Here is a 70,173-nt window from a genome sequence, read left to right on the forward strand (position 1 = left end):
GGTTTCGAATTTTGACACTTGAGCTTGATTGGAGCTGGAAATGCTAGTTCAAATTCGGCTCAACTCAAAAGCTCATATTCAAGCTATATATTTGAGCCAAACCTGCTTGAGCTTGAACCCATGACACACACACATGCACATCCTAATGAAATTTGATTAGGCTTGTGAAACTCATGAGCCGAGTTTCATTAGGTTTGAATTTGGCTTGAATCAAGCTTTTTCCGAGCAATATTGAATAACTTAAAAAATAGTTCGATTTGTATCCACCCCTTACTATGTGCATAAAAAGAAAAAAAAATTAAGATTAAGTATGTATCCAGCTAGTCTATCCCTCCCAACACCATCTTCTGAATCCACTCTCTTGTTCTCACTAAAAGCATGGTAAATATTGCTCAACCTGAAAAAAAAAATTAAATAAGATGGCTCCCTTTAATATCCTGTTGCCTAAAATGTATGAATAAAGGGCCAATATTTCCCATGTAAAAGATCAATTGTACCAAAGTGAGAGAACAGAGTATGGTTGTGGGGCATACATACTTGATGGCTGTCATGAAGCCTTATTATTCTTAAGATTTTTTATTGAATTCTAATACAAGAATGCAAATTTCTTGGTTATGGTGGAAATTTTCTTTTTCCACGATAAATCTGATAACTCGAGTAGAATGAGAAACTCTTCTTCCTTTTTTCTTATTGTTCTGCCTTTGCAATGAATGAATATATATATATATATATATACACATAACACACACCTCTCCTAGTTATATGTAAATTCTGGTTCTACCTCTCCTAGTTACATACAAACTTAGGATGAGATTTATCCCTGAATTCAAGGGATATCCCCTAGTTTTACAGCTCACGCCAATACTCCCCCTCACGTTGGTGCATACAGATCTTGGATGCCCAACTTGCCAAGTGAGCTGTAGAAGTTTTTACTGGATACAGCCTTTGTAAGTATATCTGCCAGTTGGTCTTCAGATTTGACAAAGGGAAATCGAATGGTTCTGTCTTCGATATTTTGTTTGATGAAATGCCGGTCCACCTCCACATGCTTTGTTCGATCATGTTGGACAGGATTCTAAGAGATGTCAATGGCAGCCTTGTTGTCGCAGAATAGGTCCATTGCAGAGGTTTGGAGAAACCAATTTCAGTCATCAGTCTTCTCAACCAGAGTAGCTCGCACAGCCCTTTAGCCATTCCTCGGAACTCAGCTTCAGCACTTGATAGGGCCACGACCTTCTATTTTTTACTCCTCCATGTGACCAGATTTCCACCGACGAATGTAAAGTACCCTGAGGTGGATTTTCTATCTGAGACATTTCCGGCCCAATCTGCATCTGTGTAGCCTTCTATCTTTAGATGATCATTTTTTGAGAACATGAGTCCTTTTCCAGGTGAGGACTTTAAGTATCGAAGAATCCGCATTACAACATTCATGTGATCTTCGCTTGGGCAGTGCATGAACTGACTTACTACGCTGACGGCATAGGCAATGTCTGGACGAGTATGGGAAAGGTAAATGAGTTTACCCACCAGCCTTTGGTATCTCTCCTTATTGGTAGGTACTTGGTCTAGGTATTCTCCAAGTCTATGATTCTGAACGATTGGTGTGTCTGCCGGTTTGCACTTCAACTGTCCCACTTCGAAGAGTAAGTCCAAGGTGTATTTCCGTTGGGACAGAAATATGCCTTCCTTTGATCTAGCAACTTCAATCCCTAGAAAGTACTTGAGCCCACCTAAGTTCTTCATCTCAAACTCGGTTGCCAATTTCTTCTGTAGTGTTGCTATTTCTCCTTAATCATTCCCTATGATAATCATATCATCCACGTATATTATTAGGGCTGTCACATTTCCTCGTTGGTGCTTAAAAAATAGTGTATGATCTGAATTGCTTTGCTGGAAGCCATATTTTTTCATCGCAAGACTGAACCTCCCAAACCATGCCCGTGGAGATTGTTTTAGTCCATATAGTGCTCGCTGTAGCTTACACACAACTTGGTTCTTGGAGTTTGCTGTATAACCAGGTGGGATGTCCATGTATACCTCCTCTTCAAGATCACCATGGAGGAATGCGTTCTTCACATTGAACTGGTGTAGTGGCCAATCAAGATTTGCTGCAAGAGATAATAAGACTCTGACCGTATTCAGCTTGGCTACTGGGGAGAAAGTCTCTTGATAATCTACACCCTGTGTCTAGGTATATCCTTTTGCGACCAACCTTACTTTGTATCTCTCGACTGTCCCGTCTGCCTTGTATTTGACGGAAAATACCCATTTACACCCTACCGGTCTTTTCCTTTCAGGCAAGGTGACTAGAGTCCATGTCTTGTTCTTCAGTAGTGCCTCCATCTCTTCTTGTATGGCCCGAGTCCATTTCGGGTTTGTCAAAGCTTCTTGGACACTGGTGAGAATATGATTAGAGGACAATTCTTGCACAAATTATTTTAGAGGTTTGGTGAGTCTCTTCGTTGATACATAGTTGGCAATTGGATACTTTGTCCTCCTATCCTCAACATCTAGAGAATATCTGTTTGGCGATTTGTCACGATTATGCCTGAAAGGTAAGGTGTAGCCAGTCGAAGTATCGTTAGAGCTTGAAGGTGTGGTAGGGGAGGTTACCTCGTGGATGCTCTCACGTGCTTCCGGGATATCCTCAGGAGGTGAGCTTTCCGGTACTGGCGAGGTTGGGGTCTCTACTTCTTCTGCTGGTAGGGACGGCGATGCCGACGTTGAGGTCTCTGTAGATATTTCTGGTGTAGTCTCTGCAGGTGTCTTACCGATTGCTTCATTGACCACCATTTCTGTTGAAGCACTCATATTCGGCCAGTCGGGTAAAAACCAGTTCTGTTCTTCACTCTGACTCTCCCCCTGAAGAGAAGAATTGGTTGTGGAAGGAGAGTAAAAGGTTTCAAATTCCATAAAGGTGACATCCATAGTAACATAGGTACGGTGGGTGACTGAGTCATAACATCGGTACCCTTTCTAGTGTAGCGCATACCCCAAGAATATGCATCGAGCTGCCCGTGGATCCAGTTTTGTACGTTGATTTGGGTGTAGATGCACGAACGCCACGCAGCCAAAAACTCGATGTGGAATCATCAAAACAGAGGGCAATGAGACATGAGATGAAAGAGCTTGTAATGGTGTTTTAAACTATAAGACCCGTGATGGCATTCGGTTAAGGAGATGCACAGCGGTAGCAACAGCATCAGCCCAATGTCGGTTAGGTACATGTGCTCCAAGTAACAGAGCGCGGGCAGTTTCGAGTATGTGCCGGTTCTTCCTTTCAGCAATGCCATTCTGCTGTGGAGTTTGGGGGCATGAAGTCTCATAAAGTAATCCATGGACCCGGAAATAATCTTGGAACCGTTGATTCATGTATTCCCCGCCATTATCAGACCGGAGTACTTGGATTTGTGATTTGAACTGAGTCTTCACCATTATATGGAAGGATTAAAAGACGGTCAACACTTCATCTTTATGTTTTAGCAGATATAACCATGTCATGCGAGTGCAATCATCAACAAAGATTACAAACCATCGGAATCCAGAAACTGTAGTCACTGGGGATGGCCCCCACACATCCAAGTGAATCAAAGCAAATGGAACTTGACTTTTATTCATACTTAAGGGATAGATGGTTCTATGACTCTTAGCAAGGATGCAAGTGTTACACTGAAAAACATGCAGTTGTATATCTGAAAATAACTCCGGAAATAAATGTCTCATATAATTGAATGATGGATGTCCTAACCGGCGATGCCAAATCCAAATCTGTTGTTCTTTGATGCTACCTTGATGATGTGTATGATGCACTTGACCCATGCTAAGATCATCCATGTAGTAGAGCCCCCTCGCCTAGTACCACGCCCAATTATCTCCTTGGTGAGAATATCCTGAAGAAGACAGAAAGTTGGATAAATGAGCACAACACAATTCAGATCAGAGGAGATTTGACTAACAGATAGTAATTTATGGGAGAGCGAGGGAACAAGCAAGGTGTTTTTCAAGGATATCGCAGGTGACAAGGTTACAGTGCCTACTCCTGTGACTTGAGAGATTGCCCCATTGGCATTAGCAATTGTAGTCCGTCTTGGTGGTGAAGTCTTTGAAAAATTAGTAGCATCATAAGTCATGTGGTCAGTAGCTCTTGAGTCAAGTATCCATGCCTTGTTATCAATGGTCTTGTTGGGAAGATTGTTACCTGAATCCGAGAGGTGAACTTCTCCTTGTGGTGTGAATGAGAATTGAGATTCTGTTGTAACTGTTGCAGCCTTACCACTAGTTTCAGCCTTGTCTTGGCGTTTCTGAGCTTGGAGTTCATGCCACCAGTCGGGATAGCCATGTAACTTGAAGCAATTCTCCCGGGTATGCTTTGAGTTGCCACAATGAGAACATTTAGTACCACCAGAAGATGCTCAAGATTTAGAGGACGTACCAGATTTTTCGCTGCTTGTAGGCAGAGAGCCCGTTGAAGAGGGCGTAGTTTGCCCAGTCTCAACACCTTTAGAGGCCAAAACTGCTCCTGGAGTTTCAATATGGTTGTCGGTTATCATGACCCTCTGTCGGATAGCTTCTCTCCGAACATGTGCGTAAGCCTGTTCAATAGTGGGAAACAGATGCATTTGGAGTACATCTGCCTGAATTTTGTCTAGTCTGTCATCAAGGCCATCCAGGAAGATATACACTCTCTCCTCTTGAAGGAGAGTATTGTATCGTTGAATATCCATCGCACACTCCATCGGATTCGGACGACGAAAATCAATTTCTCTCCACAATCCTTGGAGATCATTATAGTACTTTTCAAGAGACCCTCCAGACTGGCGCAAGCGGGTCACACGGCGCCGGAGATCGTATACTTGCGAGGTATCACTGCCATCAAAGTACGTAGTAGCCATAGAATCCTACACCATCTTTGCTGTAGGGAATCGAATAAAGTTACCAATCAAGGATACGTCCATGGAGTTAATTAACCAACCTTTGACAATAGCGTTGTCGGTGCGCCACCTTCGAAAGGTTGGATCAGTCTGTGGAGGCTGAGGAAGTTCGCCATTAATATATCCCAGTTTGTCTCTACCAGAGATATACATCTCAACAACTTGGGACCAAAGGGCATAGTTGGTGCCGTCCAACTTAATACCGATCTGAGCGGCGGAGGTTTCTGCAGTTGAGATCGGTCTGTGCAGGAGTTCAGTCATTCTTGTGGTCAATTCAATGAGAGTAGGATTAGGTCGTTGTTCTCCAAATGGATCTGAGGTTTCTGAATCAGACATGATTGTGCCTGCCGAAGGGTGTTCTTGCCGATGGCGTCGCAGTAGTAGAAGGAAGTCAGCAATCTCCCCCAACGTTGAGTGTCGGGGAACGGTGTTCGGTCGTTGCAGATCGCGAAGAGACAGGTGGATTGCAGCGGCAGTAATAGCGTCAACCACGATGAGGCGGTGAGATTGCAGCAGAGCACCTGTCGGTCTTGCAACGACAGTAATAGTAGCCAACCACTGGGGTCTGCGGTGGGGTTGATAGTTCTGGATAGATCCACTACCGAAGTTGCAGCGGTAATGGCAGTGGATAGAGCCACCGCCGGTCTTGCAACGGTAATAGCAGCGGTCACCTCCCGGCAACCAAGATTTCGCAGCGATCAGGACCTGTAGCGGAGATAGCAGCGGTCACCTCCCGATGACCAAGATTTCGCAGCGACCAGGATTTGCAGCGGTAATAGCAACGGTCACCTCCAGGCGACCAAGATTTCGTAGCGATTAGGACCTGCAGCGGAGATAACAGCGGTCACCTCCCGATGACCAAGATTTTGCAGCGACCAGGATTTGCAGCGGTAATAGCAACGGATAGAGCCACTGTCGGCGACCAAGATTTCGCAGTAATGAGGTCGTCGAGTTTATCACGGATCGGTATGCTCTGATACCATGATAACTCGAGTAGAATGAGAAACTCTTCTTCCTTTTTTCTTATTGTTCTGCCTTTGCAGGGAATGAAATATATATATACATAATACACACCTCTCCTAGTTATATGTAATTCTGGTTCTACCTCTCCTAGTTACATACAAACTTAGGATGAGATTTATCCCTGAATTCAAGGGATATCCCCTAGTTTTACAGCTCATGCCAATAAAATCCCCTTAACATATCAGTATTGTTTTTAAGTAAAGGGAAAATGAAAAGTTTTATTGAATTATCAAGAAAAGGCAAGAGGGGGGATGTGTAGCTTCACCTCAAAACTATACCAGGAGCAAAATCTTCATTTACTAGCTTAGAACGAGAAAGAAAGAATTTTAGGAAGAATACTAAGGATGAAAACCATTTGCACATCAAATTTCTTAAAGGTGTAAATTGGATCGGGCTAAGTCGTGCTTTCTACCTTTGAAGTTACCTCTGGGATATTTCAGGCCCGACACGGCCCATGGCATGAACCCAAGTGGGCCTGACCGTGCTATGAGCCTAGGCTAGGCCAAGCTAGGCTACTGGTCGAGTCATGGGCCTGGGCCAACCTGGGTTAGTCTTTTTCAAGGTTCAAAAAACCGACATGTATCGGCCTATATCGACCAATATGCCCCTACAAAATTGGGGTTTTGACCGGTTCAGGGGGTGGATGGACCTTAAACCGGCCCATCTAAACCGGTTTTGAAAAAAAAAACTAAAAAAACAATCAATACTGCTCGATATGCCTTGGTCTTTTTTTTTGTTTTTTTTTTGACATTTGTATTATTTTTCTTTTCTTTTTTTTTTGCTAAGTAAAGTGATACAAACTTCGGAAAAAATAAAAATTTAACAAAATACAAAAGAGACGACAAATTAAAAAAAGTAGAAATTTTGTTTCATTTGAATTTGAATAATACAATGGATGAATGGAATATTGGAAATGGAATAAAAATATAAAAACAATATAATAAAATTAAAAATTAAAAATTAAAAAATTACAATGGTATTATTGAAAAAATAACAAATAATTTAAATAAAATTAAAAATAATTTAAAAAATGCTATACAATTATTGAGTATACAAAAAAATATATATCGACTTCATTTTATTCAAGTTTCACCTCCATCTCCATCTCCTTGACCTCGATCTACATCATCTACATCTGGGGAAACATCAAGTGAAGTGTCATGCCCTCCTTTATCTTGCAATCTATCCACAGCATCCAGTCAATCTTTCAAACATATTCACATCTTAAAGCTTTCATCGTTCATGCAACTTCTCTTGTTATCTAACACCCTAGTACCTGTACTAAAACAAGACTTCAATGGAAATAGATAAAAATGCTATACAAGTCATTGGAGGGGTTAGTAGATCGTGTGCCATGACAGCAAGAGCTGGATATTTTTTTTCATGTTCACCCCACCAAACTAAAATATCAAAATTATTTATTTCCTTTGAATCGAAAGAATCATTTAAATTAGAATAGTTAGCTTATAAATAAAAATTAAGTTCATTAATTGAAATTGATGATGAAGTAGTAGTAGTTTTTTTCCTTTTATTTATTAAAGACCAAAATTTCTCTTCCACTATTAGAACTAGATTTTTTCAACAGCGGAAGTTTCACTTGTACAAATTTTCCCATGCCCTAATATTTGAAATTCATATAAACTTTACATTTCAAATAATAAATTATTAATTTCTTCTTTTTATTTTCAATTTCAATATTCATATTTTTACAATATGATTCAAGTAAAACATTTAAATCATCTTTCCTAGGATTAGGATCTAATATTGTAGTTAAGCAATAAATAGGAAAAAAAATTTCCAGTGTTTTTTAAATTTAAGTGCCATTACTTCAATAATATTTTTAAAGTTTGATTTATTTCTATATTTTGCAAAACATTCACTAATCTAAATAAATGGTTAAGTAAAATACAACTAGTTGAGAATAAACACCTGAAAAATCAGTAGTTGTATCATAAAAATTTTGTAAAAAAAATCTTTTAAACAAATTGTCATTTCCCAGTCGTCTTCAATTATAAAATCATGTGGCATTTTCTCATTATAAAAATTAGTAAGAATATCTTTGTATGGAATACAACTTTCTAATATAGAATAGGTAGAATTTCACCTATGGTGAACATCTAATACAAAATATTTATATTTTAAACCATATTTTTGACATAAATACTTAAATTATTGTTTTCTTGTTCCAAAACTTCTATTATATATAATATCATTTATAATTTTAGACATATGATGAAAAATAATATTTAAAGCATCTTGAACATATAATTTAAGATGTGACATGCACATCTAATATGAAATAATTTATCATTCGAACATGGTTTTAATTGAGATTTTAAAATGCTTATCACTGAATCATTATTACTAGCATTATCAAAACTAATAGAAAAAAAGTTTATTTTCAATTCAAGAATTATGTAAAGTATTTAAAATACTTGCGAAAATTGTTGGGCCAATATGTGGCCATTCAACTTTAGTACTTAAAATTCTTTTTTGTAAAAGCCAATTTTCATCAATAAAATGTGTTGTAACACAAATATAAGTTATATTATATTTAGAAGAGCAAATATCAAAAGTAATTGCAACTTTAAAATTAAGCATTGATAAAGTATTAATTTCCAAACCGGGCTAATCAACTTATTGCCCTTCTTTTTCTTTCCCCTGATAGTAGTACTAAGGGTGGGAACTCTGACAACATCAGTAGCATCTATATCGGTGCTGACACTATCGTACTATAATTGAACATCGTCAAAGTTGAACATGTTGGGAAATTGGTGTTGAAAGGAGCCAACCATTTTTAAAAATTATCATATTAAAACTCTAAAAAAATAAAAATTAGGTTAGTTACAACTTGAGATGCTTGAGCAAGCATTTTTCTTATTAAAACTTGAATAAAGTTGAGAATTAGAGAGTAGAAAGGATATGAGAGTGTGTATAAAAAAGTATGAGAGTATGAGAGAATATGAAAGAATATGAGAATTGGTATGATAAGAATGGTGAAAGATAAGGGTCTTTATAAGAGTTGGAATTAATTTAGTTACCCAAAATACCTTGAAAAACTAATCGTTTTTAATTGTTGGGAGGAGTGTTTTGTTAATTATAATTATCACTTTACCCAAATGCCCACCCAAAGTAGTTGTTATTTATTGTTGGGAGGCATTGTTGTCATTTTTCTCCCTCCAAAACTAAAATAGCTAGTTAGGAGGGTATTTATGTAAAAAAAAAGAAAAAAGAAAAAGAAAAAACCTAGCCATTAGAGACCCCCAATGGCTATATTCTACAGGTCGATTGCATCAACCCTCTACAAGCCTGTGGATCATGCTATGCTGTGCCACGAGCCCATGCCAGCACGACCCATATTGTTGTGTTGTGCCATGCCAGCTTGTGGGCCTGAAAACCCAAGCCCGACACAACCCATACCCTAGTGCCATGCTGTGCCATGTCGGGCCACGGGCAACACAGCCCACCCGATTTATCCACTGCAAATTGACTATAAATTAATTGACGCCTTAAATCTGTCATATGATCATGTCAATTTTATCCAATGCAATTTGAAGAGTATAAATAAGAATGGTTAATGTCTTAATCAATATCTTAATAAAAAGATCCGTAGGACTTCTTACATGTGCTTATTGTATTACTGAAAGAATATAATTAAAATTGGGAATTATTGTATTCAATCTTCAAGTGGAATTAGATCCAATTACGTTTTTTTTTTTCTTTTTTTTGCGTGTTTGTTTATGATCATGTGTATTAAAATGTTAAAGGCAGAGAATGAATAGGTTACATATGGAGCAAATTCATTGGATCCAACCTAATATCGTAAACCGAGGGTGACTCAGTTGGTACGGTAGCTGGTTCGTTCCAGCAGACACGAGGATTCGAATCCTACTACACCAACTTTGAGAAAGGATATGATGCGGTTGATACATATATACATTTTATAGTTGGATCCTAAAAGAAGTATATGTACTGCAATATCTAAACCCAGCTCAAGATTTGCAGATGGAACGGATTTCATTCAATTTCAAATTCAAACCTTGTTCATTTAAGCCAAATTTGGATAATCCATTTAGCCATACAGAAAAGAACCATGTTTTTAATATCAAAAGTTCTTTAAAATTAAGTGAAGTTTTGGATTTAGATAAACTTATTTTTATTTATAAAATATATTTTATTTTATACTTCATTTTATAAATTTATATTAATTTATACAAATTTACTAAAATTCTTCGGAAATCTATAATGCATTCTGTGTAAATTGCTGCAACATGATTCAAATATAAACAAGCTAGTGATAAAGTGATATGTCACAGTGACATTTTTAATGTTGCAAAGTACACTTCATATAATATACAATAAATATGAAAAATGCATCATATTTGGAATCTGTATACATCCATTAGATATTAAATTGAATTTAAATCTCAAATTATTGTCTGACAAGATTTAAATATACCCATATACAAATTCATACAGTCCATAGTTTTGCCGACATCTAGATGGCTAGATTCATATTTTAGTATTAATCCTTTTTTATGATCCAAAAGCTAAGAAATGGACTGTTTCATCAGTCCAACTTGCTCCAATACCTCCGATATCCAAGAACAACCATACTGCTATACATTATTCTTCCTTAGTTTCTATTTTTTTATATCATTTTTATCTTTGCCTTCAAAGTAAGAGGACTTAACACACTACTAATACAGTAACAGGCGTGTATAACACCTGTGTTCATTTTTTTGTCTGCACTGTATTAATTTCCACTATCAAGGGCCAACTGCCAGCCACTTTGTCACGCACTCATGCCTCCTAGAATCCCAGTTCTGGGAACTTCATACTTGCCTCAATATATATATTCACAAATGTGTCAAAGGCAAAGGCTTGGCAATTGATGGTTATAGACAAAATGCAATGGATATAAAGCATTGAACTTCTATAATTAGACATGAAATACTGTCAAAAGTCTCTCTTTCCTTCTTTCTTTCTTTATATATATTTATATATATAGCAATATTAATATTATTCTAGCTAGCAGAAAGACAAAAATCCAGTGGATAGCAGTTAGGAACTCATATTTTGGTGGACATGCAGCAAATATAGACCATTCTGTTCAGAATTATCAACTGGACAGTTTAATTTGGTTTTGCCATGTTTCATTCCTTTAGCATAGTTAGATTGTAGAATACCCTACACTATATTAGTAGAAGTAGGCTGTCAATCAAAAACTTGAATTCGGATGGGATCCAGTTAGCATTCACTTGGATTAAAAATATTAAACCAGAGTGAGTGAAAGTGACTTTGATAGTTTGATGTGCTCTAAACCTAAAATCTTGTAAACCATATGTAGCAAGATAACACTTAAACCAAAACCACCAACAAATATTGACTAGCTAGTTATTTAGCTTAATTATACTAGTATAAGGGGCACTTGCTATGCACATGGGCAACAAAAGATGAAAGGGAAAAATATAAGTTATTTTGATTTAATTTTCATGACCTGCACAGAAATCAAAGTAGTTAAGTATCTACTTTATATAGTACTAGTGTAAGAGTATAAGTGCATACAAGTATTAGCCGTATACGATAAAAACATAGGTACAAGAAAGGAAATTTGAGACAGATAAAATATGTGGTTTATTCAAAAAGCTATCCAAGATAATAACATAAAAGGAAAATAAATAAGAAAAAAGGAAAAAATAAAGAAATTTGCTTACATGCAACCACTGCATGAATCAAAGAGAAGACGAAGCAGGCTGCAACTTGCGGAAACTCTGTGGCCCTGCCTGAACGTCAAAAAAGTCCTGAAGAGCAATCATCTGGACAGTACTGTTCTTCATGCTCTTTATTGCTTCCACACTTGCGAAAGCTCCTGCAATTGTTGTTATGATGGGAACCTTGTAAGCAAGAGCCATCCTCCTCAATTGCCGACCATCAATCTGATCAAGTGCATCACCCGAACTTGTGATAACCATCAACTGGATATGTCCATTGGCAATCATATCACCAGCATGGGGGCGTCCCTCATGCATCTTAAGCACCCGCTCCACTGGGATGCCCTCTAGCTCAAGCACATGCGCTGTGCCAGATGTTGCAACAATCCTGAAACCAAGCCCCAAGAAAGTGTGGGCCATAGTGGAAAGATGTGGCTTTGTCAAGTCATTTAAGCTGAGGAACACAGTGCCTGAGGTTGGTAGCTTCTGCCCTGCAGCAATCTGAGCCTTGGCAAAAGCAACTGGGAAATTGAAATCAATACCCATCACCTCTCCAGTGCTACGCATCTCAGGACCAAGCAGCACATCACAGCCTTGAAACTTCTCAAATGGAAGCACAGCTTCCTTTACTGAGACATGGCTCGGAATCACCTCCTTTGTGAACCCAATATCATGGAGAGATTTCCCTGACATGACAAGAGATGCATACTTGGCTAGTGGGTGCCCAATTGCCTTGGAGATGAAAGGGACTGTGCGTGATGCACGGGGATTTGCCTCAAGCAAGAAAACCTCCCCAGATGCTGTGATTGCATACTGGCAGTTCATAAGTCCACACACATTTAACCTCTTAGCCAACTTTGTTGTCCATGACCTAATTGTTTCCAAGCATGAGGAGGGAACAGTTTTAGTGGGAAGAGAGCAGGCTGAATCTCCAGAATGGACCCCTGCTTGCTCAATGTGTTCCATGATCCCACCAATGACTACATTACCATGTGAGTCAGCAAGTGAATCAACATCAATCTCAATAGCATCTGAAAGATATTTGTCAATCAAGACAGGACGTTCTGGATCCACCTCAACAGCATTCTCAAGATAGGTTATGAGCTTGTCATCACTATACACAATCTCCATCGCTCTCCCACCTAATACATACGAAGGCCGGACAACGACTGGGTAGCCTATGTCCATGGCTATGGCCAGTGCATCAGCCTCACTTTTTGCAATTCCACCTTTAGGTTGTTCAATCTCGAGTTCTTTTAGGATTGTATTGAACCGTTCACGGTCCTCAGCAGCATCAATGGAATCAGGTGAAGTCCCCCATATCCTAACATGACCAGATCCACTGGAAGATAAGGGCTTGTGCACATCCAAGTAGTGTTGAATTGGGAGTGCCAGCTTGAGAGGTGTTTGCCCCCCAAACTGTACGATAATACCATCAGGTCTTTCCAAGTCTATGATGTTCAGAACATCCTCAACTGTTAGCGGTTCAAAGTAGAGCCGATCACTTGTGTCATAATCAGTTGACACAGTCTCAGGATTAGAGTTCATCATAATTGTCTCGAATCCAGCTTCCTGAGGAGAAAATGAGGATGGAATCAAATTAGATGCAATAATCAAGTTCTTCTATGAAACCAAGGAAAAATAGCATGACATCGAAGGCATAATATATGATACACTTATTGATTTAACCTCCAACTGATGGGCCACCAGTTGGAGTAGACATATATTTTTTATAAGTAAATCCATCTGTCACACTTTACAAATCACAAATTGTCTGATACATACATCCAGTGCCACCCTAATAACCTAGGACAAAAATATCTCTCAGATGCTAGGATAATCCAGTTGAAATGAATTATGGCCAAAGTGCTATTGAACAGGTGCTCCCATTACCATGGTGGTTGATATGAATGGACACATTCTGTGTAAGGAAGAAAACCCAATAATGACACCTTATGTAATGCAAGTTACTTAAAACAAAAACTAACAATCCAAAAGAAAATCACAAGGAAACACACACCTGAAGAGCAAAAGATGTATGGCAGCAGCAGTAGTCAAACTCGATACCTTGACCTATCCGATTCGGTCCTCCACCCAAAATCAAAACCTTCTTCCGTTTGGTGGGAGCTGATTCACACTCATAATCATAGGATGAATACATGTATGGAGTGTTAGCTTCAAACTCAGCAGCACAGGTATCTACCCGCTTATAAGCTGGAGTTACCCCAAGAGACAACCGCCTTGATCGCACTTCCTTCTCAGTGGATTTGGTTGCAAAGGCTATCTGCTTATCACTGAAACCTCTTCTCTTTACCTGATACAGGTCATCCTTAGTCAGCTGAGACAAGCTTCGGGCTGATAAGAAGTGCTCCACATCTACCAGCTCTTTAAGCTGTATGAGAAACCATTTATCAATGTAACTCAGTTCATGGATCTCATCCACATTCATTCCCTTCCTCATTGCCGCATATATGGCATGGATTCGATCTGGACTAGGGACCCGGAGGCTGTACTTTAATTGGTCCCAATCCCAGTCCAGTTCCTTGATATGTGTACAACCCCAGCCAGAGTAGCCACATTCCAATGATCGAACTGCTTTCTGGAAGGATTCCTGGAATGTCCGGCCAAGTGCCATAGATTCACCAACTGATTTCATCTGGGTTGTCAGTATCGGTTGTGAACCAGGGAATTTCTCGAACGCAAAGCGGGGTATCTAAATTTTCCAAATAAGAGAAACAAGTTGGCATGGTTAGATGCTCTCATAACCAGAAAGAGAAAGAAACAGGCATAAGCACATGAACAGAGGTCTTTAACTTTCTTGATAATCTATGAAAAGAGGTTATTTTCTGAAGCTGTTTTTAAATAATTGACAGGACCAATTTCAGAGTTGATTGATACAAGAATATTGGATAGTAGACATCCAGATATATAACTGAAAGGATATGATGTAATATGAAAAGAAGAAAACTGCACAGATGAAATAAGAAATAAAAGCCACACTCTATTAAAAGGGCTATTACCAATGTTGGTTACCGCTATCCAGGAACATGGGTGGACAAGAACTGGATATGGATCCAAACTTTGGCATTTTTTGCACAGGGTGGAATATCTCAGAATCAAACCCGTTTTCACGCTTTTCAACCTGATATTTAACCATTGCACCAAACAACTTCTTATCCCTAAATATGAGTATGCAGCAGAGCACAGAAAAAAAAAATAGCAATCAACTTGCCAAGAAGACAAGAAATCAATCAGAAACATCAACTTATGCACTCAAGAGAAGAAAATAAATTCTTGAGAGAACCAGGTTAATTTCTTACCTTTTAAATTGGCAATCAGTTGAACCTTTTATCAAGACATTAAAAAAAAAAAGTATCAGGTAATTTGAGGATAAGAGGAAAAATAATTTTATATGCCTAAACATTAGAACTTAATTCTTTTAGTAGCAAATATCGATACAGTAATATAAGATGCCATGACTTGACCCCATTTAACCCAATAAGTATGCATCAAATATTTTGCGACAAGGCCAAGCAAGGACCACTTGATTAATTCAACCCACAGCAGCCCCTAATTCATCATGAACAGGTCCCCCCCTTCAAATATTTCATCAATTTAGTAACTTCTAAGGGCTTGCATATGGTTTTGAGCTCATCACTCAGCCAATCTATTGAAGATTGAAATATACAAGTTCTTTTATTTTAGCTATAATTGTAATGCAAGATTTCCTTTCTCTCTAGTCTCTAATTATTCTTTTCTATTTTATTTTCATTTTCCATTTATATTTGACTCTTCTGGATCCCCATTCCTGTTCAACCCTACATCACTACTAACTTGGTTAGATCAGAAGCTAAGAAAATTAAATTAACCCAATCAAGTTATCTATGAAGTTCAGAGCTGAATCTTCTGTAGTCTCGTGATGTATTAAGGAATTTGCTAAGGGTTATTATGGATCAGATCGAATCAGATATAAGGTAGATCCAATTTTGATTTGTTTATGATTTGCATTCAAATCAAATCCAAATTGCAACTGGATATTGAATAGCATTAATTAATTAAACTAAAAAGATCACAATACTATATATTATTAATAAAATGAACTAAAAAATGATTTCAATTGTGTATATCATGAGCAAAATATACTGAAAATAAACTTGTGAAACTTGAACCAATGACTCTTTAGTAAAAACAAAACATTCAAATCAATGTTACTAATAGATAGAGAATAAATTTTAAGTATATAAAAGCATAGACATTCAAATAGGATCAGATCAGATAGGGGCAGATCCATATTCGATTCAATTATAAACAGATCAAATTCTGATCACCATGGATCAAAGTCAAATTTGGATAAAGAGATGTCATTTGCAGCCCTAAGGGTTATTTGGATTCTTGAACACATGAATAATTCCCAAAATCAGTCTCTTTCTTGTCCTGGAATGGCACAACAATTGTTTTTGCCATTGATACCACTGAATGGATATGCTCACTTCACAAATAAATTCAAAGACATTCTGAGACATAGGTTGGCATTTTGAATAAACACTCCAAATTGTGGCTCAATTGAGATGATTCATGGTCCTATAAGAAAGCTTCATCTCAATCCTTGCATGATATTGCATAATACCCAAGAATTACCCAAATGCTTTATTTTCCTCTTTAATTCTTGTAAAGAGTTCAGTTTGACAGTTAATCAACAACTAATATACCAAGTCTTATGTCTGGTATATGACTTTTCAATACCAACTTCTGTAAGCACATGTCCACCAAAAAAAGAATCATTAAGCACATCCAAGCAACTCATCTGGATTATCTGAAGTAACCATGTTTCACACTAGCAGATAGAAATAGAAATTAAAATTATGCCTGTAAAAACAAATCCAGAAAACCACCATCCAAAAATAGGTATGCAGATATTCAACCACACAAAAATCACATCTAACACCTCAAATTTTTTAAAGAGGTCAATAACATAGAAAATTACTAAGCACAATATGGTAAATAGGTGCTAAAAAGGAGGGCAAAAACATAAATAAGAATGTGGTAAGCATCACACAAGGGTGACATCTAATAAGATTGGAACAATACAGAGAAGATTAGCATGGCCCCTGCACAATGATGACAAACATGTGATGAAGATTTCTCAACTGGAAAGTTAAACAAAGATACAAACAACACAAAAGTGCACATTAGTTATTGCCAACCAAAAGGAGTCTCAGTGCATTGTTATTCTATGAAGTGGTCTATCCATGTTAAATGCATGTTCAATATCATATGGGCTTTAGATAATGTCTAAATGATAAATATATGCCTCAGGCCTCAGCAAGCAAATTCAACTCAACTAAGCCCTGTCCCAACTATATGTTGGAAACAAGTATGCAGACCAAAAGAGGAAGGCGGGTTGGGTATTGGACAGTTTAAAGAGAAAAATTCTTCTCTCCTAGGCAAATGGCTCGGGAGATTTCCGAAAGAACCTAATGCTCTTTGGACTGCTGTCATCTCAAGTAAATATGGACGAAATACAAACGGGTGGGATTTGGGATTGCAATCTCCATTTGATCAGGATAAAGGCCACCAATCCTTGGAAAGGTATATGTTCCATTCATACTTCTTTCTTTCCTTTCATAAAGTATAAAGTGGGAAATGGGTCTAGAATTAAATTCTGGAAAGATCTTTGGTGGGGGGAATCTACCCTGGAAGCCTCTTTCCCTAGGCTGTTTAACCTCACCCTTGACCAAGAAGCCTCTATTTCTGCTTGCCTCCCAAACCAGTCCACCGAGAATTCTTTAAACCTCCACCTCAGAAGACTCCCAAGGAACTTGGAGATTTCTGATTTAATAGCCTTAATCCAAACCCTCAAAGATGCCTATATATCCCCCTCTCATTCTGACACCCGAATATGGACCCTCCACCCAAATGGCGAATTCTCTTCTAAGTCTATGTTCAGGGCTTTGACTGCTGAAGATCAGCATCCCTCTTTTCCTTACAAGAAAATTTGGTGCAGCCACATCCCCTCAAGAATTTGCTTCTTTGTATGGGAAGCCTGTTTCCAGAAAGTTAATACTTGTGATCTCCTACAGAAAAAACTTTTGGGAAGATGCTCCATTTCTCCTCATGTTTGTATTTTATGTCTCAGTGAGGGTGAATCAACAGATCATTATCTTCTTCATTGTAGCTTCACTCAAAGGATATGGTCCCACTTCTTGAATATGGCAGGGCACAGCTGGATTTTTCCAAAACACATTATGGACAACTTGAATCAATGGCAAGGAATAGGGCTTAGCAAAAGGGGTAAAGTCTTTTGGTAATCAGTGCCTCATGCAGTAATGTGGGGCATTTGGGAAGAAAGAAACATCCGTACCTTTGACAATAAAAGCAGAACCTTGGAGGAGTTAATCTCAGATATTACCTATCGTTGCATCCTTTGGGCGGTTAATTCAGCTCTGTTTAAAGGACTTTCAGTCAATGATATTACCAAAGATGTTCACCCCTTTCTGTTTCTGCCTCATCCTCAGAAAACTCCCTTGAGGCATCCCGTTTCCATCAGTGATGGTGTGATAACCCTTAATTTTGACGGTTGTGCTTTAGGCAATCCAGGCTTTGCAGGTATTGGTGGTACAGTAAGGGACGAAAAGGGCAATATCTGCTGGACTTTTAGTGGTCCAATCGGTTGGGCCGACTCCACAAAGACTGAAGTGATGGCTGCTCTAACCGGAATCAGGATAATAAAGAATTTGATCATTGCAGGTGATTCAGCAAATACAATAAAATGGTTAAGAGACAAAAAAGGGGGCCCTTGGAGACTGTATCACTATCTGACTGAAGCTTGGGATTCTTTGGATGGTTTGAATGTTAACTTAGTTTGGATTCCTAGGGAACACAATCATACTGCAGATGGCCTAGCTAAATTTGGTGTGCATTCGGAGCATCTATATAGCGACAAGCTTTCTCCTTTGTAACTTATAGGGGTTCCCCCCCTGCTTTGTATATCTCCTCTTGTCCCCCCCCCCCCTTTTTTCTTAATAAATTCTGGTTAAATTTTCACAAAAAAAAAATACTCATTGTTCAATTATATGCCATTAAATCATTTATCAATACTTCGAACCACAAGCATATAAACATATATTGATTAAAGAAAAACATATGAACAATAAGGAATTAAAGATGGTCTGAGTTGATAGGGGATTTGAATTAAAATGACAGATATGTGTATATTTGATTTTAACTCTAATCTATTCTGATCTTTTAAAGGACATGTGATGTTACCTATTGTTTGCTAACCAAAAACAAACACTTGGTAACTTTTTTATTAGTTATCAGTTCCGACTTCCGAGTACTACATTTAAAATTAAGCATATCCGTGCAGAGTCACTAATCAACCTTTTTATTAGTGATGCTAATACGAGTAAAATAACTGGCAAAAGAACTTAAAATGCAGGATATGGGAAAGAATGCTAACTTGCCTTTGTCACCACATAATCTATAGAAGGCTCAAAACTAGCTGGTGTTTTCTTCGTAATGTCATTAGGAATCTGATCTAAGGTGTAGCCAACAGATAATTTGGCAGCCATCTTTGCTATTGGGAACCCAGTAGCCTTGGATGCCAAAGCTGAAGACCTTGAAACTCTAGGATTCATCTCGATCACCATAACTTCCCCGTCTTTAGGATTGACAGCAAATTGAACATTTGAACCCCCGCATTCAACTCCAATTTCCCTTATGATCGCAATTGAATAATCCCTGAGGCGCTGGTATTCTTTGTCTGTGAGGGTCTGAGCAGGGGCCACCGTTATCGAGTCCCCTGTATGGATCCCCATGGGGTCGATATTCTCAATTGAGCATATGATGACCACATTGTCTGCCAAGTCTCTCATTACCTCAAGCTCGTACTCCTTCCATCCCAAGAGAGACTTCTCAACCAGAACCTGTGATGTCAAACTGGCCGCAAGCCCAGACTTACAAATTGACTCAAACTCCTCTCTATTATAAGCGATCCCACCTCCGGTGCCACCCAACGTGAACGCAGGCCGTATAATCAGAGGAAACTCCCCGATAGAGTCGGCAATCTGGAAACACTCCTCCAGGGTGGTACCAATTCCTGAAGGAGGAGTCTTGATCCCAATATTCTCCATTGCTTGCTTAAACAAATCTCTGTCTTCTGCTTTCTTGATCGCGTCGAGCTTCGCTCCAATCAACTCGACACTGTACTTTTCCAGGACCCCTCTCTCTGCCAATGCCACAGCAAGGTTGAGAGCTGTCTGCCCGCCCATGGTGGGCAGGAGAGCGTCGGGCCTCTCCTTCTCAATGACCTGCTCGACTAGTTCAGGGGTCATGGGGGCAATGTAGGTCCTATCCGCCATGTCAGGATCGGTCATGATTGTAGCCGGGTTGGAGTTGATGAGAACCACTTCGTATCCTTCTTCCTTGAGAGCCTTGCATGCCTGGGTGCCGGAGTAGTCGAACTCGCAGGCTTGACCGATAACAATGGGTCCGGCGCCGAGTATCATGATCTTCTTCAGGTCAGTCCGCTTCCCCACCGGAGACCCACTGAAGGAGACATTCGTCGAACCATTTCTGCTTGCAGCCAAGCCATGCTCGCAATAGACAGGGGTAAGGCGATTGATCCGATTGGTAGAGCAAGCCAGTGAGCGCCACAGTTGTCGGTTCAAAGATACACCGTTTGTCTTCTTCCCGGTCCTCTTCGTGCAGAGGAAGAAGGGAAAACCAGTTGCTTTCAGTAACGTCGATTTGGATATAGAAGCCGAGGAGGACGAAATTGACCTTGCATGGAAGCTTCCGCAGGGATTCATGCAAATGTCCATCTCTCTCTCTCTCGTCTCTCCCCACCCACCCTAAGAGAAGAACAGAGTACCACAGAACCGAAGAGAAGAGCTTTCGAGGTGGAGAAGCTTAGGGTTTAACTAGCGGGGCCCCGTGATGCACGGGCTTTGTTAGCGAAAGCGAAGTGAAATAAGGTCACATGATAATTTTTTATTTTTTAATTAAGAATAAGACAATGAGGGAGGTAGACATGATTGAAAGGAAAATAAGCTTTGCAAACAGAAAATAATTAATAAATCTGTTTTTGGTTATAAAATGAAATCAAAATAAAACATTAATTAATCACACACTAAAATCATAAAAATAGTGCATATTTCCTCCTTATTCTGGCGTAAATTCATTCGGTCTAGAAGTGTGAAAACTTGATGAAGCTCACCCCTTTTTGCCACTATGGTCACTGCATCAAGCGACCAATGTAATGTTGTATGCAGGCGAAGAAGATAAAACTTTCAAGTCAAGTCATGCATATACTTTGAAACATGGTTTTTTATGTAATCCAATCCAGACCTGGACCATTCCAATTCCGTATTAAATTTTTATTTCTTGGAATATATTTTAAACTACATTAAATTAATTTTCAAAAAATTTAACAAAACTCCATCTTCACAAAATTAATTTTTAGCATATTTATTAATTACAATAAATAATTCAAAAAATTAAATGAACTTATTTTTCAGAAATTTATTTCAAAAATGTATTCATGTTTTGATTGAATTATGCAAATTAAATTATTTCAGAAAAATATTCTTATTTAAAAAAAAAATTGTTTATATTAAATTTCGAGTTATTAAATTAGAGTAACTATTAAGTTATTAAATTATTAAATTATTTATTTTATTAAAAATATTTATTTTTTATCAATTAATTATTTGCCCTCAAATAATTTTCATTATTTAACAATACACAAACATTCTCCATTTTTTAATATTTTAAGACAACTTTAATGACTTTTTTAAACTCTTTTAAAATATTTAAATTATAATTATGCTTAATAATTATTTATATTATTAAATTGATATTTGCATTTATTTAAATTAGAATAATTTAGTGATAATTATTAAATTGAAATAAATGAATTCAAAAAATAATTTGTGTAAGATATTTATTAAATTATAATAAATAATTCAAATAGTTTTCAAAAATTAGATGAACTTATTTTTCAGAAATTTATTCCAAAAGTTAATGACAATTATCAAAAAAATATATTTTAATTACCAAAGGTCAAAAGTTAGTAATGACTAACAAATGTAATAAAAATAATTTATTTAATGATAATTTTAAAATTAAATTAAATAATTTTGAAAATATGTAATAAATTTTCCAATTTTTTCATAAAATTACATTTTGGAAATTGTAAGATAATTTAGTGTAATTTTGTAAATAAACTATTTAATAAAAAATAAATTATTTAATAACAATTTATAAATAACTTTTAATAACGTTTCAATTATTATTCTTCATAATACATACGGAATTTTAAAATATCAATAACTATCCAAAATGTCCAGAAATAGTCAATAAAATAATGGAGATAGGATTATTTGAATGCTTTAACTATTCAGCAATTTATGGAACCAATGATAAGACTCCATACCAGTCAAAACACATAGGGCCCATAATCATTCAATCTCTCAATGTGGGCCCATGTATTTTATCATTGTTAGGGGTATAAATAGATCGAAATCAAATCGAATCAAGCAATATTCGAATTTGAATCTAATAAGAAAATATGATATATGAATTCAATTAGATATCTGATAGATATTGAAAATTAATATTCAAATTCAATTAAATATTTGAATATTCGATTCGATTCAAATTTGACCAATTAATTATTTTAAGTAATTAATAAATATATAAAATAAATATTCAATTTATATAAATATATAAATGTATAAATTATTTATATGATTTAATTATTTTATATATAAATTAAATAAAAAATTTAAATATTTTATATATTATATATAAGAATTAAATAATCGGTCAAATTCGGATATTTATCAAATCAAATCAAATCAGGTCATATCTAAATTTGAATCCGATTAGCTATTCGATGTGAATATGGTATCCGAATTTGACCGATTAAATATTCGAATTATCTGAATTCGATTCGATTATTTCGAATCTCAAATTCGAAATTGGATTTTTGAATGCCGTTAACACTAGTGTGGAGTCTTATGATTGATTCCACAACTTACTAAATATCTAAAGCCTTCAACTAATCAAAATTCAAATTAACAATGATTGGTATTCTTAATAATACATGTGGATTTTCATGGGTCCCCACTAGTAAAATTCATAAATAGATTTAAAAATACCCATTGTTCACCATCAACAAATAATACTAAATAATTGAAAATAAAAAAATGAAGATAATAATAAAAGTGATTAAAATACAAATTAAGTTCTTACTTTTATGATGGTTAAAAATATATCGTAAGGTCATGGTGATGGGACCGACCAGTGAAAATCGTCTTTGTCGGTGTTTGTTTTGAATGTAGCTTTACATTGAAAATCGTTATAAACTTCACTCAAAATAGAGATATTTACATAAATAATTATGCCTTTTCACTTTACAACGGTTCATTCATGTTAAACTGATCGATATTAAACTCCACCAATATCTTTTACATTAATAAATATTTACATTGAAATCCTTAAGAGCACCATCTATTACATAATAATCTTATTGTTATGCATATAGTGAAGAATGTATGTAATAATATACTTGTTACGTTGTTGGAACAAGAAATAAATAAAAAATATACGATACTTGCCTAAAATTTTTATCAAATGACTTTGAAAGAAAAAAGAATTTGTTTAAGATCCTCAAGGATATGAAATTTCGAAAGAATAATCAACCAATATATCATATTGCATTCATTTTAAACAATATAAGATAATAAAACTCAAAAGTTAATCTCCATAATGATTAAGGTTCTTTACCTGATAGGGTGAATTCAGTAATAATCGATTTGTGTCACTTTTACAAAGATGTTTGCTCTAAGGTTCTTTATGAACGTAATCTTAAAATACTTAAGTAACAAGTTGCATTTATTTTGCGCCAAATAGAAAAGATCTTTACTTCCATTTTTTTACAATTATAGTGTATTTAATCAATTTTTTTTGCAATTATAATTACAAGTTGTTAGTCCAATAGTTTATTAATGGATATATACTATTGAAAAGTACATATCGAAATATTCCATCAATTTAATTTTATTTGTGTCAACGAAAAAAGTTAATAAAATTTAAGTTTTTGATTTAATAGTTTAAATTTGTATTTATATAGAAACCTTCTTACACTTAAGTTTTATGTGCACAATAAAATTCATGAAAAATGTTTAAATATAAAAAGGTATTTAACACATGAGTGCTTAACTTTTTGTTTACGATACTTATCGGATGTTGAGACAATTTTAATCAACTTATACAAGATGATGATAATGATAACACTTCATAAGTCAAAAAATAAACATTCATTTTATTTACTTTAGGGTGATTTTGGGGGTAAGAAAAAATAAAATGTTTAGAGTGAAAAAGCGAAAAGGGTATCACGATTTATATTTCACAAATATACTTTGGATTAAGCACATCAATATATATTATTTAATTGTGATGCAATCACCCCATATAAAAAATAAAACGATCTATTTTACTTAAAAATATATGTATTGTATATTTTAAATCATATTTAACTTATGTTTCTAATTGAAGTCTTTGAATATAGTCAACATGAGAAATTTATCAAGAAACAAAGTTACCAAAGTTGTTTATCACAATATTAAATTGAGAGGATTCAAAGTCAAGTATTTTATTATTGGTTTCATGATTAGGTTAGTATTATATATATTAAACATTTTTAATATGCATAAATTAAATAATAATATTGACCATTAACAAATGATTTATGTTGCACACTTGGATGAGTAATTGAACGTAGATGTTATCAATAAGATAAGATAATTTTCCCATGTTTCAAGTAAAGTGATTAGAAGATATACTAGTTAAATTGTTAATGGGTTTAGATTTCATGTTAGAGAATGTGAAAGATATTTAAGATCTCAAAATAATTAAGTTGTTGTATTTGTTAAGACAATAAACTGTGTTAATTCAACAAATAAGCAGCCCATTAAAGGAAAAATTACTAATTATGTAGCATTAAGGGATATTATTCAATTAAATTATTATAGTAAATATAATGTTGTCATATTCAAATGTAATTGGATTTATATCAACAAACGTTATAAAAAATAGTTTTTAATTTACCCATACGAATTTCTTACACTTAATACATAAAAGTAACAATTTTTATTATGATCATTTTGCATTTTCATCGCAAGCCAAAAAAATATTCTATGTTAATGATAAAAAAATAAAAATTGTTTTATTGTCAAACAAGCAAAACTTGGGGATATGTTTGATATGGGTGAAAAATATTTATTGATAAAAAACAACTTAATGAATAATTGTTTGAAAATGCATTTCATACTATATACAGCAATTCAAATTGGAATAAAAAAAGAAGTTAATGATAATGAAGTGGTTGTTACACCAGATATGGAAGATGATCTTGTGGAAGATTATGATGTTAAAAAGGATAATGGAGATAAATTATTTTAATTATTCAATAAAAATAGAATCTAATACTTTTTTACATGAGAATGTTACAATTTCTCAAAACCATTTTGCATTATTATTTTGTATAAAAATTTTAACATTGTCACATACTTATAATTATTATCTTATAATTGCCAACATGACAACTTTATTATTTTGGTTTGTTTTTACAAAATGTGATTTGTATGCCATGCCCATTACTATTGTCATTTATTTATGGCGGCACCTATTCATAATGGTTATAATAAATTGTTTTATTTCTCACATTATAATTTTGTTATTTTTTATTATCTCCAACAAATGATAAATTGATTTTGTTGACAATACTAATATTTGGTTTCGTTCATCTATTTGTTTGATAAGGATTTAATATATTGTTTATTGATTAAACTTTACAATGATAAAACACAATCGCATAAATATTTTTACTTTCAAGCTATGACTCTAATTCTTAATTACAGTGTCAATATCAGCCTAACCAACAACAATACAACCCCACTCAGTCACAACCTCAATTTGAAGAGAAATCCCAACCTAATTCATAAGCTCAAAATTAATATGCAATATCACAAAGTAATACATGCACATATTCTCATCCACCTATAGCTCAATTTAATTTTATGAATTTGAATACATTTCTTACTAATTTAATTGGCTAACTAAAAAAAACTCTTCAATTCATGTAACTAAAACAATTTACATCAAATTCTTATGTGAAGCTATCAATGGATCTGGTCACAATCTATTTCATTGGATTTAGCTAAATCCCGGTGTTAAATAGAAAATCCATTTAAAAGCATATTGAATGTTAGTATATATCAATATCCTTGATCTAATCTTATTAGCATCTAATCCTATCTTCCGTATGGTGATATGGTTTAGGCTCATAAGTGTCCAAACATAATTTAGTAGGTAGGGAAAATTTTATTCCTCTGTTGACCCTCCATGTCCCCATCTACTTGTTGTCATGATAACATTTATAACTTTTTAGTTAATATTTCTATGATTAAAAACTTAAAGAGAATTGTGCTAGAAATCCTTACGTCCCAGTTATATATTTTGTGTGTTATTTACCCCTTATTTAAGGAATTTTGGTACATTAGATATCTTATTTGTCTAAACTCTTTTAATTGACTATTTGTTGAATACTTACATTCAAATTGTAATATGCATGATAAGTATGATTTGATGTTCATTTGAGAACTTCAATTTTGCAGTTTCTTCACTAAACAAATTTTCGGAAAAAGATGTTTGTATAAGTCTTGATAAAATAATTTATGAAGTTAGAAATGTCACACTTAATGCCCATTGGAGAGCAGTGATTCTTTTAGTTACCAATACTGTAGATAGGTCAATTTATGTTTGTATCTATGTTTATGGTTCCTTATCTACTGTTTCTGACATCCATTTTTCTTCTTTTCTAGTAATGCTACACTTTTTGTAGTTTATTGACTCTTAAGTTCTTGTTCTATTTCTCAACAGCCAATTCAATTTAACAAAATCTTAAAATAAAAATTTAAGAGTTAACAAAATAAGATGGACCAAAACTTAAGATTTGCATAAAATAGTTAACAAATAACTTTGTTGATTTATAAAACTGAAGGAGTTATATACAAACTGTTTGGATTGGTTGGCTTGGCATGATTCATGGGCTTTCACACATATATCAAGACACACAAAGTTAAGAAGGCCATATTTGGTGCAAGAAATGAAGAAAGCTAGCAAGCCTTCCATTAATCTGTTATAGCTAAAAACCATCTTCAAGATATGCATCTAAGTGAATGTCTTCGTAGAAAATTGGGAATGATAAATCTAGTAAAGTCGGGTTAGGTTAAGTTGCTTACATTAAGTCATTCCAAAAAGGTCCTTGGTTGCATTCTGGGTATTTAGAGAAATCCTACATAAATTAAACATCATGTGTTTTCAAGAAAGCCAAATAAAAAATCTTGTTCAATGTACACCTAGCGGAGAAATTTTAAATGCATTAAACATCATCAAGTGAAGCCCTTATCTAAACAGATTTGAATCACTGCAAAAAGGAAAAATGAAAGAAGAAGCTTAAGCAATTTGTAGGGTAGGCAACATAATACAAGATAGCCAGTGCATAAAGAATATCAAACCTTTAGCAGAGGTGTATAAGATTTGTTAGCCGAAAAAGTGAAGAGGAGAAAGGAAGCAAGGAGATGAGGAGGAAGGTGAGCAACGGGAAAAGAAACTTGGATTGAGCATTGAGAAATGAGGGGGTAAATGTAGAGGGGAAGAAAGAAGAAAACAAAGCAATGATTAGTCATTGCACGGGGGTTCAGAGACACTAAACATGGATTGGGCAATTTTTATTAAAACAAATTGTAAAATACATATAGATTTATTTGCAAGTCGAAGTCAATTGTTAAGTGGTCAGCTAAGATATGATAGCTATAACACTCAACAAAATAATTACAGCAGTTGCCTCTACAGTTCTCGAGAATTGAAGAAATAGTGAACTTTCCGAAACATTTGGCAACAACGAACACTGAGTAGCCACTTGGATCAACACGAATGCTACGTGGAGCAACCTCAAACGGCTAGAAAGAGAAACTGAGAAAGGAACCGAACTGAAGGAGAAATTGAAAAAAAAAAACTAGAAAGAAAAGGGAAACTATACAAACGTCTATAATCGGTAAATAAATTAAAAAGAAAAGGGAAACTATACAAACATCAATAATCGGTAAATAAACCAAAAAGAAAAGGGAAATCGTAAAATAGATCTATCTACCTGGAAGAGACGGGATTTAGACTTCTAGAAAATCCGTTCATGGCACTATAACTCTTGGAACTAAACCCTAGGCATCCCAATAGTCCTTGCCTGTAAGGCAAGAAAGTTTTCTTCTTCATCTCCTCCGCCTGAAGCAGCTCAAACCCTAAACGATTCATGGCACCATAGCTCTTCTTGAGCTCTCTTTGAAGTATAATCATAGGAAAACCCTGAAGAGTTTTCTTAGCGGGTTTTACCATAGGCACTCGAAACCAAAAGATAGGAAGAAAGAGAAGATGAGGGAGAACATGGGAAGAAGGAGAAGAGGTTTTGATGGCATGCGTGTCGTATTGTTGGTGGTGTATAAGATGGCACGTGTGAGCTTTTCATGACACACATCCTAGTTACAATAAGATTCTATTTTGTGAAGGAGAGAGCACCCATTTTGCTTTAATATAGATTTGGGGTTGTACACGCATGTCTAATATATGGAACATGCCAAAAAGAGAATGTATTGGTGTTTCATTAAATGTTGAGAGTTAATCTTTTGGTGTTAAAGCATGTATTCTTACTAGATTCATAGGTACTATGGTTAAAATATCTAATTTTACACTTATCAATTGCTTAAGTTAGCATCAAATGCCACAAAAAAAAAACAAAAATGAAATATGAGATATAATTGAAGTATGGATACTTGTGTTGATTTTATGTAACTTGTTGATTTGCTAAATTAATTGAACATTAATTTTATGATTTTAATTATAAGCGATATAGGGAAAAGTGGATGCAATGGAAAAGTGAGCAAAATGCTAAAGGTTTTAATGGTAACTTGATTGAAGAATATATGGTCATAAGGATGCAAGTTTCTCGAGCTAATAAAGACAAATACAAAGATGTTGTTCACTATCGATGCTTTGCAAAGGGAAATAATAATTTTTTAGCTTTTTTTAAATTTGAATTTAACTATATATTGATCACTTATTTATATTTTTAGTTTGTTTTGTTATTATAGGAAATTAGTTTGGCAAACAAAGAAAATCGTTCTAAACTTAATGAACCTCATTGTTTGAAAAAAAAATCATTTTCTACATTCATTCAAAATACGGTAAAAATTAATGCTTATTTTAAGTTTTATTAAACTTGGTGGTAATATAGTTTATTGAAATCATACACATAAAAATGGAAGTGTTGTGAATGATAAAGCAACTTGAATAGTGGTAAATTAATTTAAACTTGATTTTTTGGTTATTGCTGAATGATTTTAGTAAATATCAAGAACACATGAGATAAGACATAAGTGAGCCTGTTAATTCATAAAACTCACAAGGATGTAGTTCGTGGGATACTCACAAATTAAAGGGCCTGAGAAGGGGCATATTTGTTGTGTGGAAAGGATTTACACATCCTCTAAATGATCTAATATTTCACCATCAGTTATCAAATTATAATAAAGTAGTTCAATAATTAAAGGAAAGAATAAGGTTTAAAGGGATTGATTGTTAGCGTTGTATCAATGTTTCAGAAGCAGTTTTCGAATGAAAATCTTGCTAATATTTTAAATACAATGAATAACTTCACCAACAAAGAGGTTTACTATTTATTTCATTTAAAATTTTAAATCATTTTAAAATTCAATGTAATTATATTTTTTACATTTTTTTGTGTTTAAATTTTAATAGCTTTTAAATGCTAATAATGCTCCAAACAATCCTCCATGTGGACATGGGGACTCTTTAATTTCAAATCGTCATCTTGACATAAATGAAGATGGTAAGTATTTGAAATAATTAATTTTTTTTCTTTCAAGTTTATAGTCAATTTGAATTCAAATGTGATATTTATTTGGGGAAATGACTGTTTAGCCCACCCCATAATTCTTTGCTCCACCGTACAGGTGGAATGAATCTCAACCGTGGATTGATGCCAAATCCAAGGGTAGGATGTGGTTTATAGGGGGCTACTAGTACACTATGAGGGTTGTAATTTCATATTTTTGCAGTGGAGTATAGTGCATTTCATTGTATTTATTTCATGTTATATTACACATATATTATGTAATTCTAACCATAACCTATTAATTTGCATGTAAGCACAATTTAAGGAGTTGACCTTAATAGCTGAACCATTCTTGTAAAGTTTTACTAACTTTTTCTGCTTGCATTAAGTCATAGAATGTTATTTTTTAATCAATTAATTCAATGTTTGAATATTAAGAATCATCATTGTAAAGAGTTTTTTTGCACTTTTCTATTAATGGATATAATTTAAATTTGAATCATTCTTATTTCTTTTATAGGTACTCATCATGGATGCAGGTATAGGTTTTTGTTATTAAGTTTATGACTTGTCAACTATCTCTCTGGTAACTCTCTTTTGACTAAATCCTCCATCATTCTCTTTGTCTCTTCTACTAAGAATGTCAGTAAAATGATAGTTCCTCTTGATGAATCTTGTCTTTTATTCCTATCTACCCAAGAAGAGTTCATTATAAGCATAACATCTGAGATTATATAAGTCATTGCCTCTTATTCCTCTTTAAGAACTCAGACCCTACTTTTAGCGTATGGAATTGTTATTTTTTGTATTTACTTCACTTTTTTACATTTATAGATAATAATATTTTCCTAAATATTTATATTTCCAAACATTAAAGGGATTAAATTGTCAAAAATAGCATATTGGTTGGTCCAAAAACCAATATGTATCAACTGATACACAATAATACATTTTGGAATTTCACTATTTTGAACCTTGTATATATCAAAAGGATGTCTCTATAAGAAAACTTTGCACAATTAATAACAAGTAAGCCATGTATGTTTATAGACAAGTGGGTATAAAGCACTTTATACATAAAAAGATGAGTTAAAATTATATTCATCCAATGATTAGAGGAATGATTAGAAGAAGGGCCTTCAAAATGTTAAAGGATGACAACTGTTATTTAGTCTTTCAATGCTTTCTTGTAGTATATTCTAATTTGAGTTTTTCATTTTAAAGTTGCATAAGTTTCTTCAATTTCAAAATTACAAACCATGGAATTGTTGCTAATTATTTACTTCTATACTTGTTGTCTATTTTCAGAACTGGCTAAGAGGCAGTGGTCATTATTGAATTGATGTTGAAAGGATCAATGCCAAGTTAAATATTGTAGGATGGATTGTTGAACAAATGGGTGTCATTAGGATGGGTTGTTTAAATTATTTCAAATTTCTTATTTACACTAGTCTTCGTGTGCATGCCAAAATATGACATCATGGCTCTTTCCCCACAAAAGATTTGTAAGAGTTATGTGATAAACTATTAATGAAGGCAATGCCACATAAATGATATTTAATTGAGAAACACTTTTTCAAACTTAGATGGATGTAAGTTTACTAGGATCTTTCTACTATGGTGGTGTGGGGGGAGGACTGCATAACATGTATGAAAAAAATGTATGGTAAAGAGTGGGTTGCTTGATTTTGAAGCATTTCAACTACATATGATTAGGGCTTGGCCCATTCAAAACTAAACAATTTCTCAACCCAACCTCACCCAAGCATCCCTAGTTAAATGGGTTATTTGCATTTAAGTTATTGAACTCCTACTCAAGGTTCAAAGTATCGGAAATGCAAGGTGTAGCAGAAAGACAATTTTAAGAGACATATCGGGATACATTTTGGATGTGTATGGATACGGACGTGTAGAGAAGATGGGCCGAATGGCCCATAGGTTGTTTATCATTTTTTATCTTTTATGTTCTTTGCTGTAATGGGCCTTAATCTGGGTTTTATTTTTTCTTATGTTTTCTTTCTTATGTTATGTCTTTTTAATTTTTTGCCCAACTAGGGGCTTCTCTGTAAGAAAAGAGATTATGTTAGAAAATCTCTCTCTGAACCCAAGTTGCCGCCACCTTCTTCTTCTTCTTCTTTCCTCTTGAACTCTGATTTCTGCTACTTTTTTTTTATTTTTGCAACTTTCTAAACAGTCCTTTCTTCTCAAAAGGCTATTTTTCTTCTTGGTATCAAAGTAGGCTCATTTTTCCCTTTGTTTCTCACCTTTTTCCCATACACAGTGTGTATGGAGAATTGAATCGTATGAATAGTTAAAGAAACCTATTTCAGCCTAGTTGTTAGTGGTTCCTAGAGAGAAGGGGATTGGTTTTGTCGTCCTCTTGATATATTCAAGTGTGTTGCTCGAAACCCTAATTTTCTGGAGAAATCTGATTGCAGGCCCCTCAGGGAGTTTGACCTGAGTGCTCAGTGACTAAAGGCTTTCTCATTCTCCTTCTTTAAGATTGAATCAAGTGGATTGGTGTTCTGTGAAGTCTACAAGGAGCGGCTGAGTTTTCTCCGTTTCTCCCAACTTCCGAGTGTGATGCAAGTTACTGGTACGGCTGCATAGAGGTTGGCTCACAACACAGTTTTTGTTCTGTCTTCATTTGTTGTTATTCAAAGTTGTTTGAAATCATTTTTGAAGTATTTAAGAAGATGAACTCCTCAGACTTTGAAAACAAGCATGTTGCTGAATCCGGACAGGTTCCGAGAGCCTTTGTAGACTCTCTACTGGTTGTGACCACAGTCAAGCTGGATGGAACTAATTATCTGGTTTGGTCACAACCATTAAAGATTCATATTTGTAGTAGAGGTAAGTGGGGTTTTATCTCCGAGAGCAAAAAGGCTCCTCCGGAAGATCATCCATCATATGAAAAGTGGATGCAAGGAAATTATACTGTTATTGGATGGCTTGTGAACTCAATGCAACCACAGATTAGTCAGCACTATTTGTGGATGAATTCAGCAAAGAAATTTGGGATAGTGTTGCTAAAACCTATTCCCAAAAATTAAATGTGGCCAGGGTTTACAAGTTGAGAGTGATGTGAAGAATTTGAGACAGGGGGAGAAACCATTAGCTATATACTTCTCAACACTGAAGTCTTTATGGCAAGAAATAGATTTGATAGAAGCTGTAGCCTAGGACACCACTAATGATGTTGAGACCTACAGAAAACTAGTTGAGAGAAACAGGATGTTTGAGTTCTTGACAGAGCTAAATCCAGAGTACAACATTACAAAGCAAAATATTTTATCCAATGATAGTGTCTCACTATCTCAAGCATATGCCTTGGTAAGTAGTGAAGAAAGCAGAAGACTTGTCCAGGTCCAAGGGGCTGGTCTAAATGATCACTTTCCTAATATGGGAGTGAAACCCAAGGGGGTTGCAGGGACTCCAAGTAGCTCAGGAAAGAAAGAGATTATCTATGAGAACTGTAAAAAGCCAAAACACACTAAAGACAAGTGTTGGAAATTGCATCCTGAGCTCCTACAACTTCAATTTCAGAAGAATTCTGATAATATAAAGGCAGGGAGTGCTAATGTTGTTGCTGGTCCAAATAGTGATGGATACCAAACTGAAGAGATGACGCTAGTGAGCAGTTAGCAGCTATGAAGGCAGAATATGAGAAGTTTGGAATGATGATCAATCACCTACAGGGTGTGACCTCTTCTTCCAACCCTCCAGAAAATTCAACCTCTTATGCATTTGCTCATTCAAGTATACGGGTTTCTGCCAATCATACAACCATTTTAGGTAATCGTAGGATCCCTTGGATTATTGATTCCGATGCTTATGATCATATGACCAGCATTTCTACTTTGTTTGTTTCATATGATTTACTTCCTGGGCGTGACAAAATCACCCTAGCCAATGGCTCTCTTGCCCCTATCTTCGACAAAGGAACCATCAAGGCTACAGACTCCTTGGTTCTTCCTTCTGCTCTTCATTTACCCAGACTACATACAAACTTGTTATTTGTAAGTAGCCTAACTAAGTCATTAAACTGTTGTGTAACCTTCTTCCCTTTCTATTGTCTTTTTCAGGATCTGGAGTTTCAGAAGGTAATTGGGAGAGGCCGTGAGGCAAAAGGAATATATCTGCTGGATACTCCAGGACAGTGCCATGAACATCCCTAGAAAAGCTGCTTTTGGGTCTACATCTACAGAGTCCATCAACCGAGTCATGTTATGTCATTTTCGTTTGGGTCATCTTTCTTTTTCTTCATTGTGAGTCTTGTGAACAATCAAAACATTGTAGAAATACTTATCCTCTAGGTAATAAAAGATCTTCTTCTCCTTTTAATATTGTGCACTCTGATGTGTGGGGGCCTTACCACTTACCTTCTATGGGTGGCTACAAATATTTTATCTTGTTCATTGATGACTTTTCTTGGTTCACTTGGAATTTTTTTAGGAAGTCTCGTGATGAAGTTCCCAGACTTGTGAGGCAATTCCATGAATTTGTCCTAACCCAGTTTGATACCAAAATTAAAATTTTCAGATCCGAAAATGCAAAAGAATATTTTGAGAAAAACCTGACCTGCTATCTCACTGATTTAGGGGTTATTCATCAAACCTCCTGTGTTAGGACCCCAGAACAAAATGGAGTTGCTGAAAGAAAAAATAGACATATTGTTGAAGTTGCAAGAAGTATTCTATTTGCCTTACATGTCCTCGCAAAATTTTGGGGGTGATGTTGTTCTCACTGTTACCTATCTTATAAACCGTATGCCATCCAGGGTTTTAGGGTTTAAGTCTCCCTTTAGTCTTCTTCATCCGGACAATGATCATTTTCCTATTTCTCTTCGTGTCTTTGGCTGCACTTGTTATATACATATCCCAAGTGTCTAGAGACATAAATTTGAACCAAAAGCCCAGAAGTGTATCTTCCTTGGTTATTCCCCACACAGAAGGGTTACTATTGTTTTGATCTGAAGACTGACGCTCGGTATGTCTCAATGGATGTCACATTTGATGAGCTTTCTTCCTTTTATAGTTCTTCTCTGGAGAGACATTGTCCAAAGGGGGAGGATTTGTCACAGGTGTTTGCTCTTCCTCTTCCTCTTCCTATTCCAGTTGAGTCTTTTGCTGAGTCTCTTCCTCCTTCAAATGAGTCAAGGGAGGATCAGTCACTTCACTCTCATTCCGGTGTTCCTATTCCTCCTCCTTTACCTCATCGCCCTGTTTCTAATCCTAGGTTGTATCAACGACAAAGAACCATAAATGAGCAGATTGTTTCCCATACAACACATGAGCCTTATGCACTTCTAGTTACAAATGAGACAACAGGTACTATTACAGCCCCTTTGAAGCCATCCTTCCCAGACCTTGATATCCCCATTGCTATTAGGAAAGGAAAAATGAAGTGTACTGCACATTTCATTTCCAAACACCTTTGTTATAGTTTGCTCTCCTTCATATTTTGCCTACCTTTCTTCTTTGCTTCTAACCCAATTCCCAAGTCTGTGTCAGAAGCTCTTAATATTCCAAAATAGAGGGATGCAATGAGAACAGGAATTGATGCCCTGCACAAGAATGACACTTGGGAAGTGGTTGATTTGCTTGAAGGGAATGATCCAGTAGTAGACATGTTCATGGGCCGGGCCGGGCCGGGCCGGGTTCGGGCCGGGCTTTGACTCTTTATTAACAAAAAACTGTTAGGCCCGAGCCCGAGCCCGGCCTGACCAACGGGCCTATAACTTGGGCCCGAGCCCGGCCCTGATAAAAAACCCGAAGCCCGAGCCCGAAGCCCGACCTAATAAAAGAAATTCAAAATTTTCCCTATTCAAATGGACATTTTTTATTTTAATATAGATGTTTTTTCTCCTATTTAAATGAACAATGAGCCTACAAGTGAATCAATGACCTTCTCAAATCAAAAAAATTATTCAAATAGACATCACATAGGGTTTTTACTTAGTTTTAACTATAGGTCGGGGCGGATTTACTTAGGTTTAACTATAGGTCGGGCCGAGCCGGGCTATTTTGGCAAAGCCCGAGCCCGGCTCGAATTTTATGCGGGCCGGGATTTTTGGCCCGAGGTTAAGCCCGCGGGCCAAAAAGCCTATTCAAGCTCGTCCGGGGGTCGGGCCGGGCCGGGCCGGCCCGTCGGGCCACCCGGCCCATGAACAGGTCTATCCAGTAGGCTGTAAGTGGGTTTTTCCTATCAAATATCATGCTGATAGCACCATTGAAAGGTACAAATCTAGGCTGGTTACAAAAGGCTATACACAGACATATGGATTGATTATCAGGAGACCTTTGCCCCTGTTGCCAAGATGACTTCTGTGAGAGTTCTGCTATCTTTGGCTGCACACTCAAACTAGCCACTTTATCAACTAAATGTAAAGAATGCATTTCTGAATGGAGAATTACATGAGGAGGTCAATATGTCTCTTCCTCTAGGGATGTATGAAGCAGATATGAAAGGAAAGGTCTGTAGGTTGAAGAAATGTAGACTCAAATAGTTCCCTAGAGCATGGTTTGAAAGGTTTAGGGCTGCCCTTGTTAGCTTTGGCTATGCACAGATACATTCTGGTCATACCCTCTTTGTGAAGAGGAGAGGATCCTTGGTCGTTTACCTAATTGTGTATGTTGATGATATTGTTGTAACTGGTAATGATGTATTAGGGATTAATGATATCAAATCTTTCATTCATACAGAGTTTGAGATCAAAGATCTAGGGGAATTGAGATACTTTCTTGGCATAGAAGTTGTTAGATCCAAGGATGGGATCCTTATCTCTCAGAGAAAGTATGTTCTTGATCTGCTCTCTAAAACATGGAAGATGGGCGCTAGACCAGTTGCTACTCCTATCGATATGAGCCATAAACTCTCTACTTCAGATGGAATATTGTTAGAAGATAAGGGAGTCTTCCAGAGACTACTTGGAAAAATTCTTTATCTATGCATGGCTCGGCCAGACACTGCATATGCTGTCAGTTGCATTAGTCAGTTCATGTATGCTCCCAATGATACTCACATGGCAGTAGCAGAGCATATTCTGTGTTATTTGAAGGGCTTCCCTGGAAAGGGAATTCTATTTGCTAAGCATTGCCATATGAAATTTGAAGCCTACACAGATGTTGATTGGGCCGGAAACATTGATGACAGAAGATCTACCTCTGGGTACTGTAGCTTGGTGGCAGGTAATATTGTCTCTTGGAGAAGCAAGAAACAATCAGTTGTTGCTCGATCTTCAGCCAAAGAAGAATACAAAGCCATGGCTAATGGAGTTTCTGAACTATTGTGGCTTAGATCCTTGATGGAGGAATTGGGTATTGAGCATGATAAGCCAATGATGTTATACTATGATAATCAGGCCGCCATCAACATTGCTCACAACCCAGTGCAACATGACAGAACTAACCATATTGAAGTTGACAGACACTTCATTCGAGAAAGAGTGGCTTCTGGAGAACTGTGTCAACCTTTCATCACCTCTAAAGGACAGTTAGCTGATTTCCTCACCAAGGGCATTCCCAAGGCTAAACTTCAACATGACTGGCAAGCTTGGCATGATTGACATCTATGCTCACCAAGGGGGAGTGTAGAGAAGATGGGCCGAATGTCCCATAGGTTGTTTATCCTTTTTTATCTTTTATGTTATTTGTTGTAATGGGCTTTATTCTTTCTTATGTTTTCTTTCTTATGTTATGCCTTTTTAATTTTCTGCCAACTAGGGGTTTCTTTGTAAATTACCAAAGTTTAACTTAATGAAATAGAATTAAGGGAGTAAGAGAAGAGATTATGTAAGAAAATCTCTCTCTTTGAACCCAAGTTGCTGCCACCTTCTTCTTCTTCTTCTCTCCTCTTGAACTCTGATTTTTGCTACTTTCTTTTGAATTTTTGCAACTTTCTAAACAGTCATTTCTTCTCAAAAGGCTGTTTTTCTTCTACAGAAAGTCAAGATACACATAAATATAGTAGAAAATTCAAATAAATCCTAAAAAATATATTACTAACAATATTTACAAATTTTATATGATTGTAAAAAAGTCATTTAAATGTAAAAAACCACAATTTAATGGTTTATATAAAGTGTGACATATCGGGACACAATTAGTAACTGTTGAAAAATGATGGAATAACTAAAATGTGAATGTTAATTTTCAAAAAACCAACACAATTAATCTTAATACTTATTAGTATATAAATTTTAATAATTAATTCTAGCATTCATTAATAAACACTTGTCACTCATTAAGATAAGTGAACATTTACTTAAAATTAAAAATACATATGATCATAGCAAACAAATATGTGTGTCTCATTGGTGAACTTGTGGTTGTTAAAATCAAGTGGCCAGGGTTCAAATCTAACTAATTAATGAAAGAGAAATTAGACTTAAATACGAGAGTAACAACATTAATGAGAGATTTGGTATTAAATATTAATTAATGATGAATCAAAATGATCAAATGTATCGAACTGTATTAGACTGTTTTGGGCCGGTATCAGCCAATATAGATCTGAAACAACCCGATACGGGCCCGTACACGTACGAAAATAAATGAAATAAAGGATTTATGCACATTCCGTGATAGTTGGAGTTTTTCCAAACTCTATAAGAGAAAATTGAACAGGATCGGGCTGGAATATCTTCTTCTGTTGAGAAGATACAAATCCTTACCTTCAAGGTACAGTTGCTTGATAAATATGACTACAAATGCAAAAAAGAATCTCACAAATACGGAGAAATTTGTAAGCAAATTCCTTGATTTGCTTCCAAACACCCCACCTTGTAAAAAGCTTTCTTAGAATGATCAACTTTGTTCTGTAAAAGAAGTAATTGTTATTCCCACCTATGTGAGACAATATGCTTGAATTTGCTTATTGGAATTGTTCTACATTTCTTATGGTTTAAACTCAATTTATTTTACTGTTTCCTCATGCAGGTTAACTACGTTTGGAAAGATGCTAATATATATGATACAGGGGATCACCTCAACGGAAGTGCTTGTGTCATTTCCAAATATATTAGAATTACATAGAAGTGGGACCGTGTACGAGTTAATGGTGGCGCCTATGGAAGTTTTTGTGAGTTTGATACTCACTCAGGTGCAACCTCATTTGATCTTCTTACTTATGAAAGCCATCTTTATTGATATTGGGTGAAGATAATAATTTATGGTGCTCTTTCTGATCATTGGTACAAGTATTTACATACTTACCTGTCATGACCCAAATTTACTAAAGACTATTGATGTGTAAGATGGAATTGCCAACTTCCTACGTGTGAATTAGACATCGATGATGACACCCTTACAAAGGCAATTATTGGAACCATTGGAGATGTGGATTCCTACCAACTACCTAATGCAAAAGGTTATAGCAGGCAAGTAAGGAGATATACAACTTATGTACAAAATGGTAAAGATGTATTTTATTAGGAATTTTATGAAGACATATTCTCTCTCTTACACATACGTCGATATTAATGAATGGATAGGATGATATATTTTAGATGATTTGATTTTTACAAGTTTGCACTTTAGTTAATTTCTTATTATGAATTTTTTGACTCTATAATATAACATATTTTTTACCTCCTTTGTCTTGATTCAATAAGGAGAGACTTAGGTTGTATTTTGGTGTACAAGAGAAGAAAAAGTATTGTTCATCTGTCAATGTACCGCTCCATTGATAAAAGATAAGAGTAGGGGTGTTAATGGGTTGGGTTTTGGTTGGACACAATATGAAATAAAACCAATTTGAACAGGTTAGACAGTTCAATAAGACATTGAATTGGACTAGTCCAATCTAGTCCAGGTTGAATAGGTTGGACAGTCCAATAAGACATTGAATTGGATTAGTCCAATCTAGTCCAGGTTGAATAACTTGGACAGTCCAATAAGACATTGAACAGGACCAATCTAATCCAGTCCAAGCTTCAATGCCTGGGAATATCAGTTTGGGTTCCTAGGATAATATAACATGCATAGTTTTTGTTGTGGGATATTCCATTTTTTGTTGGAAGGATGTAACTGTTAAGTTATGTATTTAAACAATTTGTAGCATTGTGACTTTGACATGAGTTCAATCTTATTATGCTTAGGCCATGTTTGGGAGTGCTTAAAAATAAGTGCTTATTTGGACTGGGACCACACCATTAAGCACTCATTAGTGTCTGGGAATAAGCCCGAAATAAGTGTTTCTTTTAAAAATAAGGGCTTATTTTTTAAGCCCAAATTTCCAACTTTTTTTATGTGCTTATACAATAAGCACTTATTCATTTTTTTCTCTCAAAATTATCCCTAGTTGAATTTTAAAATACCACTTATAAAATCATCCCTAGTTGAATTTTATATAAAAGTACTTTCGTAAAAGTGCCTTTATAAAAGTGCTTTCATAAAATTACTTTCATAAAAATGCTTTTATAAAAGTGCTTTCATAAAAGTTTTTTCATAAAAGTGCAAAAGTGATTTTATTAAAGTAATTTAGTAAAAGTACTTTCATAAGAGTATATTTTGAAATTTTGAAAGAAAATTAAGGACAAAATAGTCACAAATGCTTATTTAAGTGCTTATTGAAGAAAAAGACTACCAAACGCCCAATATGAAATAAATAGGGTGCCAAATGCAAATAAGTGCTTATTCAAATATACATTTGTTTTTAAGCACTTATTTTTAACATAAGCACTCCCAAGCATGGCTTTAAATTACGTTAACATGAATGCAAATCCTCAATCATTTTTTGCAATGGGGCAGGGTTTGTCATTTGTGTATTCAACGTAGAGGCTCTAGGTTTGTTATGTTTGGACAATTATGTATGGAACATGTAATCTTGAAATAAGCTCCAGTTTATAGTAATGCCTATACTAATGAAGGGGATGAGAGATCCATCCCATGGACGCCCAAAAATTGCGGAATAAGGGGCGAATTTCAAAAAAACATTCTCTCCCTTCAACTAGGAATCACATTCCCTATTTAGAAAATCATATTTTCAAAGATCTTTCTTGAACCTAAAACTGAATCAGATCTGAACCAAAAGGAATAGGTGCGAATTATACCTGATACGGAGAAGTAGAATCTCCCAACGAAGGTGTTCACGCCCAAGGAAGGATCCAAAGACTGCTCCCCCTGAAGATGGCGCAGTGCAGGTGGAGCAGAATCAGCAGTGTTCTTCTCCAAGAACTCTGTTCTTCGCAAGAATCAGCAAGATGGTACGTGAGCACAGCTTCCTTTCAATCCTTTCTCAAAAAACTGATGTCAAGATCCAATCTTGACTTCTCCCACAACTGGAGATCGAACTGGCAAACAGGGCAGCAAGAACAGGGAGGCGGCAAGAGAGTATTCGCAGGGAGCAGAGTTCTCTCCTCTTGATTTCAGCACTAGTGAAAATCTGTTGTGTGTTTAAAGGCTGCCGCCCCCTTCTTCTTTTGTAATCTTAAAGGGATCAGCTCCTAATCAGATTAGGAGTTGCTAATCCAAATCATATTTGGGTTAGAAATCCCTTTAAATGATAAGAGATAATCCTTATCTTATCTGCAGATCAGATCAGCCATCTCCTAATCTAATTAGGAGGTTTCCAGATCTAAATCTCATTTAGTTCTTGGACTCTCTAAGTGGATAGGGTCTAAGCCCAATCCTACTAGTTGATCCACATCAGAATTCACCCCTTTATTAACTAAATAAACAGCCCAATTCAAAATGGGCTTTAGGCCCATCAAGTTTATGTGCTCACTTAACATTCCTAACTGCTGCTCAGTTGGGCTTCCTTGTATGGCGTGGGACCCAAGCATTAATCTACACATCAGCCACATGGATTCGGCCCAGCCTTTGTTACAAGCCCTGGCCGAATACACTGTTAAAGACAGTGCACCCCTGAAACCCATTGAATGGGCTCTATGGGCCCAACACATACCCTAAGTGGTCCCTGGGCCAAACCACCTTGTAACACCCAGGGACTGTGGGCAGATGCAAGATTAGCCCATCAGGCATTATCCTCAATGGTCTTACACTTAACCTCTCAGCCCATAATGATCATACACTGCCCGACAAGAGAGGACCTCTCCCTTGGCTGCAACGAACAGTGTTGCACTCTCCACTTTTTATGGATCCCGGGAATTAAAACCTTTTGCAAACATTTTAGAAACCATAATATATATACTTTTATATCTCATATAAAATATACTTTGCAAAACAAATCTCAACGGTTGAAATCGGCTGTCGGCAGTCTTGGTTTCCATCAATGAGAGTGCATCCCCGATCATTACCTTTGTCCGACAAAGGGGTTGATCCTGTCACTATGATCACCCACTCAGATGAATTCTCGGACTGTCCCAACACACCTAGGTTTTGACCCATGCTAAGGATCTCACTGATTGGCATATCAAAGACAGCCCAATCCGACACTAAGTGTAGTATCATAATCGAGTCTAGGGGTCGGGTGTAACTTTCCAGTTTTGCCCATCAATCTCCAAGGTCCAGGGCAATACTGGAAATTTGGTCCAGTTCATAGATTCAATTAATCCTACACTGTATGTGCCTAGGGTCTCACCCTGGCAGCTGAGACAGGCCACCCCAACCGACTTGGTGGCACCACAGTGTCAGCCTTGTCAGGATAGGTCTCCCCAGACCGATCCACTGGCTGTGAACATTCTAAACTAACACGAGCCTCATTAAGTGTCCAGTTTAAGGGTATTACACAGAAACACACCAAGGGAACATGAATCAAATATGCACATTTATTCATTTACAATAAACTCATAAAGTACATCATTCTGATTGAAGCTAAGGGCATACATAACTGTCTAACAGCTCCCACTTGCACTTAGGTCCAATCAGGTACTAGCCGGAGTCCCATGCTTTCCACGTGTTTCTCAAACACTTTCTGTGATAGTGGTTTTGTCAATGGGTCTGCTACATTTTCCGTTGATGCTACCTTCTGAATCAGGACGTCCCCTCTACCAACAATCTCCCGCAGTACGTGGTACTTCCTCTCGATGTGTGCTTCGACTTCGAGTGGGCTCGTGGCTCCTAAGCCTGAGCAATGGCTCCATTGACAACAATGGGATGGGTGATGTGCTGGATGGAACTACTCCCAACTCGTAAACGAACTTCTTCATCCACACGGCTTCTTTGGCAGCGTCACTTGTGGCAATGTACTCGGCCTTGGTCGTGGAGTCTGCAGTGGACCCCTGTTTGCTGCTTTTCCAGCAAACAGCACACGATCCTATCGTGAAAACATATCTAGATGTAGACTTTCTATCATCTGGGTCTAACTGGAAATCGGCATATGTATACCCTTGGATCTGTAGTGAGCTACCGCCGAATACTAGACAAAACTCTTTTGTCCTTCGAAGGTACTTAAATATGTTTTTCACAGCAGTCCAATGCTCATGCCTCGGGTTGGCCTGAAATCTGCTTACTACACTCACTGCCTGAGCTATGTCAGGACGAGTGCACAGCATGGCATACATGATGCTCCCTACGGCTGAGGCATAAGGATCGTCTTTCATGCCATCAATCTCCTCAGAAGTCTTGGGAGACATCTTCTTGGATAGAGTGACTCCGTGCCTGAAAGAAACATTTCCTTTCATGGAGTTTTCCATGTTGTATCTCTTGACTATTTTATCAATGTAAGCAGATTGAGATAATCCTATTATCCGCTTCGATCTATCTCTATAGAGTCGAAGACCCAGTATATAGGAGGCTTCTCCAAGATATTTCATGGAGAATTGCTGTGAAAGCCATACTTTCACTATAGTTAACATTCCTACATCATTCCCAATGAGTAGAATGTCATCTACATACAAAACCAAGAAGGTAACCTTATCCCCACTGTACTTCCTGTAGACACAGGGTTCATCCGGATTCTGCTTGAAGTCAAACGATTTGACAGCAGAGTTAAAACGGATGTTCCAACTTCTAGAAGCTTGCTTAAGTCCATAAATGGATCTGTTAAGTTTACATACCATGTTTTCTTGACCCACAGCAATAAAGCCTTGCGGCTGCTGCATATAGATATCTTCAGTAAGATCTCCATTCAAGAATGCAGTTTTGACATCCATCTGCCAAATCTCATAATCATGGTATGCTGCTACAGTTAGCAGGATCCTAATGGATTTAAGCATGGCCACAGGCGAGAAGGTTTCCTCATAATCGATGCCCTCTTTCTGAGTGTACCCTTTCGCCACCAGACGAGCCTTGAAGGTCTCAACCTTACCATCAGGGCCCTTCTTCCTCTTGTAAATCCATTTGCAACCGATTGCCTTTACCCTGGAGGGCGGATCTACTAGAGTCCAGACTCCATTGGTCTCCATTGAGTCCATCTCTGCTCTCATGGCCTCTACCCACTTCTGGGAATCTATGTCCAACATAGCTTCCGTGTAAGTCACGGGATCCTCTTCACTAGTCAAGGTTTCCACCAGGTAACTATCCTAGTCATAACCATAACGAACCGGTGGCCTGGATACCCGAGTGGATCTTCTAGGTTGGTCATTACCTGGAACTTGTGGGACATCTCCCACTGCTCCTGAGCTCTCCTCATCAAGAACAACTTCCTGACGATGGGTGTCCAGGATATAATCGATTTCCAAGAATTGTGCATTTCGACTGCAGAACACTTTCTGCTCACTTGGGTCATAGAATAGATTACCTACAGAGCCCTTTGGGTAGCCTACAAATAGGCAACGGCTGGTCTTGGATTCCAACTTGTCTGCACTCGTTCTTTTAACGTGTGCTGGACAACCCCAAATCTTCAAGTGTCTGACACTTGGTTTCTTTCCGGTCCAAAGTTCATATGGAGTATTCGGAACCGATTTGGTTGGAACCCGATTCAGTACATAAATCACAGTCTCTAATGCGTAACCCCAAAAGGATGTGGGTAACTCTGAGTGTATGAGAAGCGACCGGACCATATCCAATAAGGTCCTATTCCTCCTCTCTGAAACACCGTTAAGTTGTGGTGTAGCAGGAGGAGCTAATTGTGATACTATCCTATTGTCCTTTAAGTAGTCCCTAAATTCCTCAGAGAGATACTCGCCACCTCGATCTGATCAAAGGGCTTTAATTTCTCTCCCTAACTGTTTCTCGACCTCTTATCTAAACTCTTTGAACTTTTCAAAAGATTCAGACTTGTGTCTCATTAGGTACACGTAACCATATCGTGAAAAATCATCTATGAAGGTGATGAAATACACGTGTTGATTTCGTGTCCTAACACTCAGGGGACCACATACATCAGTATGTATTAGGTCAAGTGTGCCTGTACATCTTTCAGGCTTACCGTTAAATGGCCGTTTCGTCATCTTGCCTTGTAGGCAAGGCTCACAAGTGGGAAGATCTTCTACAGTTAGAAAATCCAAAGGACCATCCTTTACCAATCTTGTGATTCGGTCAACACCGATGTGGCCAAGTCGGTAATGCCACAGACACGTGGGATTAACTGCATCACGGGCTCTCCACTTGGGGATTTCAGCCGACGAAGTTTCGATTATGTTAGTTTCTAGAGAAGGATGTAGAACATAGAGACCGTTCTCCAGTTCCCCATATGCGATGAATCTGTTATTTCTTTTAATAATAATCGTATTACTAAAGAAGACAGAATAACCATATGCACACAGTTTTGAGGCAGAAATCAAATTTCTCCTTAAATTTTGTACATAAAGACAATCTTTCAGTACAATAATTCCTTCTCTAAAAAATAATTCCACGGTTCCTATGGCCGCGGCTGCAACAGTTGCAGTAGTCCCCAAGTAGAGTGTGACTTCTCCTTCACTTAGCCTTCTGCTTACCTTGAACCCCTGTAGTGAGTTACACGCATGAGTTGAAGCCCCGGAGTCAATACACCCGGACGCAGAAGCTACCAACAAATTGGTTTCTATAACACAAGTTTCGAAGTTACCTTTCTTGGATTCCAGGTAGGCAGGACAATTCCTTTTCCAGTGGCCGGTCTTTTTGCAGAAGTGACAGGCATCCGATGCTTTGTCTTTCTTCTGCTTCTTGCTCTTAGTGGCTTTCTTCTGAGGCTTCTTTGCCTTCCTCTTTCTCTTGCCTATCTTGCCAGCTTCAACAAGCATGGCTACAGGCTCATCCTTTCTAATCAGTTCTTCAGCTCTTTGCAACATATTGTTGAGCTCTTGCAAGCTGACATTCAGCTTGTTCATGTTATAGTTCATGATGAACAGATTGAAGGAAAGAGGCAAAGAGTTAAGGATAGCATCTATCTGGGTTGCAAGGTCCAACCCAGATCCAAGAGCCTCCAGTTCGTTGATGTATCCCATCATCCGAAGACAATGGTCGTGAACTTGTTGACCCTTGGACATTTGTGCGGTCATGAATTGTTTCAAGACCTTTTGTCGAGTAGAACGATTCTGCTCTTCATACATTGTCCTGAGACTGTCCAATATGTCCTTGGCAAGTTCGATCTGATCGAACTGCCTCTGTATCGGGTTGTCCAGGGAGGCAATGATGTAACACCGGGCAAGGGAGTTTTTCTCCTCCCATTCTTGATAGTCTCTCCTTCGGGCCTCAGAAGCCCTATCACCCGGACGCTCCGGGGCAGGATTCTTTGCCACTTTGTCCAGCTTTTCAGAAGCTAGGACCAGCATAAGGTTCCTGTACTAGTCAGCATAGTTTGGGCCCTTCAACTTGTTGTCATCAAGCAATTTTGCAAATGATCCGTTTGCCATTTTCTGATAAAAGAGCAAACATCAGTTCACAACCTAATTTGATTCATGTTCAATTCATTGATATGGATTTTAATCTACGATCCATTTCCATTTATTCGTCTTTGAGATTTCCCTCCATTCTCAGTGACGGAGACTACGGGTTGTCTCTGGAAATGTGGGAAATCACATAGGGTGCATGAAGCCAACTGTTTCAGCTGCATAACCCCACCACTTTTCTGTGAAGGATCATATCCACTCATCATATGAGTTTTCCCTTTGGCCTCTGTCAGACAAGGTTCAGAACCGTTTTCAGGTAAACCTTTCTGTCCAGTGAGTGCTTACCCATCATATTCGTGAACGCCAAGGTACCGTGAGAGAGTTCCCATTTTCTGGTGAAGCCCCTCCCACATTGGTCTATGACGCCCCTATCATCTTATGAAACACTCAGACAAGCCCTACAGCAAATGGATAGCCCATTTTCTGGTGCGTTTCCTCATTACTGAAGGACCCATCCTCATGCTAATGATGGAAGGCCTTTAGAGAGTTCATCATATGAATCTCCCTATCACATGCATTCATATTAGCCGGAGGGAACAAACAATTACGCCCTAGATCTTATTTTAGGTCAAACCAAAGTGGCTCCCACTGACTTTCATAAAGCCAGATTTTGGTGAGCCTGAATCGGCTAGGGTTCTGCACGTAACCTCTTGATGAGGTGTGGGGCCCACCACTGAGGGAGATCATCCAATGACCAAAAGGGACACCATGGCAATGATGTGCATTCAGCCATGGTGCGCGCAAGAGCCACTGTCGATTGAGCATGGGCCAAGTACTTATGGCCCATGTACGTAGCACATCACACATCCATACATCACATGCATGGGTAAATTGATCCAATCAATTAATCATCTGTAAGGCCCATTTGAGGCCCATTTTAAATCCATAATATTAACCATTAATATTATCTAGGTATATGGGCCGAATGGTTTAGCCCATATAGCTTTAAAAGTTAAGTGGGCTTTTAGTAGTTTTAACCTTTTAAAACTGGGCCTTTACAGGTTGGGCCGAATTAACCATTTAATTAAACACCAATACTTAGGCCCATTAGTGGGAAAATTAGGGCTGACTTTCAGCCTTGATTAAACCCTAGATTCGGTTCAAACTGTTTGAACCAATCTTGGTTCGAATGGGTCTAGGGTTTGATCTTTAATCAAATCTTTAATTCAAGAAAATAATCTGAAATTAATCACTGATAAAAGAAAACAAGAATCAGTCAATCAGGGCTGTTCGCACAATCCATCATGCAAAACAGAGGTTAGATCTCAGAATGCAGTTTCACAAACTGCAAATCGCAGATAGCGATTCTCCCATCTGTGAAATCTCCTTCTCTGCGAAATCTCCTTTTCTGCGCCGCCATCTTCGATCCAAAATAAAATAAATAGAAATCCTATTTCTATTAATAATTACATCAGATTGAATACCTATACATTGAGTCTAGAAAATAAAAAAAATTATTTACAGACCCAAAATTAATTCAAGAACTGCAAAATCACAGGTTCCCTGCACAAACCAAGAATTTGATCTCCTCTTGTACGAACAGCCCATAAATCAAGAAAATCATAAAGAACAATTCTAAATAATAGTCAGATTTATGTAAAATTAATTTCAGATTATTCACCCATTAAGTTTTGGGAACAAATTTCCCAAAACCCATATCTACGCAAATCGGGTAGAACAAGATGGTTCAAGATTTGAACCATGGCTCTGATACCACTGAAGGGGATGAGAGATCCATCCCATGGACGCCCAAAGATTGCGGAATAAGGGGCGAATTTCAAAAAAAAATTTCTCTCCCTTCAACTAGGAATCACATTCCCTATTTAGAAAATCATATTTTCAAGGATCTTTCTTGAACCTTAAACTGAATCAGATCTGAACCAAAAGGAATATGTGAGAATTATACCTGATACGGAGAAGTAGAATCTCCCAACGAAGGTGTTCACGCCCAAGGAAGGATCCAAAGACTGCTCCCCCTGAAGATGGCGCAGTGCAGGTGGAGCAGAATCAGCAGTGTTCTTCTCCAAGAACTCTGTTCTTCGCAAGAATCAGCAAGATGGTACGTGAGCACAGCTTCCTTTCAATCCTTTCTCAAAAAACTGATGTCAAGATCCAATCTTGACTTCTCCCACAACTGGAGATCGAACTGGCAAACAGGGCAGCAAGAACAGGGAGGCGGCAAGAGAGTATTCGCAGGGAGCAGAGTTCTCTCCTCTTGATTTCAGCACTAGTGAAAATCTGTTGTGTGTTTAAAGGCTGCCGCCCCCTTCTTCTTTTGTAATCTTAAAGGGATCAGCTCCTAATCAGATTAGGAGTTGCTAATCCAAATCATATTTGGGTTAGAAGTCCCTTTAAATGATAATAGATAATTCTTATCTTATCTGCAGATCAGATCAGCCATCTCCTAATCTAATTAGGAGGTTTCCAGATCTAAATCTCATTTAGATCTTGGACTCTCTAAGTGGATAGGGTCTAAGCCCAATCATATTAGCTGATCCACTTCAGAATTCGCCCATTTATTAACTAAATAAACAGCCCAGTTCAAAATGGGCTTTATGCCCATCAAGCTTATGTGCTCACTTAACCTTCCTAACTACTACCCAGTTGGGCTTCCTTGTATGGCGTGGGACCCAAGCATTGATCTACACATCAGCCACATGGATTCGGCCCAGCCTTTGTTACAAGGCCTGGCCGAATACACTGTTAAAGACAGTGCACCCCTAAAACCCATCGAATGGGCTCTATGGGCCCAACACTTACCCTAAGTGGTCCCTGGGCCAAGCCACCTTGTAACACTCAGGGACTGTGGGCAGATGCAAGATTAGCCCATCAGGCATTATCCTCAATGGTTTTACACTTAACCTCTCTGCCCATAATGATCATACATTGCCCGACAAGAGAGGACCTCTCCCTTGGTTGCAAGGAACAGTGTTGCACTCTCCAGTTTTTATGGATCCCGAGAATTAAAACCTTTTGCAAACATTTTAGAAACCATAATATGTATACTTTTATATCTCATATAAAATATACTTTGCAAAACAAATCTCAACGGTTGAAATCGGCTGCCGGCAGTCTTGGTTTCCATCAATGAGAGTGCACCCCCGATCATTACCTTTGTCCGACAAAGGGGTTGATCCTGTCACTATGATCACCCACTCAGATGAATTCTCGGACTGTCCCAACACACCCAGGTTTTGACCCATGCTAAGGATCTCACTGATTGGCATATCAAAGACAGCTCAATCCGACACCTAGTGCAGTATCATAATCGAGTCTAGGGGTCGGGTGTAATTTTCCAGTTTTGCCCATCAATCTCCAAGGTCCAGGGCAATACTGGAAATCTGGTCCAGTTCATAAATTCAATTAATCCTACACTGTATGTGCCTAGGGTCTCACCCTGGCAACTGAGACAGGCCACCCCAACCGACTTGGTGGCACCACAGTGTCAGCCTTTTTAGGATAGGTCTCGCTAGACCGATCCACTAGTTGTGAACATTCTAAACTAACATGAGTCTCATTAAGTGTCCAGTTTAAGGGTATTACACAGAAACACACCAAGGGAACATGAATCAAATATGCACATTTATTCATTTACAATAAACTCATAAAGTACATCATTCTGATTGAAACTAAGGGCATACAAAACTGTCTAACAACTAATTCATGTACTTATCCCAGGTTTTAGATTTTGAATTTTCTACCATGTTTTTTATTGAAGTTATAATAGGAATTGAATGAGTAGATGATTTTTACTATGTTTCAGTTTTCACTAAATTGCAAGCACGCCAAATCATAACTTGATAATCCTTTCGTCCTATCCATACACATTTTATCATCAATTAATCTGTTGTTGTGTATTTCATGTAAGGTTGATTGATTGATAAACCCAACCTATTAAATATGCCTAGTTTCATAGTAATGCTCCACAAAGACCTTTTATGTTAGTACTTAGCAATTGTGCACTTTCCCATATGCTTTTATTTGATTTTTGCAACAAATACTCTTATTGTCTTCTAATGTGTGATAGCTTTGCATTTTTGCATATCCCATTACAACATTACTCCATACTTGCATGACCAATAAAATGATTAAGTTGCAGTTATAGTCTTACATAAGGCTTATGTATTTAACAATAGATTAACTTGGTTCATAACTAGAAGCAAGTTCTAAAATAATAATTGGGCGGGTAAAAGAAATGAAATAAGTAGTATCTAGGTTAAAGGAACTGAAAGTGTTGTTGATTAATATGATTTGGGTTATGAATTGCTAAATTCATTTTCAAGATGATTTCTGTAATTTTTCCTTACTTTGTATGTGAAAGGTCTTTTGCATACCCATTACTTCATTTAGGCACTTATTCGCTTGCCAATCATTCTCCATAGCCTTGTAATGTAGTAATAAATAAGCCACCTTGAAGCAAAAGTCAATTGGGCATCTTTTTATTTTTGTGGAATTACTTTACCATGTATTAATGATATGGACCTTCTTATCATCCTTGTTCATTTCAATTATTTGCTTTTCATGTCATTTTACTTTTTTACGCTTTTTAATGACAAAATGAGTTATCCTGTTTTTTATTTTCTATCCAAATTGTTCATGTTACTTGGATCCATAATCCCTTGTTGTTGTTCTGTGTTGGGGCTGTTTGGCAAATCTTTTTGGGAAGACCTTCTGGTAGTTCTGATAGTCAAAAGACACATTGGGCTTTTGAATTAAGACCTAAGCAGCCTAAAGCCCGCTTAGTTAAGGTGTGTCTTTCAGTGCAAAGAAGAACAAAAAATAAAACACACACACACAAAAACTCCACTTGGAGTTTCCCTAAAATTGCCTATTTTGGGCTTCTCGCGTTTTTTCAGCACTCTGGTTTTGGTGACTAGATCTATTGCGAACCAAATGGGAAAAGACTGAATCGCGATCCGCCGAACTTATAAATAATCGACAAACCGTGTGGAAAGACACACCAAATGGGGCTGGTCTACCGGATTGTTAAAATTATATTTTAGGCACATAACGATGGAAATTTTCCAAACTTTTTAACCAATTTTGGCTTTTGTACTGTGAGCTTTCTAGGGTGCGAGTCTTTTCAGCTTCCCATTATTCATTATCAAATGAAAAATGACCAAATTTATTAATCCTAAAAATATAGTAATTGTTTGGCAAGTCTTCTTAATTATATCTTTCAACAGCCCAGGAGACCAAAAGGCATACACTGAGCAATGTTTTAAAAATTGACCCGAAACCGGAATCGTTTTGGCCATTGGGACATTATTTATTGGCCTTTTGCTTAGTTTAATGGTAAGATTTCTAGTCAGCAAGGATGAGACCATGGGTTAAACTCTTAAGAATGTTGAGTGTTATGTCCTAATTTTTCTTATGAGTGGATAAATTGCAAAGAAGAGTTCGTTCACATTTATGTGCAAAACAAATTGACAACAAAACCGATCAGTTTTCAAAAACCGGGACCAGGTCACCAATTTTCCGGTTTGACCATCTAGGTCACCGATTTTGACTCATTTTTTTCACACTGTGATTTTGGGGGTATGGCCGAACTAACTAGGGGTCCAGATTATAATTCAATCGGTCCAACCGACCGGTCCAGTCCAGATTTCTAAGCACTGTTGCCCAGCCAACCCAATTTTCCTTACAAAATTGTTGTGATTCAGTTGACATCAAAGAGTGCAAGCTTTGATGCTTAATATAACTATATGATATACTCACATATCCAACAAGTGGATCGTTCTTGATACAGTTTTAATGCAAGTTTTATTTTTGTAATTTTTTATATTTTTTGAAAAATTTTAATAATATATTATTGCAAGTTTTTATATTTTATAGGTTTTCATGTAATTGAAGTTTCATTCAATTTGGATTGGATTTTATATACCTTCATGAATTGTTGTTGCTCATAAAAAATGAGTTTGTAAATATGCAATATCTATAACAATAATCTTTGTTATATTACAAATAAATCTAATCCATAAGTAATTTATACCGATAGAACTGATGGTTGCAACTGTGATTATATAAAGAATCATTACTAAAAGTAGTAAAATTGTAAAAGAAATAAAGCAATGTGATTTTATCATTACCAACACTTGAAATCGTCGATATAGCAATTATTATATCGATGACTAATCTGTTGCTATAAATAATAAAACAATTGGTGAAAAGCATACGGTGATGCTCAAAATAGTTGATTTCACTATTGGGATCTTTTCTCCACAACAATGTATGGAAGGCTATGATTTCATGGTTTTAGCCTAGCACCACTATGATCGGAGTAGTCGATTTCTCCTAGTTTAGTGGGATTAGATGCTTTTACCAAAAAAAAAAGGTAAAAAAGGAAAAACAAAATTCATTTAAGAGTTGAAAAGAGTATCGGATGCATCTTGCTTTGAATCTTCTTTGAGTGGGATTAGATGTTTTACTAAAAAAAGGTAAAAAAGGAAAAAAAATCATTTAAGAGTTGGAAAGAGTATTAAATGCATCTTGCTTTGAATCTTCTTTGACATATGACTATCCAATAGCAAAAATTAAGGCTGTTCACGAGTCAAGTTAGGTCGGTTTAATAGATTTTTTTAACCGATTCAACCTGGTTGGGTTATTTAAAGAGCTAGTCGAAACCGACCTGCCATTAAGTAAAACCGACCCAAACATGAAGGGTCAATTTATCGGTTTAATCGGTCGGTTTATCATTGGATTCAATGCGGCTTGGTCCAATGCATTCCAAAACAAGAAGTTTTAGTTCAAGTTTGATTTTTGGCCCATTACACACCATGATTAAGGCTGCATTTGCCATTTGACATTCATAGATACTCAAAAGACCAATGGGCTTGTGATGGGCTGAATGATTAAGCTACAAGATAGGGACTACCTAGTTAGGGAAAGACTAGGAAATCAGGAGCTGACTAACTCGGTTCGATTTCAGTTTTCACATACATGAAAACTAAAACCGAACTGAATTATCAGTTTTTTACAACTCGAAACCAACCGGTGGTAATGAAAAACCAATCAAATTGGGTTGGGTCGAGCCGATTTAGTCGGTTTGGCATTGTTTGTGAAAACTCTAGTGAAAATAAAAATAAAATAATTTCTTACAAGAATTGGCTTCAGGTGTAGCAAGTCAATTAAAGCAAAGATTGAGAAAATTTTATCATTCCTTTTCTCGTACTGTAACGGAATGGTTGGCATTCAAAATCTTGACAACTTTTTCGTGTTGCAAACAACAAACCCTAGCTTTGATCAAACCTGATTACATGCATCGGGATTTGGGAAGGGGAACAATAGAGAGAGACGCTCTCCATGTATGGGGCTTACATCTCCTACTAAAACAAGTGGTGAAGAATCAATGACCAGTATTTCATTCATATCATGCCCATTAGGACGTGCAAAAACTGTTTGATCAATGTTACAACATGAAATACGAACTAGGGATGAACTCACAAGTTACGATGTGGTCGTGGGTTCAATTGAAGCATGAAGATGTTTGGTTGGTTTGGCTCCTGGCCTGCCCAAATGTCTGGTTATTGCCACCTGGCTAAGTTTGTTTTGGCTTGGTAGATATTTGATTGGAATTTGAACCAAATAAGGCACCATAGTTTTAGCACGCTAGGTCGCACCCGCATGATCACATCCCCACATTGGGTTAGTTTCACCTCAAAGGGCTTAGTTCAATGAGTCTGCGTTCTATGCACCCATGGGTGCACTAGACGCGTAAACCCACCAATCACGTTCAACCACGTCGATTGAGCGCGGGATGGGTAACGTTAACGTAGGTTTGGTGGTCAACTAATGGAGTCCCATTCAACTTATACAAAAAGACAAAACATCCATTTTCATTTCACACTTAGTTCAGACTTTGACCCCCCTCCCTGTCCTCATTTTGAACCCTAGCACAATAGCAGCTCATCGGCGCCTTCACTCTACACCAATGCCCTCGTGAACGGCGAAGCCACTAGCAGCGAGAGAATCATTCGGCGGTACAGCCGATACTCTCTCTAGTTCGTACGTCTTCTTCTTCTTCCTCTTCCTCTTCTTTTCTTCTTCTTACAAGTGGCTTCTTGTGTTCTCTGTTCAATATATTGAACCCTTACATCAGCAGGAGCAACAACCAACCACCTGGTCTGATATGAATAACCACCCACCTAGTTCATATCTTGCCTATGAGCCTAGGCACATCTTTTAAAACATGGTTCTAAGTACTGCTATGAATACACACATTTCAATTATGAATACACCATATGTCCATGTGAACTCTCACTTACCAACCCACATGCTAGTTGATAAAGGACTTGCCACTTGCCTTGCCTAACCACTGCTCCTTCCCGATTGTTTGAGTTATCATGTACAAATAAATTTGGGTTCTTGTAATTATTCAATGTCATTACTCCAGCATCCACTACTAGAAAATTCATCTATAGATGTAGTCATAACTACCTCTAAAAGGTTCAAAAATGCCTCTAAAAGAAATAGGAGGTGGTTAAGTGAATGCCTCTAAAAGCCCTGTCGTTAAATGCTTTAAAGGTGGTTGGTTGAGAATTAGAGGTGTGTTTGTAATCCACCTCTAAATTGGCCTTTTAGAGGCATATACGACTGTGCCTATTGCATTGACGCTTAAAATCCTATATAGAGGCAGTTATAAATGCTTCAAAAAGTTCAATTTAGAGGCACATTCGAATGCCTTTAAATGGTTTTGAGGTGATTTTATATGCCTCTAAAAAATCTACAAAAAGGAAAAAATCTCAATTAAAAAGGTTTCAATTTTTTAGAGGCACTTTTAATTGTCTTTAAAGATATATGCCTTGACATTTAGAGGCACCTTTGGCCAACTCTAAAAGGTTCCAACTTTTTTTTTTAAAGTGCAATATATTGTGAATATTGTTCTACAAAAATTCTAATTGATACACCTGTATGAGAATATATTTTCAATAAAAAATGTGAATAATTTCAAATGACCTCTATCATCATTTTAATAACAAAAAGAAACCAAAAGTAGTGAGTGTCGAATCCAACCAAAAATAAAAAGTCTTGCTCGAAATGAATAATTTGTATATAGTGATGAACAAGGTCGTCTCCACAGGGATTTGGTGGATTTATTTCCAAGTATACGAAGTAGGGGGTTGTTGAATTAAGGAAAATAAGATGAAATAAAATAAAATAACATAAAGAAATGATCAAATCGATGGGAGATAGCTTCCGATTGAAGGGACAAGTTCAGCTTTGATTCTTATCATTGATCGTCGATGCAAGGATGAATTCATAGGATATGAATAAATTAGTTATAGCCATTAACAAGCTCTAACAGTCAGCCTCTACTCGTATAATTTGACAACCAAAACAAGCTCTTTGATTGCTTCTCTTATTAATAGACAATCCTAAACAAACTCTTAGGATTTAATCTATTAATAGCATTAAGAGGGGAGAGACCCAATTCTGGTCAGCGATCTCACAAGTTCGGATCGTTTAAACTAGATTATATATTTTCCTAACATAGATCGAAAACTTTTTTGCAATCAATTTATGTTAGTTGCCACCATGATTAAACCTACCAATCATATACGAAATTAGAGGTTCAATCGGCCATAGATTATTCTCATTGAAACTAATCTTAACAGAAAATCACAGAAAACATATGAATACCCATAAACAATGAACTAAAATAAAATCAATTAAATCTCACAATGTTATAGAATCAAAGCTTCCCAAACCCTTCAACCAGAAAATAAAACCTTACAAATACTTCATGATGAAATCACAGCTTCCAGATGAGAGGAGGCGAACTCTGCTTCTTCCTCCTTGGTTGCCGATTGCTCTCTCTCAAGGCTGAAGCTCTCTTGGAGGATTTTATGATGCCCTTGGGGGCTAGTCCACCCCCTTTATATAGACTTAAGAGGGAGTTGTCTCCTGATCCTCTAAGGAGTTCTTTCTTCATTCGGAGTTTAGTTCCCTAATAGATAATGCCTAGATTAGATCTAATCTACTCCTATCTCTTAACTGGTCATCTTAATATCTTTTATCTTTCTAGAAATACAATAGAAAATTGAATCTGATAGGACTCTTTGATGATTCTTATTCATGCATGCTAAATTCGTATTGGGCTTTCTCAAAGAATTAGGTCGCTGTAAGGCTTCTCTGTGAATTGGGCTTCTACTGCAAACTGGGCTTCTCTACAAATTGGCTTAGACTTCGGGCTCGATTTTGACCTCGATGCAGTCCAAATCTATCAAAACTCAAAACATGAAAGTTGTAAAGTTGTACCTAACGCCTTTTTTCGTGCCCTAAATCGAAATACAAGAATAGTGAATCCAATTAGGTACTAAATAAGTGTAAAAGACTGAATATTAAAGGATAAAAATATGACAATTTTTATTCTCATCAAAAAGCACAACATGCGGGCCTCATTATATTCCCTTTTCCTTTTCACTAGATGACTTCTTTTTTGACAACTTACAAATCAAATATAGAATTGAAAAGAAATTCCTTTTTAACATATAAAGAAACAAAATGCTCTTTATAATCTTCATCCAATCCTCTCTTCCTCTACAACCTCTAAAGAAAAGCAACAAAAAGAAAATACCAAACTAAGTAAATATTTTTTGTAAATTAATAGCTTTTGTTTATCTAATTGCATATAGCAACAAATATGAAATAAAAACACATGGGCAGAGAGATGGTTTGTCAAAAGTTATTAATTTCAAGAAAGAATAGGTTAAGGAATCTGAACCCTGGATTACCTCTTCTATTGATCTGAAAGGGAGAATAAATAAAACGCTTGGATCTCTGAGGCAATAGAGAGGTGGAGCAGTGTCTAAGACGGAGCAATGCCTAAAACAACTCCAGAAAGAGAGAGAGACATGTATTTTCTAGAACAATTACAGACCAATTTATAATTGTATAACAAAATTTCATACATAAGGCATCATAGATGAATAATAGCAAGAAACCAGGCAACTTTACTACATGGTAACCTAAATTAACCAGAATAGTTAACCATAAGTATTGGAAGACTAAGAGATGCGCTCAACTAAATCAACAATTCTAAGCATGACAGTGAGAACTGAAATAAAGGTTCACAGTTAGCAAAAGAAATGGTACAACAGTAAATGCTTATTCATGTTGGGGTAACTTTACATCATCTTGTTGACCATTCCCAACAATCCAAATCAATGGGGTACCAGCATCACTTTGTGAATTTATATCGAGAAGAAAATAAATTGAAAATGCTAATTTCATCATGTTAACAAATGAGTTTCAATTTCCTAGAGTAGAGTACCAACACATGCATAATTTAGAATAGTTCTTAAACTAAAAGTGGGGCTTGTGCCAATGTTTTCAAAATGACATTAACCCAGATGATTGATCCAATTATCCAGGCAGTTGAATATTTTATGGTTTTGATCGTTAGAATAGGTGAATTGTCCTATTGAACCAGTTAACCCAGTTAGCTGAGTAGGTAGCTCAAGATAGTTTTTAAGATATTGGTCTGTATTCTAAGTAAACAACTAATGTGTTACCACATGAAGAGTAATGCAGGAAACTGACAACCCAACATAAAAGTAATCAATATAAAAGTTCAGCAGAATACAATATCTAGCAAGCAGTAAACAAATATCAAATTTACAAAGATACTTTTAATGCTATTACCCAAGACAAAGATCTACAAGAAACATCTTTAATTTGTTAAATGTTTTGACTTTCATAGCTACTAAAGATCTACTTATTTTTAGTAAAGATTTTTGTTGGCATTTCATGGAAATAAAGACAGGAGTTGAAGTCCAATAAGTGCATGGAATCCGATTCAAGTAAGCTAAAGATATGAAGGAACATGGAGTTAGGGATTAGGGAGGGCAAAAGTATTCTGTTAACAATAGAAGATCTTTATGGATTTCGACATTCATAAATCTATAGAAAAAGACAAATAGAAAGAAATTTGCATCTTTACCATCTATGATATATTTCTTTTTCATGCAAAAAGATGGAATCAAGGAAACCAGAATATACCTTACATGTCAATTGTCATTTTCTCAATGGTACCTAGATTTTCAATTATGTCAAACAAGAGTGCAAAGGGGAAAGAAAAAGATACATATGTCTTTGTTTCATATCTGAAACCTTATCTAAAAATACCAATATCATTTTCCTTCCATCTATTCAGATCTCAACTCCACACTCACAAAGTCCAAAACCAAAAGCTTATCCATTTCCAAAATCTTTCTATACCTTCTAGCCACATCAAATTTCAATCTCAAAATAAGTTTTAAATATCCTAATATCTCTTAGAGGATTTTAGCCAAAATTCTGAAGATTAGAACATGGCAACAGAAAAGAGTATTTGATTTTGTTTGGACATTTCCAACTCAACCAAGAAACCTCTGTCTAAGAAATCCCCCAAGAAATAACTTCTTTCCTTCTACCTTGATATTATCTCTTGAGAGGTTTTTCATTCTACCATTTTAAGTTTTATATTAGTTGGTTTATCCTGGCTACAAACATAACCACCAGCAGTTAGGGAACCTGGGCATGAGCTAATTACTTAACCAGATGCTTGATATATTTCACTAATCTCATTGAAATTCATAGTTCATACAGATGTACAGAGCAACAAACCATGTAATTGATGGCATGGATCTTCAGCTACCCCTTTTAATGTTGTTTTTTTCTTGAAATAACAAAAATCTCACATTTTAATATTATCATGTTACTGGTATGGCATACTAGTAACATGCAACAACCATGAAGTTGATCAGATTGTCTATAAGAAGCTACTAGAAGATGTTTGGTCACACATCAATGCTATGATGGAAGTTGGGGCAGCTTAGGTAGTCACTTATCAGATTTTTTCTCTAAATGCAATAAATCATATTGGTAGTCCACCAGTATAAATTTAGAAGGAACAGTTTAACATTAACATTTAAAGGATTGAGGAGGGGTGGAGAGAGAGAGAGAGAACATTGGATGAACTATAGCTCTATTGAAGCATAAACATCAGCCATAGGCCTTTGAACCCGAGGTAATTGATAATGTCGGAGGCTCTAAGCACAAAATTAAAAAGCCACATGTTTTTAAACTACACAAAAAGTTTGACACAACAAATAGACCTTGGAACTTGTATTACAAGTGCAGCAAAGCCATTATAAACTATTGGTTATGAAGCATGGGTGACCATTGGCATTGCCGATAAGGACAAATGGCAAGCAAGATAAGGTGAGTTCAAGATAAGAACAACCACTTTGTGCCAAAACAATGACAAAGGTTAAGTCCCCATCCAGCCCACCACTACAAAGACCCCAGATAGCTGGGACCAACATTGAGTAACAGTCCTATACCTTCTTTTATAGCCATGAATTAGTAGAGAACAAGGTATACAAATAAATATAAAAATTATCATGGTCAGCTAAGCCAGGACATATGAAAAGGTGAACAAACATTGTCACCTACACACAAAACACAATATATAATGCAGCACACTAAGACAAATTGCTGTATCTCCCTTTCTGTCATCATGGAATGGATGCAAGGATAAAAGAAGCCATAAACTCAAACTACAACAATTTGAGGAATATAGTCATAGATGAATAACCGAGAATAAAGACTAAAATACAAGATAAAAAGGCTAAGACGTGTGCTTACTATATAGAAAATTTGTCACTTATTAGCAATAAATTTTGCCTCCAGAAGAGTCATTAGTGCAATATTATCCTACACAGAAATCAAAGGATAAGAAAAAAGGAACACATCAGTTGAAAAACCAACAATTCAAGAACAAATCAAGGAAGACACAGAAGAAATTGAGTGCAGTGAAGGTACCTTGAGCAATCAATTCAAAGCAGCTTTATTCTAAGCACTTGGAACCATTGCACCAATCAAAGACTGTGCAGCCTTATTAAATTCAACCTACATGAAAGAAAAAACCTCCTTAACATATGAAGCAATCATTATAGAGAACCAAAAAACAAATATTGCATTGAAGTTTTTTTTCTTCTTCTTTTTTAAAAGGGAGCAGGTAACATCAACCTCTAGTTACAAAATACTAGCATTGTTATGCCATGAACAGGTAAAAGTTAATTTAGGTTTTGGCCAGTCCCATAGACCACAATATAAATAAGGCTAATGAAATTTTCCTTGTACATCAACTAGTTGGGTTTTCAGAATACATCAGACAACAAGAAATTCTATGAGCTATCTAAAATACTAGAAAAAGCATATCTCTTAACAAGATCATAACCAACTAAGATTACCAAGTCCTCAAAACAAACAAATCTAGAGATGGAGTAAATGAATGCACACCAACTTACCTCTTGAAGACAAAGGATGTCTGCACGATAGCCAACAATATCTTGAAGCAAATTCTATCTACGATAATGGCCAAGAAAGGGCCCAAGAGGGGCAGTAACTGGGACGACAATCCGAAGATTTCTTCATTTCCCACCACGTTTTGGACTTTATCACCCGAGGTCGATGAACAATAAGCAAAGAGTAATGGCGACCTGTGATTCGGTGGAGAAAAATTAAAAGAGAGTTGTAGAAAAAGGGAAAGTGAGAAAGAAATAGAAAAAAAACAAGGATAGGGAGGAAGAGAATAAGAAATAAATAAAAAATGAGTGAGAAAACAAGAAAAGAGAAAACCAAACTTGCCACTGCAAGTTTGTCCAGTGTTGTCTAGAGAATTCATTCGTCCGAAGAGGGTGAGAGAGAGAGAGAGAGTTTAAAAGGGGAAGAGGAAGTGGGAAAATGGGGAAACAGGTTTGGCTCAAGAAGATGTTAAGAGTCGCTCGTTTGTCCGGGAGGAGATTTGGCATTCGCACGTGATGGTTTTTGCGCGCTAAACCTAAATGGCGACCGTTTTCTTTTGTCTGCCAAATATGCAAGGATAAAAATTGACTAAAGAGGCGTTAAAAAGTGCGTCTATGACAATCAAATAATCCTGCCTTCTTTGATATGTTTTGGAGGCATTTTTTTGTGTCGCCTCTAAATGTAAGAATTCTAGTAGTGGTCATTAATAGAATGAGGGCTAGCACACATAGGTTCTGATCCAGCTAAAGAGCTTACACATCTGTTTAACCTCCGACTGTGTAAAACATCTATAAATCCTTAGGGTGAGCTCTTGGCCCAACCACTCCCCAGAGATACAAACATGGCAAATGGATCCAACACATTGTGGTTGCTTGGTTTCAGGGCATGATCGTTTTCTTTCCTTCACATGTTCCTTCGATTCCATACAAAGAGACTTACTTCATTCAATTGCATGTACTATGTTCTCTACAAAATGGAGAGGTTCAATAAAAAATTGAAAGAACCATGGACAGGGTCGCTGGTGGCTTCATCGTTCACGGAGGCACCAGTGTGGAGTGAAGGTGTCGGTGAGCTGTTGTTGTGGTAGGAGGGTTTGAAATGAGGATAGGGAGGGGGAGTTCGAATTGAGTGTGAAATGGAAATGGATGTTTTGTCTTCTTGTATCCGATTGAACTAAACTCCATTAGTTGATGACCAAACCCACATTAACGTTACCCATCCTATGGTCAATCGACGTGGTCGAACGTGATTGCTGGGTTCATGCGTCCAATGCACCCATGGGTGCTTTTTTTTTCTTAAGTTGCATTTGTTTTAGGTGTAAATTCAGTTTACACCAATGGGAAATGTGAACCGATTTAGTTGTCGATGGAAATTGGGACCCATGGATTTTGAAATTTTACACCAACTATGTTTGGTTGTCAAGGTATAAATTCGGTGAGATGGGAGCTATTGATGAAACCTGAGATGGGAGCTACTATAGTTGACACAGAAGGAGGAGGGAAGAAGAGGAAGAAGAAGAAGAAGAAGAAGAAGAAAAAGGAGGAGGAGAAGAGAGAAAGAGAGAAAGAGAGAGAATGAAAGAGAGACTCTTGGAGAGAGAAAGGTCGGAGGTGGGTTCACAGATTTGCCGCTGCAACTGGTTGTAGCGGTGGTGACTGAACAAAGAAAGAAAAAAGGGGGGAAGAAGAAGAAGAAGAAAAGAGAGAGAGAGAGAGAGAGAAAGAGAGAGATCATATTGCTGCGCTGCAACTGGGTTTTTCCGTTGCCGCCTTGGGTTTAGATCCGCCCTAGGAGAGAGAAATCTCATACTGCCACTGTAACTGGGTTTTACTGTTGCCACTTTGGGTTCAGATCTGCCCTGGGAGAGAGAAATCTCATATTGCCGCTGCCGTCCTAGGAGAGAGAAATCTCATATTGCCGTTGTAGGTTTTCCTTCTAGATGTTTGATGGAGATGCATCGGTGTCAACGAGAGAAAAAATGACAAGAAAGAGACGTTAGTTTTACACTAACAATTTTGATGTATATTTTACATCGACTGTCGATGTAAAAAATAAAATTAAAAATGAATTTTACACCGATTTACGATGTAAAATTACACTGTTTCCAAACATGTGTAAAATCGAACTGGGGTATAAAGTTTTCCATGATTCGATTTTCCACCCCAAACAAACGTGGCCTTACATGCAAGGTTTAAAATATTAATACGATATTATTTTCTCAAGCGTGTGCTTCTTGACACACGTATGGTGCAACTTAGAATGGTCCGAGACTTGTATAAGCTTGAAGTGGATCTTCTCAATCTCCTTGTGTGAAGAACATCAATCTTACCGAAAGCAACAACCTCTAAATTAGACAAAATGACAATGTCATTTTGGTGGGGTGATAAAGATAAGGCTTCTAGGCACACTATACCATGGAACAAGCTATGCCAGCCAAAAGAACAAGGAGGGCTAGGTTTTAGAACCTATGGCATCATGAATCAAGTCATGTTCGGGAAACAAATATGGAGGCTTTTAACAGATAAGTCAAGCTAAAGTACTTCCCTCATACCTCTCTCTTCGCATAAAAAAAAAAGGAAGTCGCACTTCTCAATGGTGGCAGCAAGCACATCAGCTACTACCATTACTGCATTCGAATTTACTGTAGTCCATCAAGGATGGGTTACATGTCTCTGCCACTTCGGATCCTTGGGTTCCAACGCTGCCCAGACACATACCACATCCTAATTTGCCGTCAGCTCAAGCTAGGATGCGTGATATGAAGGTGTCATAGTTTCTTAACCGAGATGGTTCATGAAGTCTCCCAATGCTCCAGCAATTCTTTTCAGCTTTCACCATTCAATATATTATAGCAACACACCTAGGGCCAAGTTAGTCGATGGATCTACTTATTTGGAGAAAAAACTCTTATGGCCAATACATTGTAAAGTCGGCCTTGTTGGGGAAAATGGGGTCACTGTAACTTTGGAGGAGAAGCTCTGAGACGCGTCTGAAGACACTGTCTTTAGAACGTTATTTGCCCCCACTCAGTTTTACTGAGTTTGTTGATGAGTTACAGGCAAATTTGTTCTCATGATACAACAGAGCCTTGGGCGAGAATCTGCAACCAGCAAAGTTGAAGAGTCTCCAAAGAAACCTTCTGTGAAACTGTAGCAGACCGGACTGAGAGAGAGAGAGAGAGATAGTGAATTTCGAAATTGTGTGCCTTTGGAGTCTGATTCATGTTCCTTAAATAATTTGTGAAGAGGTATGAAGAAAAGGTATGTATTGGTTTAGAGAAGGCACCTTGAACAGTCACAATTTCAAACATTGTGACTGTTTAAAAAGTAGTTAACAGTTAGTGACTGTTAACTTTGAATTGTGCCTCTTGATCACACCCAATCGAATCGTGACCATTAATCTCATCAACGGTGATCAATGGTCAGCAACGCACCAAAACCAAGTCGCCCATCACGAGCCACGCGAAGTGCGCCTCTAAAGCGCCTCATTGCACCGCACACACGCGCGCGCGTGTATGCGCGGCATCGAATCCCCATACTCTCCTCTACTAATTCTAGGGAATGTAAATCAACTCCTATTGAAATACTTAAAACAAAACTTATAATTTTCCAATGTGGGACAAGTTCAAAACTAGGTTCGGTAAGAGAAAAACTGATTTTTCAATCAAGTGTGCAAGTGCAATTTCTCATGTAATTGACCAATCAAGTCCATTGGATTTAATCTCTTATGAGATTAAAATCCAATAGGCCTTTCATCTCTTCTCTTCATTGGGTGCATCAAGCTCGACCACTCACTTCAAGTGGAAGCTCAAAATTCCATACCGGTTCCAAGTCTTTCTTTGGAAGACCCTCTGGGATGGACTGCCCCTGGTTACTAGAACTGGACAAACTTTGTGCATTCTGGAACAACCAAGAGGAGACCACACGCCACCTCTATTTTCAATGCCCATTTGCACGGGCTGTATGGTGCGGAGCCCAAATTGGCTTAAATCCTTGTACAACTCCACAATCACCCATTCACATCATCATTCAGGAATGGTACAATTCACTGGCTCAAAACCTAGGGAAGCAACAAGCATTAACGAGTCTCAGCATTGCAATAATCATTTATTGCATATGGGAAGCTAGAAACAATTGGGATATTTGAGAGTGGTTAAGACAGCAAGCAACTTCCTTTTTGAGTGCAAGCCGTCTACACAATTATCATCTCAAGACCATCACGTGCATCACAATAATCTACCCATTCTATATACTGATGGTTCTTTTAATTCAGTTGGGCATGGGCTTAAGGCCTTAGACCCACCATTTGGGCCCGTATGCCAAAATGGCCCCAGGTCCCACTTCGACTGATATTTTAGGAGCCGGCGAAGATATTACAATTTGCAGTCGCGGACTCGACGCATCAATCTAATCAACTGCAGAGAAGGGAACGTAGATCCAGAAAAGACGCCGTCTGATCGCTTTGATGCACCAGTCGATGGATGTGCTCCTCTCTTTTAGGGTTTTAGTTTTTACCCTCTTGACGACAATCATAAATACCTCCTAAACCCCATCACATAACCCTGAACCTCGCCTCTTCACAATCTCCTCTCTTCTCTCCATTTCGCTTCCTCACCCAGCGGCCAGCCCAGCCATGGCCACGACGGTGGCAGCAGCGATAGCTCGAGCCATCACCTCGTCTCGCTGCTCAACATCCTCTCACTTGCTCTGCAAACGCTTATTTTCTTCTCCCACTTCTATTTCTGGAGCCCCTCCCTTGCCTGGCTTTCTCCGGGGAAGGCGTCCTTCGGTGTTGCTTTCTCACTCAGTCCGAGTTATTTCCCCCGGCGCGGTTCGGTTGAACCCTATTAGATGCAGGGTAAATCGATCTGGTGATTCGGCGTATTCGCCGCTGAACTCGGGTTCAAACTTCAGCGATAGGCCGCCAACGGAGATGGCACCGTTGTTCCCTGGCTGCGACTACGAGCACTGGCTCATCGTTATGGATAAGCCCGGTGGTGAGGGTGCCACGAAGCAGCAGATGATCGACTGCTACATCCAAACCCTAGCCAAGGTCGTTGGAAGGTAAAGAACATGAAAGAGGCCTAGTGAATTAGTATGGTTGCTGAAACCATTTCTAGGGTCTGGTTTTTCATTATAAATATTGTTTGCCTTTATCTCTTGGGGGTTAATGATCTTTTGACCCCAAATCTGAAACCAGGGCTTAGGGTTTAGTTTTACATTTTAATTTTTCTTTGGGAGCTAATGATCACTTTACCGCAAAATATGCCTTTTTTATTTGGTCGCATTTCTCTTTTTTTTGTGTCTTTTGGATGTTTTGATCGGTTCTGGATATCGTTGAAGTTCCTTTGGCTTTGCATTTCTAATCAGTGCAAGCAAGTAAAATGTTGATACTCGTTCTCTGGGTTTTTAGGGGACGGTTGAAGTAAAACCTTTCCTTTTCATCTGGGTTTTGCTTTTCTAATTGTTTCTTTCTTCTGTGAAATATCAGTGAAGAGGAAGCAAAGAAGAAGATATACAACGTCTCATGCGATAGATATTTTGGTTTCGGATGTGAGATTGATGAGGAAACATCAAATAAACTTGAAGGTTTGTGATTAAAAGCTTAACAGGCCCAATCGTATTATAGGACTGCAACATTGCTGACTTCTGTTCTCCTCCTTAGGTCTTCCTGGCGTACTTTTTGTGCTCCCTGATTCTTACGTCGATGCAGAGAACAAGGATTACGGAGGTAAGATTAAAAATCATAGGATGACGTGACAAATTATTAATAAATTAGTGTGTCTATCAATGATTTTCCATGGTTTATTTTTGTTAAATCAATGTACCTACATTGAACACATTAGTGCGGTATTATTGATGCACATAGAAATGTTTTGTGGAGAAACAAGCAAGCGTTAGTGTTTTATAGTAGCAAAGGAACACATGTTTTTGAACTATGAAACATCTCATTTAGGGCAAATTAAACGAGCAATCAGATATTGTAAGTCTATTGTTTGCTTTTCTTTGTCTGTAGGATAAGGTGAATTTAACTGCTTTTAGCTAGCCCAAATCTGGGCTATCAATATTGACATGGGATGTTGACTTGTAGCTTGGAATATGTTTATATATAATTAAAAGCACATAGAGCACATGATTGTGTTCAATCCACTATTGTAAAATGTAAGGCCTTTAGTGGGTGAAGCTTGATTTTGAATTCTAGTGGTCCGATTTCTGCCATTATGTGACGGGGGAGATATTCTTGGTAAAAGATCTCCCTTACTTGATAATGGAGCAAACCAATTATGTTTGTATATTCCACTGTAAACGTCACAAAAAGAGCTCAAAGATGTTGATGTTCTTTCCTTATGGGGGGGTACTCCGTCAATGGGTGGTCTCATATTCCATCGCCTTGGGGAGCAGTGTCCTGCTATTACCTCTCGGGACTGGCCATGAGACATACATTCTTTTGTTATTAGCATTTAAATAGGAAAAGATTAGATGCTGAGCGTCCTTGCCTGTCAATATTATTTTGAATAGGAAAATATTAGATGTATAGTTCACTGTTGAGTGTCTGTGGGTAGATGAAGTTTAACTGCTTTTAGCTTAATAAAATCTGGGCATGGAATTGGAACTTACAGCGTGGAATATGTTCATAATTAAGTCACATAGTGCACATGATTATGCTCAATCCACATTGGTAAAGCTCCCTTTAGCATGTGAATGCCTGCTTTTGAATTGCAATCGTCAAGTTTCTATCATTATGTGATGGGGGAGGTATTCTTTCCTTCTGGGGAAATGCTCTGTCAATGGGTGGTCTCATATTCCATTGCCCTGGGGAGCAAGCATTGGTGCCATTACCTCTTTTTTCTATCCATGAGGCACGCATGCTTTTGTTAGTAGTATTTACATAGGAAAAACAATGAATGTTGGGCATCTTTTCCCTGTCCATCTGCAGATTGATTATGGTGTGTGACACTTGGTATTCTGTTGAGTTCTTCCCTCATCTAATGTTATAGTTCATGGCCATGAAACACCTGATGGTCATTTGCAACCACAAGATTCTTGTTTCATAAACATGAATTAGTGAAAATGTGGAAAAGCTACATAACATGTTCAGTCCATCTTGGCAAAGCATGAGAGCCCATGCAGGGATATGAGTCGCTTTGAATGCTAATGGACTCGCATCAAGTGTCTCTCTTAACTGTTCTAGGCTTCTCATGCTCAATGGAGTCGCAGATCAGTGGAGATGAAACACTCAAATAGATTTGTAGCTTTCAAATGACTATTATGGGTGCAAATATAATTAATTATATGCAGCTAATGTTGCAATAGTCCATCTTGGCAAAGAAAAAGAGCCTTTCCAAGGGCAATGAATAGCTTTGAATGCTAATGGACTTGAGTCAAAACTTCTCTTTAACTGTTCTTGGCTTCTCATTTGCAACTGGAGCTGCAGATCAGTGGAGATGAAACATGACATTTAGCTAATATATAAAAATAAGACAAATTAATTGTGGCTGAAATGATACAAGAGCTTGGTTCAGCATCTTTCTCGGTCTCAATTTGTCTGAATGTTTTCCCAATATTCTACTGTCAAATGTCAATGCTACCATCCTGAGTTTGTTACCCTTGTTTTTCTATTCATTTGCAGCTGAACTGTTTGTGAACGGAGAGATCGTGCAAAGATCCCCGGAGAGACAGAGAAGGGTGGAGCCAGTGCCCCAGAGAGCTCAAGACAGACCCAGATACAATGATAGAACCAGATATGTGAGGCGTAGGGAAAACCAACGCTAAATGCATATAGTTATATTGTATGGGTAGCACGTGGGCAGGAAAACGAAATTGATCCACGCATGACTTCATCTGCATCATCTCATTGGCCATCTGAGCTTTATTGATATTACAGCGCAGGGGACTATGATGTATCAAAGTAGAATTTGCTTTGCATATAATGGTGTAGATTTCTTTGTATTGACAAACGAAGCTTTGTGCTGCTCATTATGATATGATGTATTATAACGATTATGGGTTTGCTGCTTTTGATTTGAAGTCAATTAACATTATTTGGTTCAAAGCAAAGTTTTTGTCGCCCTACTCGTTCTTTTGCTCATCTTATAATCTCAATCTGGGCGAGAATGATAGAGGGAGAGTATTGAACCAAACATGATCTAATCGCACTTGAAAGTTGAAACAGTATATCTGCCATCAAGTCATAACATCCCACAAAGGCAACTACCAAGTTCATTTTTCTGGACAATAGCCCTTCGAGTAATAAAGGGGGTATCTCTCATAGTCAATCCCAAGGTGTCTGGGTCTACAGCAATCAACCATGAATTCTTTGTTGGTAACAATCTCACGCATGATAATTTAATAGGACTCCCCACTCCTCAGTCCATGAATGTGGTGGGATTGGGGCAAACAACTGAGACAGGCACAACAGAAAAAAAAAACAAACCTACTACAAAAGGAAAGAAAACTACTACAGACTCACAAAATGCTAAATCCAAGTTCACTACAATAGAAAGACATAGAGGACTTGCAAAACTAGATTCAAATTCTCCAGAGAAATCATATCTGGCTGTGGTATGCGCTGCTTGGTTTGTTTTCCTCGGGCAGAACTGAACTCTGAAAATTCTTTTGGTGGTAATTTCTTGAATATCCTTACAACAAAAGAGGACATCCGGATCTTCACAACCATCAACATCATTTAGCAATCTAACTAAATATTCACAATCTAATTCAAAAACAAGGTCTGATTTATTCGTTTTATCTGCAAAAACAACTGCCTTTAGGAGGGTTTGAGCTTCTTATTTCAGAGGTGACAAAGCTTTTGTTTGCCCAAAACCCACACCCCATCAACACCCTAAATGATCTTTGATAATGAAGCCAAAAAACATCCTTTTTGCTCTGGTTAGTCTTGGAAGCTCTTTTTGATCTTTGTTGCCAGAGATATCTCTTCACTGTTGACCTGCAACTAAGAGAGATGACTACAAAAGGGTTTGGATTTTCATTTTCAAAATAAAAGAGATTTCTATCTTTCCAAGTGCCCCATAAAACAAGGGCAATATCTGCTAATTTTTTCAGTTAAGTCTTTCCTAAATTGAGAAAGATATACATTAACGAATGTATTTCTTTGGGAGAAGGAAACAAGGACAAAGCCTCCATGTCAGTTTGGAAAGCAAAGCAAGATTAAAAGCTCTGGGATCTCTAAAACCTAACCCCCCCCCCCCCGCCATTTGATTTGTTTTTACAAATCTGTTTCCAATTTACCCATCTTACTTTTTCTTCTCATCCTTAACTCCCCACCAAAAAGATTTTTAGCTTTTTGTCAAAGAATTACAGATGTTCTTTAGGAGAAGGAAACAAGACATACAATAGGTTGGTATTGCAGTCAGGATAGACTTCATTAGGACCTCTTCTCCTACTTGAGATAGCAGAGATCCCCTCCAACCTTTGGCTTTGTTTGATACTCTCTCCGAAAGATGTTCAAAAATTTGGTTCTTTTTTTTATTTACAAGAGAATGAAATCCCAAATAAATAGAAG

The 70,173-nt window shown here is 37.1% G+C and overlaps 2 protein-coding genes, 1 long non-coding RNA gene and 1 other non-coding gene across 8 annotated transcripts; 2 read left to right on the forward strand and 2 right to left on the reverse strand.

Moving 5' to 3' along the window:
- Positions 1-11,570: 11,570 nt before the first annotated feature.
- LOC104600938 (carbamoyl phosphate synthase arginine-specific large chain, chloroplastic-like) lies at positions 11,571-20,612 on the reverse strand. Its single transcript, XM_010264110.3, has 3 exons — positions 19,135-20,612; positions 13,692-14,384; positions 11,571-13,243 (listed from the first exon to the last, which is right to left on the reverse strand). The coding sequence occupies exons 1-3, from the start codon at positions 20,491-20,493 to the stop codon at positions 11,693-11,695; spliced, it is 3,603 nt and encodes a 1,200-aa protein (XP_010262412.1). The 5' UTR covers positions 20,494-20,612; the 3' UTR covers positions 11,571-11,692.
- On the forward strand, positions 16,721-16,823 carry LOC148801222 (U6 spliceosomal RNA). Its single transcript, XR_016084825.1, has one exon. It is a non-coding gene; the product is annotated as a U6 spliceosomal RNA (small nuclear RNA).
- A 35,396-nt stretch (positions 20,613-56,008) lies between the features above and the next one.
- LOC104600939 (uncharacterized) lies at positions 56,009-61,728 on the reverse strand. 5 transcript variants are annotated; one of them, XR_016083695.1, is made up of 5 exons: positions 60,994-61,325; positions 60,654-60,845; positions 60,166-60,252; positions 57,093-60,057; positions 56,009-56,636 (listed from the first exon to the last, which is right to left on the reverse strand). It is a non-coding gene; the product is annotated as an uncharacterized LOC104600939 (long non-coding RNA). The 5 variants fall into 5 exon arrangements; XR_016083692.1 differs by having other exon boundaries at positions 56,009-56,905; XR_016083694.1 differs by lacking the exon at positions 60,994-61,325 and adding an exon at positions 61,408-61,728 and having other exon boundaries at positions 56,009-60,057.
- A 3,303-nt stretch (positions 61,729-65,031) lies between these two features.
- LOC104600940 (multiple organellar RNA editing factor 2, chloroplastic) lies at positions 65,032-68,708 on the forward strand. Its single transcript, XM_010264111.3, has 4 exons — positions 65,032-65,714; positions 66,142-66,239; positions 66,316-66,381; positions 68,281-68,708. Exons 1-4 carry the CDS (start codon positions 65,284-65,286, stop codon positions 68,421-68,423), a joined length of 738 nt encoding a protein of 245 aa, XP_010262413.1. The 5' UTR covers positions 65,032-65,283; the 3' UTR covers positions 68,424-68,708.
- Positions 68,709-70,173: the final 1,465 nt, after the last annotated feature.

Source organism: Nelumbo nucifera, chromosome 3 (genome assembly GCF_055504915.1).
Source record: "Nelumbo nucifera cultivar China Antique chromosome 3, China Antique-T2T, whole genome shotgun sequence".
In the NCBI taxonomy this organism is placed as follows: domain Eukaryota; kingdom Viridiplantae; phylum Streptophyta; class Magnoliopsida; order Proteales; family Nelumbonaceae; genus Nelumbo; species Nelumbo nucifera.

Coding starts and splice junctions, on each gene's coding strand:
- LOC104600940 (XM_010264111.3), top strand. CDS start 65,284: ATGGCCACGACGGTGGCAGCAGCGATAGCTCGAGCCATCACCTCGTCT. Junction 65,715..66,141: donor CTAGCCAAGGTCGTTGGAAG/GTAAAGAACATG, acceptor GTGAAATATCAG/TGAAGAGGAAGCAAAGAAGA. Junction 66,382..68,280: donor AGAGAACAAGGATTACGGAG/GTAAGATTAAAA, acceptor ATTCATTTGCAG/CTGAACTGTTTGTGAACGGA.
- LOC104600938 (XM_010264110.3), bottom strand. CDS start 20,493: ATGGACATTTGCATGAATCCCTGCGGAAGCTTCCATGCAAGGTCAATT. Junction 14,385..19,134: donor TAGATTATGTGGTGACAAAG/GCAAGTTAGCAT, acceptor TGGAAAATTTAG/ATACCCCGCTTTGCGTTCGA. Junction 13,244..13,691: donor ATACATCTTTTGCTCTTCAG/GTGTGTGTTTCC, acceptor TTTTCTCCTCAG/GAAGCTGGATTCGAGACAAT.